The sequence below is a fragment of the Equus caballus genome, chromosome 15 (assembly GCF_041296265.1).
Source record: "Equus caballus isolate H_3958 breed thoroughbred chromosome 15, TB-T2T, whole genome shotgun sequence".
Taxonomy (NCBI): domain Eukaryota; kingdom Metazoa; phylum Chordata; class Mammalia; order Perissodactyla; family Equidae; genus Equus; species Equus caballus.
Window position 1 is genome coordinate 56,392,277 of NC_091698.1, and position 72,089 is coordinate 56,464,365.

Below are 72,089 nucleotides of genomic sequence, written 5' to 3' on the forward strand. Positions count from 1 at the left end.
GAAGTAGGAGACTTTAGTGCAAGTGAGCACTGTGATGGGGCTCTGTCCCTCCGGTCCCTTCATGGGCAGAGAGCAGCCCTTCTTCCTGAAAGTTTCCTTTAGCGTTTAGATCTACCTTTCTGACCTTTCTATACTGCAGTTGTCAAAGACTGATCCTTTTCCACTTGGCAAGGATGAATTGTTTCCATTTTAGGGGGGGGAAGAAGGGTGAAACTTTACCTTCCCCACCTCTCTCCCTACATGAACCTCAGTCTTGTCTCTCTCTTTCTGGTAGCGCTGGGTGCAAGATGTCAAAGGGCAAGCAGGCCGCAGAAACTGAGCCTGTTAAAATAACTTACCAATTCGATAGTAATTCCTCTAAATGGAAGCCCAGATCCTACACCTTGTTCTAAGAAGAGTTACCCCCACTCCTCTTGCCTCAGTTTACTCATGTGGGACATTGAAGTAACCAAACAGTGGGTGGAGGGATGGCAGTGGATGTGTGTGAAGCGGCCCTGGGGCAAATTCCCGCTATCTGTCCTGCCTCCCTCACCATGCAGTTTGGGGCTTAACTGGGTCAATGAATGTGGCATAAATAATTAAATTAAAAAAACAAATAAAGCAGAATGCGTGTAAGTATAAGATAGTCATCAATGAAAAATACGGTTTGCTTTAAATAAGCTCTTCAAATAAATGTCTTCCTGGAATTCAAATGCTACAGTGCAGCATTACCATGATAGATGAAAATGGATAAAAAGAGGCTTCTTTCCTTTGGGGCACTGTTTTCCAAATGTGTTCCAAGGAATATTGAGAACAAAGATACTGCTTTGAAAAAAGGCTGTGTGTATTTGTGTGTGTACGTGTGTCTGTATGTACTCCTGTGATCAACATATCTGGGAAACAATGCATACAAAGTTGGAAGAAGGGAGGTTATAAAAGTGAACTCATATATAAAAGGAGAAAATAAATCATAAATTATACAACTATTAAAAATGCTGACAAATGCCACAAACATGACAAAATCTAGAAAACTAACATAATCTTTCAATTCATTAATTACTTGACATACGTTGATGGTACTTTTCCTTCTGTATTTTATGGCTACACATTCTTTGTTCACCTTTCATATGACAACGATTTTGTAATGTTTTCTGCAGAGAGAAGAGAAAGATAATTTAGTTTTTCTCTAAGATGGATGATGGAAATTGTTTTTTATTATTGATAATTAAGAAAATGTCAGCTTTGCCACTTGTTATTGGTAATGTCATGTAAATTTTTAGGTTGTTGACAAATTTGGGACAATCTCTATCAGGTTTCCTTCGGATGTAAGCTGTAAGATTTTAGGATGTTTCAAGTTTTCTCGTATAGTAACTCATTTCATCTACTCTTTGCATTGATGATCCTCATCAGCTTGCCACAGTTTTAGAAGGGCCCCATCTAGTGAGAGACCATGACACTTAAGGTGCATCCACTTCTAGGTAAATTTGCCTCTGCTGCGTAAGACTCTTCCGCCACCCCCAAGTATTTATTTGGAAAAATTCCAAACTTGAGTAAAAGTTGAAAGACTAGTACAATAAACACTTGTATACATTCACCAAGATGCAGCAATTAACATTTTGCCACATTTGCTTTACCTCTCTCTTTCTCAACCTCTACCTCTTCCCCTCCTGCATCTAAACACACACACACACACACACACACTTCAGATTATATCTTCTAAGAACAAGAACATTTTCCTACATAACCAATACGATTACATACCCAACAAATGTAACATAGATTTAATAATATTATCTAACACATACTCTATACCACATTCACATTTCCCCTAGTGTCATCTCTCCTTTCCTTTCCTCTTCTTTCCTGTCCTCTCCTTCCTTTCTCCCCTTCTCCCTCTCTCGCAGCTCCTCTATTCTTTAGTCATGTCTCTATTAATATTTGCATATTTCCTTACTTTCTGGATCCAGATATTCCACGATCATGTTGTACCTTATAGCCTCAGACCTAGAATCAGCTGTTTCTGCCAAGGAATCCTGGTTCAAGGACCCATTACAAAAATGAAACACTTGTTAGCATTTGGTGGAGGTTAGGACATCACACTCTGCAGGGTGAACACTATCCTCTTTAGTCTGGATCCTTGTGCCATTCTCCCCTCCTTGTAAGTCAAGTCATTGGGTTTGGTACTTAAATACCAAGGAAGCCACTGATGCCTGCACCTCTGGAGACTTTTCATCAGGTATTAGACAGATACAATTTGCTCCATGGAATAAAGCTCAGCCTTCACACCCCTTAACCTTAGCCTGTCTATTCCTTTTGTGGTTGGGGGAGTGAGGTGAGGGGAGAGTAAACCAGAGAGACAGCCTATAGGAGGAAGAAGTTTCTGGAAGTTTTCCATATCCAAACACTCCATTCCACGCATAATGGCTAAGCCACTGTTTAAGGTCTTATCCAGTGTCATTTCTTACAGTTTCATATCATGTGTTTAGATAGCTGGGGAGTCAGTCTTCATCTGTGTCTCTGGGCGTTATGGTGGGAGCTCATGAAGAACAACTCGAAGCTTTGTCAAGGCTCTCAGCTATGAGTTTGGATATTTTTCCAGAAAGAGCAAAACGTTTCTCCTTACAAGCCCAGGGAGAACAGCCTTGGAGACCCGAGAACACATCCTGAATTAAAAAGAGTCACCAGTCCTGGGCCCTGAGGGGGCAACTAAGTGTGACAACCAAGGTGCCTTATGTGGACTTGCTTCCCTGGAGTCACTTCAGAGTCATTAGTAAGGTTCTTTCGAGAACTGTCCTCTGAAGGAGCTCCTAGAGTGGAAGTGATTCTGTAAAGGTGGTTCTACCCAGAAACGAGAGGACCAAATGAGCTAGCTGAGGAAGCGAGGAACCCAGGGGATGCCACCCCAGGTATTAACTGGAGTGGCCAAGGAGAGGCCCTAGGGAGGCACCAGTGAGGTGGAACTGGAGGTGGCCATTGCTGAGAGCTGCCAGGTGTGAGGACAGGACAGGAGAAGCCATTCCTAGCTGGTGCACAGGTAGGAGCCTACACTGAGACGGAGGATCCTGGCAGGAACCCTTTCCATTGGAAGCAGAATTTCCCATCTTTCTTCTGTCTGGGCAAGTGGGTAAGAGAAGAAGTTGGAAACTTGGTTAACCTTTCTCCAATGTGGTTTCCTCACCCATAAACCAGGGAACTGGATAAGATGACTAGTTTTCATGCTTTTTTTTAAATTAGCAAAATGAAGCCTTCTGTGGAAGCCCAATTAGGTAGAAGTGCAGCTGCTCTACTTGAAGAGGAAGTTGGGGCCCCAAAGCCTTCCCAGAAGCGCCACCCCTCACCTTCCTCCACCCCTCAGTGGCCCTGAAAGGAGCTCTGGGTTTTCACAAATAGATTCCATCTGGAATAAAAAACAGACAACTAAAATATTTTCCTCATTTTAAACATGCAAATGCAGGCAGAAAATTGATTATTTGGAATCCTACATGGAATGCGTTTGCAAGTGCTGGTATAGGAGGCACAGGAAGTGCCTCCAGCATCATGTGTTTAGATAGCTGGGGAGGAAAGCCATCGAAGGACCCAGGAATCTTTAGGACTGTTGACTCTTACCAGGGCTAAGTGGACCCGAGAAACCGGAGTTTTGTGGTTGTGGGTCTTGGCTATAGGAAGTCAGCAGAGCCACGGGGTCCAAGTCTGGACACATCCTGAGTGCCTTTCAGAGGCTTTATCACTTCTGTTCTGCTCACCACAGGTCTGTGTTGACACTGAATAGAATGGCTATAGCCTTCCTAGAAAATATGAGCAATTCTGGTAGCTTTGAGAAGCTCTGTCCTATCTAATTCTCATCTTAGGAGATGGACCATTCATTCTACTCTTGCACAAGATCCATAAGGAGTACGAAAATACTAGATAGGGCCTTATGCTTCCAGAAGGTTTTAATTTTCAAAGAGCACCCCTGATCGCATTTGATTATCACAACAAATCAGAAAAATAGGCAGTATAGGCATTAGGCTCATTCTTCAGATGAGCAAACAGAAGCCTGAGAGACAGCAAGTGACTTATTCATGGGCACATGGCTGGCACCTGGTGAAGCTGGGACTGGGTTTTCTGATTCTGCTAAGCCAGCCCCAGACACCCAGTTCTGTCTAGATAGCGGATCAAATGCAGGTGCCTAGAAAAGAGTTTTGTTGCTGTGGCTTCTGTGGGGAAGGTTAGCTGTAGGCATCATTAAAGTTGGAATTATGACCCCTTAGCAACTCCACCAAGTGCCTGCTCTGTGCTGCAAACTCCACTGCAAACGTTGGTATCCACTAATTGCTTTTCCTCTAGCTCTCCAGGGCAGCAGGATGTGGCAAGAGTCTAGAGACCTGAATACTACTCTACTGCCAACGGGTAACGTGTCTTGGGTGTCTTCGCTGAGCCTCAGAGGATATTGGACTGTATCATTGTTTCTCAAAGTACTGTGCTTGGGCCACCTGTGACAGAGTGACTTGTGCGTGTGTGTGTGTGTTCCTGGGTAGCTTCCAGTCCCACTGTACCAGAGTCTCTGGGGCTGGGTCACAGGCTCTCTTGGTAATTTAGTGGCCACCACCAGACTAAAGAGTCCCCAAGTGTCCTTCTAACTCAATGCTCCTGTTCAGCAATAACCTTTTGCCTGTACACTGGGTGTGCTGAGCTTTCTACAGGGAGGAGGTGGCACTGGAATTAACTGTAGATTTAAGAAGCTGTTTCAGGCAAAGACTTGCAAAAACCTGAGCATCTAAGGGGGAAGTTACTGAGCAGGTGGTACAGGTCAGTGTTAGGTATGAGAAGACGTCCTTTGTGCTTGTTTCAGGAACTCATGTAAGTTCTTAAACTCTCCTCAGGCCAAGCACAAGTATGAGGACTGTCTTGCCTCTTATAAATCCCTTTTCTGGGGAGGTGCCTCTTCTTGCTCTGCTCTGCCTAGCTCCCTTAATTTAGGTGGCGTCTAGGACTTGCACCCAAAGGAAGAGCTAAGTTCTTCCTTCTGTTTCCCTGGGAGGAACGTGGCTGAAACAACTTGCTGTACTGACCAAAGAAGTGAGGCCAGAAGCACTGAGATGAGGAAGAAGGCCAGCAAAAGAGTCACATTTTAAAATATGTGCAATACTTATTATAATTGTTTTGTGCACTCCTATGGTGTGTTAAAAGATTTCACACTTTGTAAGGTCTGGCTTCCAAACCGAATGTGATATTGTCTTGTACTCAGGTTGTGAATAAAAGTAGATGTAACAACTTAAAGAGCTAGTCTTAGGAGTAGACTCACGGACCAGCGTTAGAGAGTTTATGCTTATGAGCTTGAATTTGGGTATTTTAATACACTGGGCTTGATAAAGTCATCAAAAGGGTCATGGCCAGAAGCCAAATCCTAAAGGGAGGCCGTTGTCTTAAAAAACGATTGGCATTTTATAGCTTATATGGGAACATAAGTTCTACTCACTCAAGACTACAGAAAAGGTGTTTTTGTGCTACAGAAATGTGTGAACTGTACAATTTAATATGAAGTACAAGAGTGTAGCCAAGTGAGTGGGACATCTTGCTGAATAAGCTTATGGTTACCCAAGGTCTTCTTTTATAATTTAGAAATTTATTTATTGTTAGCTAATGCCTGTAGATTATTGTCAGCTGCCTGTAAGTTAAATTTTCGGTATGCTCTTTTCTGTAGGGTCCAGAAGGCAGTAATATGGGAATGGATTCTGGTCAAGAAGTGAGCATGATCTACTGGAACAATGAGAGGTACAGTTTGGAACAAGGAAATAAAATTGGTCCCCACCAGTGTTCTGATGCTTGTATTCTCATTCTTCTTAATTCTTCAAAGATCATGTGTGGTGGATCTAAGGCCAAAGCTACGAGTCGTTTCAGTATCCTGGGATCTTATTTAACAGAGCCAAGGAGATTCAAGTTTATTTTGAATTGCTAGGCTCATTATTCCCAGACCGTTGTCTCTCCTACGTGGCCATTCCAGTGTCCACCTGTGAGTAGCTTCATTGCAACTGACAACCCATACCCAGCCAACTGGGTGCCAGCATCTTTGGTTAAACAGTTCAGCCTTGTTTCAGCTGCTGCTTTCTCCCAGCCAAGGATTATACTGAAACCAACTGTTTAGGTGGAATGAAAATATCCAGAAAGAGGCCTGTAAATCGGAGTCAATGGAAAAGTCTGCAGAAGGGAGAGCTCTCTGAGATGTGCGTTAGCGGTGGGAGCAGTCGTATGGGGTGATGCTCATCCTGCCGTGGTCACTGTTCCCACGTGGGACATCTTCATTTGGGTTTAATATAGTTAGAATATTTTACATAGTATTGTTCTTTATTTCAAAATTATAGCTACCTTAAAAAAATAATAGTTCTTCGAAAGTTGCTGTGTTTTCCATTTATTTCTTAAATTATAAAGACACATAGCGTTACTGATCATTTGAGAAGTAAAGATAAGGGAAAATAATCACTCATAATCCCTGACACAATTATTATCTTTGTTTATTCCTTCTCAGTCCTTTTTTATAAGTATGCTTTTATCTAGTTGTAACCATGGTACAACACAATTTCCAGTCCTGTTCCCAGTTAGCATGTGTCACTTGCATTTTTCCATGTTGCTATATGGTCTTTATCCTCCTAATGGCTGCATCAAGGTCCATTGTAGTGTATCATAATTTACTTAACCATTTACCTATTGTTATCATTTTGATTGCTTCCAATTTCCCACTGTTATAAAGCATATTGTGATGAGTATCTTTGTGCATATTGTTTTCCCATATCTGTGTTATTTGTTGCATTTAAAAAAAAGTGACATTCAGGAACCAACATATTTACTCAACAGTGGGAATTGCATTTGAAGCTAATGGGGGAAATGGGGCATTATTTAAGAATTACAGTGGGAAAATGGGGCATTATTTAACAATCTGGTGGGTCTTCACTATTCCATAAATTGAGGTGAACATGCAGCATTAAGGTATTAGCATAATCATAGGTGTTCAGATACATTGAAAGTACCTCTGATGTGTTCAGTGGTCTTATGGTGTTGTTAGGACTTTTCTATCCTTAGCAATATGATTAAGTGCTTTGGTGCTGGTCTTCATTGCTCCGTTGCAGTTTCAATGCCATATGCAGATACAGCAGAGGCTAGGTGCAAGGGTGAAAAAGAATCGGCATAGTCTTTGGTCAACATCCTTCAGGAAGGATACCAGTGATATCCTCCAATTTATCTGAACTTCACCTGAGGGTGTGGGTTTTGTGGCTGTAATAGCATACCATTCTTGTCTTGTTTAATGTCAGTAACATGACCCTTAGTCATTGTCCCAATGAAGGCTGTGATCTCCTGCTTAATACTCCTGAGACACTGAATGTATTGGTCACTTGTGTGCCAAGTACAGGTTTGTAATTACAGGTTTGTAATTGTAATATTTTTTTTCATGATTGCAAGTGTTTTATTTAATGAAACATGCTTAAGACTAACTAAAATACTTAGCCGTGTTCTCTCTTTCTACCTCTGTTTTCTTGACTGGACTTCATTCCCTCAGTGTGAATGTGAAAGGGTGAGTTTAGGGAGGCAAGGAACCGGGGTTCATGGTAGTGGGTCTCTGTGAGCTAATAGCAGGGAAGAAAAATAAGCATTGCATTTTTTTAATGGGGGAAAAATCAGGAAAAAGGCATGCATAAAGGATTTATCCTTTCCATGAAAACACTGATTAATGAAATCTAGTATGAACGGGGTGTCATGCCCTTTAAATATTAGATTTCATTACTTAGTGGATGGTAGGCTGCTTAAAGGAGATATTCTACCTCTGCTGGCTCTATGTGGGCACAAATGCTTCATGCCCCTGCAGTGATCAAGGATGCAAATACCTCGGGTAACCGAATCACTGGACAGGGTGAAACATCGGGCTGGACAGATGTGTTGTCAGGAAAGGGCTTTTGCTGATAAAGGGGACAGCTGCCCTCAAGATGGGGTGGTGGTGGTGGGGGGGGTGGGGAGGGGAGTCAAGCAAGAGGGAAGGAAGTATGCAAGGGAAGGTGACCCAACCACACGAAGCCAGCCTCTCGAGCCCCCAGCTGGGAAACTCCACCAGCTTGCTAGCTCTTCCGGTTCTAGCAGAGCTGGCCAGACATCTGGCCTCTGTTCTAATTAAAGTGGGCAACCAATTTGGTGGCTGCAGTGAGGAAAACAGCAGCGAAATCTCGATGGCTGTAGGGTCATAACAAGGCCCTACATAATTCTTCAAGACTGAGGCTCTCCCAAATTATATCCATTTCTTAAGGGCCACTCAATTCAATTCCACTTAGATTTATTGAGTACCAGCTATCTACAAAGCCCAGACCCTGGCCCTCAGGAAGCCCTTGTCTATTGGGGAAGGCAGAGAAGGGAAGGGGGTAGCTGACTATGGTGTAAAGAGGAATGAATTAAAGACCATGACAGAGGCACATGCAGGACTCTGCAGGAGTGTAGGAGAGAGAGTAATTTATTCTTATTGAGAGAATCTGGGAAGGCTTCCTGGTAGAGTTGTCACTTGCTCTGGACTTGGAATTTTGAAGTCAGGTTTTAGGCAAATATTCTGGAGGATCCATGAGCAGAGAAACAAATTCCCAGAGTGGAATTTCTCACTGGAATTCTTTCTTCTCTTTATGGGAGTGAGATAAGAGACTCATTCTAGTACAGTCACAGAATTTCCCACATTTCATGGGTGGTAAGCCCCATGGCCTCTAAGACTAGGACTTGGATGATGGAAAAAACCAAGAGCCTGGCTTTTCACCCAGTTTGAATTGTTGGAGAAGGATCAGTTTGGTCCCTCAATATCTGGCTTGTGTTTATCCTCCAAATAGTGCATATGGTAGCCTGTTACTATCAGGAATAATTAAGCCCAATCTACCCAAGTTACCTCCTGCTAGGTAGTTAACCTGCACTTGGCTCGGTTGGTGGCATTGGCGACAGGCAAAGTGAGAGCTGCCCATCTCCATGTAAATGAGCCAGTTGGAGTTGAGTTGTTATACCATTTTCTTTCCCTCCCGTGCCCCCTGACATTCCTCCTCCATGCCCCTCTTCTCGCCAGGTGCCCAGCGATTAGTTGGCAAGACTGTGCCAGTGATCAGGAAAACTCTATTTTATCTTTGTTACTGAAGGCAAAAATGATTTGCTATGTATATTTTATAAGAAAATGTGTTTTGTTTATAGTCTACAGTCAGCCCTCCCTCTCCCGCCTCTAATAAGCTCATGTCAGAGCTCTGAAGTAAGTTTGCCATAATGGTAGCCTAAAGGACATATTTTGTAAAAATGAAAAATGAACATATTATTTATATATCAATCGTGTAAAAAGCATTGATCAATGCAAGCAGCCTGATGTTTTGCTTCTCTATTTCCCCTCCAAACCTCCTTTGCCTTCCCCTGCTTCCCCCTCCCTTCTTGCCCCAGGTGCCCATGACACTTCTACCATTTAGAAAGAGCGTTCTAGCCTGTCCTGGTCAGTTTGCGCTGGGATTCGGTCTTTAATATGGAGCCTTCAACGGCTGAGCCTCCAGAATGACTCTCTGACAGCCAGCCATTAATTACCATCATCCGCGTCTAATTCATTCATCCCTCTCCCTCTCATGTAGAGGGACAGCTAGGGCTGAGGGCACTCAGGGAAATGTAGGCATGAGTCCATGTTCTTTATGCAGAGAGGCCTGCCGGAGACTTTGTTGGATGCAGGGGCTTTAATTGAATTGGCTTGCCAATAAAGCTGTTGTCATTCAGTAAGTGAATTTGTTGTACTACTCGAACCACAGCTGCTGCAGACAGCCCGGAATTTCCTGAAGGCAAGCCAGGCCCTGGGCTTGCCTGGGTTCAGCCTTTTTGATTGATCTCGAAGGCCATGCAGAGTGTCCCCCTGCGGGGGTTGGTTTTGGCACCCATTTGGATGGCAACAAGTTGCAGGGGCAGGCTGGGATGGTGCAGGAACCTGGTGAGCTAGTGGGGTGTGACCTTGGGGGATCTTGTAGGGAACAGGGAACCCATAGGAACCGTAGGGGCGGTAACTGGCGGGCAAGAAAGCCTTGCCCACCACAAAGCGTGTTTTTTTCAGTCCCCAGACAACTGCTGCCCTTGGCTTCCTCGAGCTAGCCATGAGAGGATATTGCTTCCCATTGTAAAGAAGAAATTGAGAATATGACAGTTAATATATTTGTAGAGCCCTGTTTAAGAGGTTGAGCGGTATGGAGGAAATGCCACAGCATTAGAACTGGCATTTGTTACTGGGAGATCGTTGGGCCAGAAATGCTCTACCTCTCCCCACAGTTTATAAAACTTGGCAAGATTGGCAGGTTGTGTGATTTATGATGGCTTTAAAGTAACATCAAGATTAAGGAAAGTTTTTCAAGGGACTGCAGGGCCATTTTTATTTTCTGCACCCGAGCACACGCTTGTAGTGGGCTCAAGAGAGTGATGGCAGGACTGGAAGGCAGATTTGCATGGTTTTTGTGTCTTTACAATCAAGTAGATGGAGATCTCTCTTTGAACTCTTCATTCAAGCAATTTCTCCCCTTGTAATTGGAATTCTCTGACCAGCGCCCAGACCTTTTCAGGAAGCCTTCTCTCCAATGGTGGGGAGTTCATAGAACAGAAGCATGTCTAGTCTGCTGTCAATTATTCAAGAGCAGAGGATTTTCCAGCCCTCTGCACCTGTTCTGCATGGTCTACCTACTTTTGGCCATTTCATTGTACCTTCACCAGGACGGTGGAGGGAAAAAACCCTCTAAGCCAAATTTAGTTTTGTTTGCATCCTGAAAATTTGACAACGCAGAAACTCTTTAAATTAAACCTGTGTATTGGCCCTGTTCTTGAGCTGGCAAGTGAGAAGTGAATTGTAATGTCACACACATGGCTCTAAGATTATAAGGAAAAGATGGTGGAGCATGGGTGAAAGAGAATTTGGGATTCTCTATCAACGTGGATACATGGAGTGAGAGAGGGTGAGGCGGAGTGTGTATGTGCTTAAGTGTGTGTGTGTGAGAGAGAGAGAGAAGGAGAGAGAGAGAGAGGGGTTACTTTGATGTCTGATTTTGGGGTGAACTAGAGAAAACAATGCTGCTAACTCTAATCAGTAAATCTGTTGACCATAACTTTCCCGAGGCATAATCAAGCCTTTGTAGACTTTTTCCCCAAATTAAATCATAGCAGAAGATGTGACCATGGAAATATAATAATTAATGTTTTGTTTTAAGAAGGTAGATTGAACTACAAATCAAATTTAAGATCTATCTTCTAAAGCTTCAGGTTTATGCTAATTTTTTTCCAAAATTGGTTAACTTTTAAAGTCATAGCCAAATTTAAGTTATGTAAGTTGAAAGCAAGGTCTCTTTTCCTCTTTTCAAATGAGAAGTTTGTCTGTCCAAGCCACAGATGTTCTGAAACAGTAAAAAAAAAGACAAAACAAATCAAAGATATTCCTCCAAGTGGCATAAGTGTGCCTCCTGAGTAAAAGATTTTAGAGGCTGCTCTTCTCCATTCCCATCTGGCCTCTTCCTGTGCTTCCTGTTCTCCGTCTCCCGGGCTTTGCATCCTTCCTACTATTCCCCACTCCTTCTCCTCCTTGACCTCCTTACTTCCTTTTTCTCCCATATCTCGCAATCTTTTCCTCCTGGTCTCCTCCCATCATATTTCAGCTTATCTAAGAATAATATTAAGTTTAAAATGATCTTGTCTTTATACATATGATTTCCTTGACCTCCTTCCCCAATAATCATTCCTATTGGTGGGTTTGCGCAGCTGGGACCCAGTGATGAGGCCACCGTGAACCTGGCGGTTTGCGCTCAGACACGCCATCCCGCTAGCCACCGTCGTGGGGGGAAGACTTAAATCTGTGTGGAACTTTCTAAGGTAATGAATTCAGGGAAACCCGGCTGAGACCAACCCATAATAGTCTTCATTTTGGGTTTCTGCTTTTCATAGTGAGTGCCTTTTTGTACTTCTCTTTGCTAAGTGGAATTAACGTCTCCATGTGAACTGAAAATGCTCGATTGCTGATAGTCTCTCAGGATTTTGGGTCTAGCTCTGACACCTTCAGTGACTTCATCAGAATTTAGATGTTTGAAGGGATCAAGGAGTTCGGCTTATATGTGCGAAGTTCTCAAGGTGGTCTCAGAGCCTGTTCCTAAGCCAAGTTCTAATGGTCCCAAGGGGAGAAAACTTCTCATGTGCCGAATGAACACAGTTCAGTGTGAAACCTCACGACAAGCCAGCGTAACACTGTAATCGTTTTCTACCAGTGGCCGTGGAAAATGGTTATGGAAAAAATACAACCAGTATCCTTTTGGTCTCCCCTCCTTTGGCAAGCGTTGTTTTCACTTCTCTTTCCAAGATTCAGAATTCAACTTTCGTTCCCTTGTTGCTTTTATTCTCAAACTGGGGTGTGTGGGGGTGAGGTGATGGTATGCAGGGCAAACCTCTGGGCTGTAGGATAAACATGGTGATTTTCCTTGAGCATTTATTTTTCTTAAGAGTTTTTGAGGGGAGGTTAATTAATGGAAAGATTATTATTACATCATGGAGTCAAGTACAAACTTTGCATTAATTTTAAATAAAATTAGGAAACTTCAACCTTCTGCTCAGGATTCTCTATGTCAGCCTCCATCTAGGGGCGCCCAGAAGTGTGAGTTCACTCTTGCCTGCCTGAGGAGTGGGAAGCTTCATGACCCTGGCACCAGTTACCCTACTGAGTTTCTAATCAGAGCTGAGGAAGATTGATTTGTCTGACAGTGAATCGTAATGTCTTTGGAAAGTGGATCTTATTGCATATACAACGTCAAATTCAGTCACCCCAATAATGGTGAGTGATATCAGCAGTGTAGGAAGGGCAAAAGACTTTGGTCAATTTTAACTCTTCTTGGTTTATGAAAATGTCTGGATGTGCACATAGTCAACCCACAGTCATTTGGGGACTGTCATTTGTGTGTGGGTTATCTCAGCTTCTTATGTTCCAAATTTCCACTACTCTGCTTTTGGAGGTTTCTTCACTCATTAGGTCAGTTGTGATGAGTTGAAAAGTTATTTAACCAGGATCCTACACATCAAATCTTAGATCGGGCTCAAGGGAGATGCGCAGAATGGGCGCTCTTGGCAAAGGCACCCTATTGATTTCCACAGGACTTTGGCTTCATGCCCTGGTGTGAATCTCCTGCTCCTGCTGAAATCTGCTGTGCCAAGCACAGGTCACTAGGGCTCCTTCAGCCCTTCTGGATGGAGGCTTGGCCAAAAAGCAGTCTAGTAATTCCTTTAGTGCTGTAGCCCTGCACTGTGAGCTTGGTCTTTCAATTTTGCCTTTTGAGATAAGAAAAATCACAGGTCCTCAAGGAAGAGCCGGCCAAGAGGAAATTTCTCTTTAGGCTAGAGAAGGGTTGATCTAAGATGCTCACCTTGGCCAACCCACAGAGGTTAATGGTCCCAGGTTCAGTGGTGTGGGGGTGCTAAGAGAGAGAAGTACGAGTAGATGAAACCCGGGAAGAGCAGCAGACCCAGGCACTCCACACTTCTTCACCCTTCTCTCATCATGGGGAGAAGCTTGGGAGTGGGAGAAGGGGAAGAATGAGGGTGACAAGGCAGGCTGGTGTGGAGCAGGACATGGAGGGAAGTTAAATGGAGGGAGCTACCGGGTGCCTCCTGACTGTTGGAGTGTGGGACTAACATTTTGTCCCCTGCCAAAGGAAAGGAAAGGCATGGCTGAGGCCGGCAATGATAGTACACACGATGCCTCCTTTATTTTTATTGTTCTTTTTCAGGTTCTTAGGTGTGGCAAAATGGCTCTGTTGTGGTGGAAGATGTGCTGTTGTCTCAAGATGGCACTGGATTGTGTGTGCGCCTTCCTGGCGCTGATGTCTGCATGGTCCTTGAGGAAATGGTTTGCTGAGCAGATTAACAGTGTGAACAGGACTGCAGGAACGACCATTTATCTGCCTGGGAATAAAGTGTTTTCTAGTATTTTAGTAGCACCACTTACATACAATTTTAATGTGCTAATGGCAAGTGATTATTATCTAGTTAGTGAATTTATTTGAAAGAAATATAATAGACTTTACTGTCCTCTAATTCAGACATCTCACTAACTCCGACTTGCCAGGTGCTCTGAACTAGAGAGATGCAACGAGAATATTCTTTTGGATTTTTGGTGTTAAGCATGCATGCAAGCAGGGTTCCTTTTCTTCAGAAGAAAAATAAAGGACAACCTTCTGTTTTGGGGCCTGAAACTCCATGACTGAGAACATAAAGGTGATAACCATGATATACTTTTTTAATGAGGGCAGAGATGTCAAGAGAAACCAGCCTTCCAGGAACAAAGCAATACTCTGTCAGGTACAGTGGACTTAAGACCTTTTTCTCTCTTGGAATCATGTCTTTAAAAATAACCAAATTTTCCATTCAATAGAAAAATGTTCATACCTCCTTCCCCATCATTATGAATTGTTGTCATTGAACATGGGGCACTAGCAAGCCATATTGATTTTGGAAATTAGAATGGGAATGCTCAAGAACGTTTTCAAAGAATTATATGGGATTTTAGCCATGTGAATGGCTTTCTTTTTAGGGTCAGTGAGAGTATTCTTGCTAAAATGTAGCCCATTGCTTTAGAAATAGTTTCCTTAATGTCTTTCCTGTCACCCCTGCTGGGTCTGTACAGGAAATGTAAACCAACATACAATATGTGTGTTTATTTTCATGTCCCATTTTATGGGAAATTGGATGGGATATTCCACTGAGGCTTTAGCTATGAACTGTTGGCAATATGGGGAGAGGAGGGCAGGCTATGCTGAAAGAGTTTGCAAGGGAAGAAGGGGCTTCGGTAACCTTTGAGAACTGTGGGTAAGAGCCAGACCTGCCTGCAGGAGTGAGCAGGGAGGCGTTCAATGATGAAATTGGCTGGTGAGTTTCTGAGCTGTTAAATGACATCCTCACCAGCCAGCCCCAGCTGCCAGCACAGTAGGTCTGCTCTGCCACACCTCATCTTGTGGGATGTTATATCTGATACTGTGTGGTCTTCCTGCCTCTGCCGGCCACAGGAAACCAGGATACCAAACACCCAATCCAAAGCCTGTAAGGTGTCATTAACCAGGTCGGGGGCAGAGTTACCCGGAGGACCCCTGCAGGACTGGAGAGGCTATAGATTGTCAAACCAGTCACATCCTGGCCATGTGCAGGTGGTAGTTAAACAGAACCTTTTCCTGGGATCTTACTGGAAAAGCAATTTAAAATGTGTCTGGGTAGCATGGGGCCTGAGCAGAGTGTGTGTGTCTGGGTGTTTCCTGTAGAAGGTTTGAAATCTTAGTGCTAGGCCCATCTGTAGGACAGCAGTAGGTGTCAGTGGGAATGCAACTTCTTCCTGCAGAAGAAAGGAGTTAGTATGTTTGCATTTTAAGCTCATAAACAGCTGCAGCCTGGACCATCATCGCAAGCACATTGGGGCTGGAGGTGCTAAAGGCTGCTGTTCGCCAGACACTGTGACAATTTCCAAGCTGCGGTCTGAAATACTGTATAAACTTCCAATTTGATTAAGATTTTGTTTTGTGTTTCTAAACAAGGAAATTGAGGAGTGTCAAATTAATTTTGTAGTCTTGGTCACTTTTTAATTCCAGTTGGCCATCCCAGCCTAGATTTGTGCAAATACTGATTCCAGGAAGCAGTCGAAGTACTAAACTTGGTAAATAAATGTGTTTATTTTACAAATGGATTCAAGATGGAACACCCAGCACTTCTCCAGGGCATTTCTGTCCCTGCCTGTTCACTTTAGCAGCTTGACCAAATGAATTCCCTTCCCTTAGCATAATATTTAAATGGACTTCTGGCATCTGATGCATTGCCTGCTGCTCCAATTTCCTAAGAAAGTCATTTAAATAGATTTTGACTATCTCGCATCTACTATGAAAGCCAATCCATTAAAAATCCTGGTCACTTCTCTCTCTCTAATTTTAGATGAGCCATGTGGAATTATTGGCGTTTGAGAAAACTCATCTTATCAGAGCTGAAAGTTTTGGATTTAATTTTTAACAATCTTTTTTTCCCCCTTTTCGAGATAGAAAAATGAACAAAAAGACAAATAAGAAAAGGTTGCCCTGGGAAGTTAACAAGCTGTCAATAGAGATTTCACTACTAAATGAAACTCCACGTTAGATTTTTGGGGGAAGATTCCCACCTTCCCTTCTCCCGGTTCCCAACTTTCCCTCTCTCCCCCTCTTCCCATGCCCAATAAGAGGGAGGAAAAGAAGACTGACAGGTGTCCTGCCTTCTAGGAGTTTGAAGTCTGGCTGAGGCGACAAGCTCAACCCATTCAGAGGGCAGCCCGTGTGATCTGGGTAATTTGCTGAGCACAGGATGAGACATGCAGAGCAGAGAGGGTGAAGAGATCGTCAGGCATTGGTCAGGGACCAGGATGTGGGGTGTTAAGTTGGTCTGAAGGGATAGTGGGAAGCGGGTAAATAGAGAGTAAGGGAGGAGATGCTGACAATAGCACAAAGAAGGCGAATACAAAGGGAACAGTGGCCCCAAAAGGAAGAAGTGGAAAACGAAACGTAGAGTTGGAGGGCAGGGACTTGGAGGCCAGTGTGACTGCATCTCCAGAAAGAGAGGGGTCATGCCTGGGATAGTAGGGATGGGGCTGGAAAAGCAGAGTGGGGCTAGGCTGGCAGAGGCCTTGCGATGGGGCCAAGGAGGTTGGATTTCGTGGTGTGGGATGGGGTTGTGCCAAGAAGTGGTGGAGACTGATGAAGCCCAAGGTAGAGAGGCTCCTGTTCTCAGTGTTCTTGGGCCCTGGGCGGCGCATATGTTAAATCACAATGTGGGTCACCAGAATGACAGCTTTCTGGAGGCAGGAGGCCAAAGCATTTCTCTAGGCGGGAAGAGGTGGAGAATGCTGCTGATTGGGGTTGGCTGGAAGGAGTCTGGGAAGAGGAGGGTTTTGCGAGGTAGAGGGAGCAGTCCTTGATAATGCTTAGACCCATCTTCTACCGCAGGAAGATGATTATTAAAGCAGCACGAGATCCTACCTTGGCACTCAAGATGTATGAATAAAAATACATTGGTCACCAAATTTACTTCCTGTTCCCTTTCTTCCCGTTCAAAATAGTAATTGATGCTTTTTTTTTCAAACAGATGTTCTCAATTTTTTAGCACATTGTGGGGTTGTAGAGCATGTGGGGGGCAGCAGCTGGCGATAACATCTTTTATTTTTTATTTTCTGGCTGTGGCTTGGAGTTAGAATCAGGATTTAGAAATGAGGAAGCCGTGGCTTGTGGTCCTGCATCCTGACATCTTGCACTGCATCTCAGGTAGCAGTTGTCCTTATGGGCAAACCTGAAACCTGTCGGCAAGTAGGTTGCATCTTTATATTATGTAAGTTATACCTACTTGTGGTAAAAAAAGGAAAGTTTCCTTCCTCCAGTTTCTTTCTCCAGAGGAAGCTACTGTTAATAGTTTGGTGTTTATTCCTTGTCTTTTTCTTTCCTGTGTAAATGATAATGCTGATGACAGTTAATTTTTATTGGGGGCTGTTTATGTGCCAGACACTATTCTAAGTGCCTTACACGTATGAACTCATTTAGTCCATAATTAGTCCTATGCGGCAGGTATTACTGTTTTCTCCATTTGACAGACGAGGAAACTGAGACACCGAGAAGTTAAATAATTTGCTCGAGATCACATAGGTAGTAGGAGATGAAGTCGGGATTGATACCCAAGCAGTCTGAGTCCTGAATCTGTGCTCTTAATTATGACTTTCTGCTGCTTCCATGATTGTGTATAATATATACGCCACGATGATATATTTAGTTCTTACCTAAAAAATAAAATCATATTATACATGTTGTTCCACAATTTGGTTTTTTTTTTGTAAACAATAAAGATATGGACATTTTTCCATGTCAATACATATAAATCCACTTTATTCTTTTAAAAATCTGAATAGAATTATACTGATGTACCATCATTTATTTAGTGAGTCTCCTATTGCTGACCATTTGGGCTCTTTCCAGATTTTTGCTGTTGTAAATGATATTGCAGGGAACATCCTAACAACAAGAGCTGCAGCAACCGCTACAATTAATCCTGAATAGTAAGCTTACCATGAAGGGGCTTCCATTCTAAGCCCTTTCCCTGTATGAACGCATTTAAACATGCATCTTTGTGTAAGTGAGCAAGTATATCTATGGGCTAGATGCCTGGAAGTGGGGATGCTAGCTTAGAAGCCAAGTACATCTAAAGTTTTCATTGCAACTGCCAACTTTGCCTCCAAAGAGGGGCCATTACTTACTGGGTGTCAACTTTCAACTTAACATTCTGTTGGGCATTATTTAGAATGCACAGGATAGGGGCCCTCCCAGAGGTCTCCTAGGGTGGAGAGACAACCTGGTACAAGTCACCAGGTGATTAAAACAGGCTTTACACTGAGCAAGGCTGGTGGCATAGCTGGAAGCACTACAGGAGCGCAGGGAGAAGGGAGGTCTATGATGGGCGGAAGGTAGCAGGGGAGGCTTCAGCGAGGAGATGGGCTGCAGGAGGCTTGGAAGGATGGACAGATTTGGCAGGGATGGGGGACGGGGCAGTCCTGGTGAGGGATGGAGAAGAACAGGGCTGCAGGGAGGAAGTGGTGTAGCTTAGGGAATAGCCAGTGAGTCAGTGGGCATGGTTCTGACTGAAGCAAAGGGTGTGTGCTGGGAAATGGCAAGCCAGTCTACCGCCAAGAGAGAGTAGGAGAGAGGTAGAAGTGGAAGCCCACCTCTCCTATTGCTAACTGTTTTAAGTTTACAAATAAAGCAAATAAATTGCTAAAATATGTCCTATTCTTCTGCCTTGACACAGGAGTCTTCATGACCACCTGAAACACGTTTGACTTTAGAGTTCTCAACTGCATGGAACATGGCACTGGAAGATGGTGAATTGTTTCCAGATCAGTGCAATTCAGAACGACAATAGGGCTGGTGATAATCCTATGTATTGGCCCTAGTCACTGATGAGTTCTTCTCTTCTGTCAGTGCTGAAGCATGCTGGTAGTGTAGCTGTTTTCAAGAGCAGGCAACCACGGCCCAGAGAAGGTGAGTGTGTCCCCTGGACACGCAGCGGTGAGAACCCCCAACCTCTGACTTGAAGTTGAGACATGGAAATGGGAGCCTTCCTCTTCCTCCTCCCTCCTTAACCCAGCCCCAAGCAAGCAAGAAAGAAACGCAGGTGCTTGCCTGTGACTTTCTGTTCTGCAATGGAAATGGCCTCCAGTGTTTTTGTTTCACAAGCACAGTTCAGGTCTGACTTCAATGTTACAATAGGGAAGCGAGGGTGATGGTAAGAAACCCAGAACTTGGATGCAAATGATTGAGCCATTTTTAATTTGTTCAGTCTAATCAGGTAGGGGAAATTCTATATTTAAATATAACTGGCCGCTTTGAACCACGTATGGAGGTAGCTATGTAAGAAATGTTTGGTAACACATTGCCCAAGTTGTAAAATTCGTGCCTCTCTGAGCAGGGACGTTCAAAAGAGAAGTTTCTCACGGTGATGCTGACATACTCGCGTCACCTCGCACATGCAATCCTGCATCATAAATAATGGATTTACAAGCTTAACCACTACTCAGGACTATTACCACGTGTGGAATGTGACTGAATTAATGTCACTGTGAGGCTCTTAGCTTTTGCCGAGGAGGTTTCCTTTGCCTCAGGCTGGGGCCAGGAAGGGGCAGGCTGGAGAGAGCCCTGCCACCTGGGCCTGCAACTTTGCCGAATGAGCAAAAACACCGCTTAGACGCAAGGATCTTGAGCTCCACGAGCCCCACAAATCATGGGGAGAGAGAAATCAAGCATTAAAATCATTCCCAGATTATTACTGACCGGAACAGTCTGGAAATTTTAGAGTCTTTCTAAATGTCGGTAGGGGCCTCCGTGAGGTCCAGCGACATGGTGGCACTTGCTTTTACTGCTGCTGTTTCTCCATTTCTGGTTTTACCTCCTCTAATCCCTCTCAGGCCGGGCGTGGAGAGCTGCTTTCACCTGGCTTTGCCCAGAGCTGCAGGGAGGCCTTGGCAGAGAGCTTGGTGGCGGGTAATGTGTGTAGCCTGGGGCACGACTTTTACTCAAGTCCATATGGCACCGGGGTAAGTCACACCTGTCCTAACCTCTCCATCGAGGAGGAATTGGGTGAAAAGGGACTTCAGCTGTAGCAAAGAAGGGGAGACACAAGGACATCATGTGTGTGTGTGTGTGGGGGTGTGTGTATGTGTGTGTGTTTTGGGAAGACTGGAGGAGGGCCGAAGATGGCACTTACAGGTCCTGGTCTGCGGCACTGTGCCTGGTCTTTGAGGCAGTGTCAAGCCCGTCAAAATGGGTTCCAAGGCTGACCTCAAATCCTCATGCTCTGTAGACAACTAGCCACCATGCACTCCTCTCCCCACGGAACCGCCTGGGGTGCTGGCACGGGCACGTGGTTGTCTGACAGGGAAACAAGCGTTTCAAGGACGGCGTGGTTGGTTTCACTTTCCTTCAGTGGGAGGAACTGGAGTCGGTTGACCAGCAAGTTGCTGTTGCGTGCCTTTTGTGTGTTCTGCTGGGCTGGGGGCTGTGGGGGATGCTAAAGAAGTAGAGCATTGGCCTCCTCTGGAAGACTCAACCTTTGGTTGTGTGACTGCGGGAGTACACACGTTCTAAGGAGTGGCCCAGGATGCATCATGGGTGCCCAGTTCAGAGGACGGAGACCTTAGAGGGGAAAGCAGTTGTAGTCAGGGCAGACTTCATGGAAGAGGCAGCCCTGAGCTGCTTTTTCAAAGGAGACAGAGGATTTAGACAGGCAGAGAGAAGTGGGATAACTTAACAGAGGCAGGAAACTCCTCAAGCCCTGATGATCTCTAGCCCTGTAGGGAAGTCACAGCTTTTTTGGCCTGGGTTCAGGATGAACCTCTAATGTCAACCTGGACACCGGTCAGCTGAAGACAAAACTGTCACCTTGCGCTCCTCCCTGCCTGTCCTGCTCATGACAGTCACAACAAGTTTATAAGCAGCATTATCCCCCCAGAGGCAGGCAGGCAGCCAGCCTTTGCCACTGGTGCAGAGAGGAGATTCAACCAACCGAGGATCCTGCCAGAACAGGAAACCGTGAGCCGCGTCTGCCTGACTGCATCCTCTGAGGCACTTTCCCACCCTGTTCCTTGAGAGACGAGCCTTGGCGCGGCACCTGCCTCCCTGTGGATGTGCAGACGTGGCCTCCGGAAGGTGAGAAAGAGCCCTGGCTGACTTTTCTGAGACTTATTGCCTGGCTTGTCATAGGAGACTGTTGCCCCTCAGGCAGCTGTGTGCCCTGGGTGAGTGACTTCCTCTCTCCGGACTCAGTTTCTGAATCTGTAAACTGCGAGGGTGGACCAGATGGCCTTGGAGGTCCCTTCCAGGTCAGCTCTCTCCTGCCCCTCAAGGCAGATGGGGCAGGTGGGGAGGGCAGTGGAGCAGAGAGGAATTGAGAGGAATTCCCCAGCAGAGCTTCTTGGGAACCACTCAGTTCCCCATTCTGGTGCCACCTGCTCAGAGGTTGTGGGTGAGAAGGGTGCTGGCCTTGAAGCTGCATGGATGGGTAGCTTGGCCTCCCCAGATGTGCCCTTAGGCTTCTTGGGGTCTGCTTCTGGACCATCATGGAGCCCTTTCTTAGGCCTCTCTGGACTCACTGGGACAAGTTTGGTCTTGGTTTGAGCAGACAGCTGCCTGTGGTCCTGGGGAGGGAACTATCGCCCTGAGATGTTCATGCTGTATCTTGTGATTGCAGCAAGGGCTGTGTCGTTGACATGGTTGGGATCTGCAGGTCACTAGACACAGGTCGAGGGGAAGTGCCTCTCGTGGACTCCTGGGTGCAAACATGTCCTCACGCCCACAGTACATGACATCTGCAGAGCTGAGGTCAGAAGACCCTGCCGGAGGACTGCCCTGATGCTGGAAGGTTCCTTGAAGAATGAGGCCTGGAGAGGAAAGATGACTTTCCAGAGTTGCACAGCCAGCTGGGTACACAGCTGCAGCTAACTCCAAGTCTCCTGACTCCCAGGCCACAGTCCACGGGGCTCCCTCTTCCACCAGATTGAAAGGTGTTGGGAAGCTGGGCATACCACAGATTGAAACTTGACCTGCACCCCTGGGGTTCAAATCATTCTCTCCAAATGTCAGAGGAAGTGAGAGTGCAGGGCCTCTCTTCACATGTTGGAGCTGTAGGCGGGGCACGTGCTCTCAGCTCCAGGCAGGGCAGAGAAAGTTGTGGAAGGGCAGCCAACCAAGAAGCACTTAGGTAAGCCTTTGTGTGTGCCCAGTCTCGAGGTAGGCATTGCAGGGCATGAAGGAGCTTTAGGGCACGCACCTCACACAGCAATTTTACTGCAGCTGGTGAGGCAAATTCAACTCCCCAATTAATTGCAAAAACAACTAAATGTAAGCTCCTGTTTGTGTAATAAAATAGAAGAACATATATTTATATTTGCATAAAGAAAATCTGGAAGGATACAAAAAGCTAATAAAAGTGGTTAACTGATCAGTCACATGACAGGAGTGGGGGTAGGTAAGATGTCCTTTGTACCTTTTGGTTACAAGGATTTCTTTTGAACTATATGATGTATCATCTTTGCAAAAAATTAGGTATAAGCAACAATAACAAAACCAACCAATCACATGTTGAATTGAGTGACTAGTGGCCAAAGGAACTCAGAAAAAGCAGAGTTCAGAGGGTCTCCTAGAGCCTTCTCCGGCTCCTGGAAGATTACAATTAGAAGGGATTGTAGGTGCCATTTTTCCTGCTTTTCCACTCAATGCTGGATGTCTTGTACAACTGCCAAGACATGGCCCATCCAGTGTCGCTCGCCCAATAATTCCTGAGCCTCATGACAGCATGCACAGTGCTGTTCTGGGGATCATGATACACAAAGAGGTTAGTCTCTGTCCTCAGTGGCCTTATGTTCTCCAAGTGCATCTTTGACTGAATTGCCAAGGAGATTCTAAGTGTTGCAGGCAAAAAACAAGGTGCTAAGGGGCTCGGAAGAAGGATAAAATTAAGAACAGCAGCAGTGTTAAGGTAGCATTTGAAATAACTCTCAAAGGGTGAGTCACATTTTGACCATCAGAGGGCAGGAGTACCAGGTGGAGAGAGCATGAATAAAGACACAGACGTGGGCACGGTCAGGGAGTTTTCAGGATTGGCTGGAGATTAGGTCACGTGTGGCAGAATAGTGGGATGGAAATCTGAGTGGGGATCATATTGTGGACTGTATGGAGTGGATTTTCAACAGAAAATGGGGAACTGATAAAGATTTATGGGCATGTGCTTGAGTTCTAGAGATTCTCCAGGGAGTGAGCACTCTGCTTCATCTAAGAACCCACCAGCAGCTTCCTGGAAGCAGTAGGAATTGAGCTGGACCTTCAAGGATCAGTAGAATTTAGAAAGCATTCTTGGTGGGAGGAAGAGTGTAGGTCCAGTGTTGACGGGCACCACTGAAGGACTTTGAGCACGAGAGAGCATGTTGACTCTGTGCATTGGAAAGACAGATCTGTGCTATTTAGGACAGAATGGAGGAAGGATGCATGAGGCAGGGCGACAGGTGAGCAGGCTTTCTGCATAGCCCCAAGGCAAGATACTGACTTAGGTGGCAGTAGTGGGAATGGAAAGAGGCAGACACACTGGAAAGATCCATTTGTCTCCTAAGGCTAAGGTCCTCTTTGCTTGCATTTGACCCATTTGCCAGTCCTGAAGGAAGAGATCATCCTTAGCTCAACAATCCAAGCTCTCTGCTTACCAGATGTTTTCCTGGGTCATTTCTCCACTGTCTGTGCCACTGGCAGGGAGTGGCAGCCATGGTCACCCCAGCCCTGCTGTTCGTTGCAGTTTGGATTGTGTTTAGATTGTGTTGGTGGTGGGATAAACATTTCCATCTTGGGCATCTTCTGCCAGCCTGGAGGACAAGATGCTTAATGGTGATGAGAAGCCACTACTACAGCTAGACTCAATCTTCTCATTTTGCATGTAAAGAAACAGAGGTCCAGAGAGTTACAGGAGCATGCTCAAATCACAGAGAGAAGTAGGGATGCAGGAGCAGAACCAGGCCTTTGACTCCAAGTCCTGGACTTTTTAATTTTTTATATACCTCGTGGTCTCTGTTGAATAATGCTAATATTTACTGGGCACACACTGTGTGTCACACATTGTGTTAAAGCTTTCATATCATCATGTAATCCCCCCGGTGACCTATGACGTCGAGACTGTCATTATCCCTATCTTTTCAGATGAGAAAATGAAGGTCAGAGACATGAAGTCATTTTCCCAAGGTCACACAACGAGGAAGTTGCAAAGCTGGAATTTGAATCCAGGTCTGTCCGATTCCAATTATCTGTCCAAGTATAAGGAACCTCCTTAAAATTATTAATTAAAAACAATTAACACTCTCGATAGAAGTTCTTCTTTTAACATTTACTGTTTGAGAAGATATAGTGAACTCAGTAATGTCCTTAAGGGACTTTGTATTCGAATAGTCAGTGTCTACACACATTTTGGAAAATAAACATTTGGGAAATAATAGTGTGTGTATATGAAGACATGGGGGGAATGAACTTTTAGAACTCATCAGCTGGGTGGAGGAGGTAGTGAGTGAGGCGGGGGAAGGTGGTGTCTTGGGAAGCACGGTAAGGTGAGCAGTCTGATTGGAGTGAATTTTTAAAGCTTTTTAGGCGTCTCAGTAACCTGACCCACCAGCCTGTGGGTATGAATAAAGTCACACATTTGATTGGCTCATTATTCCCACCTGCATGACTCAGGACCTTGGGCCCCTCACGGTAGTACTCCTGAAACTCTCTGAGAGACATCAGGTGTAAACAAGCTTGTACCTGCTGATGGACCCTGATATTTGCTGTATGTCTTGCTGTGCTCCCCACGTTCTGCTCAGTGCCTCGGCTCCAACCTCCTGATGTACTGGAGGCCTGAGGTCTGTGGGAGAGTAGGAGGAGGGGAGGGGCAGGGCACTGCTTTCCTCTTTCTTGTTAGAGGCGTTTGTTGTGAGGGGGCCCCACCAAAGAGCTGCTTGAGCACCGATGTGTTACAGAGTTTAGGGAAACATTTGTTTCTAATTTTTAATTGAGTATTATTTATATTTATTAAAATGTGCAGATCTTTAGTGTTCAGTTCAATGAGTGTTGACAATTGTATATGCCTGTGTAATCAAAAACGGTAGAGAACACCCCAGAAATTTCTTTCATATCCCTTTAGGGTCAATTCCCCAGTCCCAAGGGAAAACCACTTTCTACTTTTTATCATCTTAGATTAGTTTTAACTTCATCTAAATGGAATCAAACAATATATACTCCTTCGTGTCTGGCTTCTTCCACCTGAAAAATGTTTTCAAGATTCATCCATGGTGTTGCATGTATCAATAGTTCATTTTTTTTTTCTAGGAAGCTTAGCCCTGAGCTAACATCTGCCGCCAATCCTCCTCTTTTTGCTGAGGAAGACTGGCCCTGAGCTAACGTCTGTGCCCATCTTCCTCTCCTTTATATGTGGGACTCCTACCACAGCATGGCTTGATGAGCGATGCGCAGGTCCGCACCCGTGATCCGCACTGGCGAACCCCAGGCCTCCAAAGCGGAATGTATGAGCTTAATAGCTGTGCCACCAGGTCGCCCCTCAGTAGTTCATTCTTTATACTGTTAAGTTATATTCCATCATATGGATGTGCCACAATTTGCTTTTCTATTCCCCTAAAGATGGATATTTGAGCTGTTTTTTGTTTTTGATTATTATGAAAAAAGCTGCTATTAGCATTCCAGGACAAGTCTCTTTTATGGAAGCATGTTTCCATTTTTCTTGTGTAAATATTAGTTGTGAAATGCTGTGCCGTAGGACAGATGTATATTTAACTTTATAAGAAACAGCCAAGTAGTTCTCCAAAGTGGTTGTACTATTTTATACTTGCACCAAGCACTATGTGCACATTTTACTTGCTCCCCATTGTCTCCAATGTTTGGCATTGCCAGTACTTTTTATTTTAGTCGTGCTAGTAGGTGTGAAATTATGGTTTTACTTTGCACTTCAAGATGTTGTTGAGCACCTTTTCATGTTTAATTGGCCATATCCTATTTTGTGAAGTGTCTTTTGCCTATTTTTAAAAATAGAGCCGTTGGTTTTTAAATACTTGATTTCTAGGTATTCTTTGTGTGTGCTGGATACACATCCTTTATCAGATATATATATTATAAACATTTTTTCCAGCCTGTGGATAGCCTATTCATTTTCTTGATAGTGTCTTTTGATGCACAGAATTATTTTTATTTTGGTAACACTCCATATACTATGACTACATAACAAATTATCCCCCAATCTTTTGACTTAAAATAATAACAACATTTATTTTGCTTGTGAATCTATAATTTTGGTAGGACTTTGTAGGAAGAGTTCGTCTCTGCTCCTTTTGGTGTCAGCTGGGATGGCTTAAAGTCTGGGGCTGAAATCATCCAAAGGCTTGATCACTCACATGTCTGGCCATCTTACTGTCAGCTTAGATCTTAGATGGGGCTGTTGGCAGGAATACGTACCACGACCTCTCCATGTGGCTAGGTTCCAAGGATGAGAGCATTCTGAGAAAGAGAGAGAGAAAGTCAGATGGAAGCTGTTTTCCTTTTCTGACCTAGCTTCAGAAATCACATAGCATCACTTCTGCTTTACTGTAAGGGTTGGAGCAGTTACAAGGTCACCCTGGTTCCAGAGGACAGTAAACTGGCTCCACTTCTTGGGTGGGGCGTGGCAAAGTTTTAGAAGAACATGTGGGACTGAAAGTATTGCTGTAGCCATTTTTCGAAAGCAAAATCTTCTTCAGACTAATTCTTATGCATCAATTTACTCTTTGTTGATTAGTGCTTTTTGCAATCGTTCTAAAAAATCTTTGCCTACCTCAAGACTGCAAAGATATTGTTCTATGTTTTCTTCTAAAAGCTATAGGGTTCTACTTTTTACGTTTAGGCCTATGATCTATCTTTCTTGGATTAATTGTTGTGTAAGGAGAGAGGTAGGTGTCGAGGTTCACTTTGTTTTTCATATACATACCCAGCTGATCTAGCATCATATGTTAGAAAGACTTTGTTTTTTAACAAAAGTTGAAATCAATTGACCATATATGTATGGGTTGATTTATGGATTCCCTACCTTGTTCTATTATTTTTCTATTTTTACATCAATTTCAAACTATAGCTTTATGATAAGGCTTGAAATCATATTGTATAAGTCCTCTGAATTTGTTGTTCTTTTTCAAATGTTTTGGATATTCTATGCCTATATAACTTTTAAGACTTAGCTTGTGAATTTTTCAAAAATGTCTGCTGGAATTTTTATTGGAATGGCGTTAAATCTATAGATCTATTTAGACAGAATGGATGATTAATAATAATTTGTCTTCCAAATCATGAGCTTGGTATATCTCTCCATTAGTCTATTTCTTTAATTTCTCCCTGAAAATAATTTTGTGTCTTGCACATTTTTCAACAGATTTATTTATAGATAATTAATGTTTTTTATATAATGTAAATAAGATTTAAAAAATTATTTTCTGATTATTCTTTGGTACTATGTAGAAATTAAATTACTATTTGTATATTGGCCTTGGATCCTGTGACCTTGCTAAATTCATTTATTAGTTCTGCTGCTTCTTTTGTAGATCCCATAGGGTTTTCTACCTATGCAATCGTATTGTCTGCAAACAGCAATAGTTTTACTTCTTTTCTAATAGTCATGTGTTGTATTTCTTTCTCTTGCCTGATTGCACTGTCTAGGACTTCTACTACAATGTTGAATAGAAGTGGCGAGAGTGGATATATAAATATGATATTAGCAGTAGGTTTCTTGTGGATCCTCTTTATCAGATTCTTTTTATCAGATGTGAAGATTCTCTCTTCATGTCTTCCTATATATGTATATATATACAGCTAAATTTGTTTTGCTAATATTTGGTTAAGGTCTTTTGCATTTATGTTCATAAAGGATATTTGTTTATATTTCTTTAATAATGTCTTTGTCAGCTTTTGACATCAGAGTTATATAAGCCTTATGTAACAAGTGGGGAAATGTTCCCTCCTCTGATTTCTGAAAGCGCTTGTGTAAGATTGGCATTAATTCTTTCTTAAAGGTTTACATAATTAATTATTGAAGTCATTTGGGCCTGGGCGTGTCTTTGTTGATAGGTATTTTATTATGAGTTTAATTGCAGTAATAGACATAGGACCATTTTGATTTTCTATTTCTTCTTATTTCAGTTCTGGTAGGTTTTACTTTTCAAGAAATGTTTCCATTTTATATAAGTTGTTGATATTTTGATATCCATTTGTTCATGACATCCCATTGTTATTCTTTTAATATCTGTAGGATTTGCAATGATATCTCCTCTTTTACTCCTTGGTAATTTGTGTTTTCTTTTTTCCTTGACCAATTTCCCTAAGGATTTATGAGTTTTATTAATTTTTTCAAATATCCAGCTTTTAATTTTTTTGTTTTCCCATTTTCTATTTCATTTATTTCTGTTATTAATTTTATTATTTGCTTTCTTCTACTTAATATTTGTTTTAAACTAATGTTTTTTCTTGCTTCTTAAGGTAGAAACTTGTGTCTTTGATTTACTCCTTTCTTTTCTAATATAGGCATTTAAAACTAAATTTCCCTCTAAGCCCAGCTTTATCTTCATCCCACAAATTTTATGTTGTATTTTCTTAATTATTCTATTAGAAATATTTTCTAATTTCCTCTGTGATTTCTTCTTTGACTTATGGGTTATTTAGAAGTGGGTAGTTAAATTTTGACATATTTCAATATTTTCTAGGTATCATTGTAATTGATCTATAACTTAATTCTCTATTGTCATCAGAGAATATTATTTTGATATTTTGATATGATTTTGAGACTGATAAATTTTTAGTATTTGTTTTATGGCCCATATAGTCTCTTGGTGAATATTTTAGGTGCACTTGAAATTAATGGCCATTTGCATGTTTTGGGAGTAGAATTTTATAAATGTCGATTATGTCAAGCTGTCTAAAAGTAGTGTTCAACCCTTATACCCTTACTGATTTTTTTTTTTGTCTATTTGTTATACCAATAACAGAGAGAAGGATGTTAAAGTCTCCAACTATGAATGTGGACTTCTCTATTTTTCTCTTTAGTTCTGTCAATTTCTGCATTGTGAATTTTGGAACCCTACTGTGAGTGTATACACATTCAGGACTGTTAGATCTTCATGTTGAATTGACTCTTTTACAATTACAAAATGCTCTCTTTGTCTCTGGTAATTTCTTTTGTCCTGAAGTCCTTGTCTGATTTTGTTTCTTTAAAGATTTTATTTTTCTTTTTTTCTTCCCCAAACCCCCTGGTACATAGTTGTGTATTTTCAGTTGTGGGTCCTTCTAGTTGTGGCTTGTGGGACGCCGCCTCCGCATGGCTTGATGAGTGGTGCCATGTCCGCACCCAGGATTTGATCCCGTGAAACCCTGGGCCGCTGAAGCAGAACGCATAAACTTAACGGCTGCACCACGGGGCCGGCCCCTCGTCTGATTTTAATATTGCACACCAGCTTTCTTCTGCTTAGTGTTTACATAGAATATCTCTTTCTACTCCTCCTTTTAGTTTGTGTCTTTATACTTAACATATTACTTTTAAATAACATATAGGTAAGTCTTACTTTTTTAATCCAATCTGACAATTTATGCCTTATAGTTGGTGTTTTTAATCTATTTACATTTAATGCAACTAAATGTATGATTGAGTTTAAGTCTACCATTTTGGTATTTCCATCATATTTTCTTTGTTTCTCATTTCCTTTTTTTCTTGTCTTCTTTTGGATGAATTAAGTATTTTTTTAGCCTTTTATTTTGTCGTTTGCATTGACTTTTTAGCTACACTTTTTGTGTTATTTCTACAGCATTTCCTCTTTAGAAAATAAAGTATGTATCTTTAAATGATCACAATCTACCTTCAAATATGTTCAGACATTATGAACCATGTCAGGACCTTACAGCAGTGATCCATTTACCTTCCTCTTGCCCTTTATGCTTTTGTTTTCATATATTTTACTTGTATTTATGCTATAACCCCCTCATAATATATTATTATAATTTCTTTGTTTTTAAAAGTCAACAGTTTTCTTTTGCAGAAGTTTGTCTTTATCTTCTTCCCTCTCTCTGTCTCTCTCTCTATGCAGAAGTTTATCTCTCTCTCTCTATATGTATGTGTGTATCCCCTCCAGAAAAGGGAATCATCCTTTTTTTTGAGGCGTGTGTTGGGGGATGAGTCAATCTAGGTCTGGGCTTCATTGCCACTAAAGTTAGATTAAATCTGCCACTGCCTTAAAGCAATTTGAAGAAAGAATCAAGACTCTTTTTAACAGGACTTGGGATCTGAGCTCTGGTGAGATTCCAGAAAATTCCTTACGCTTGATAATCTGGCTGAGAGTCTTTTTTTTTTTTTGCTCTCTGGAGAGTATTCTCTTTGCTCTGCAATTTTATCCCCAGGTTCTGCATCTTGAGGGTTCTTTCTCTGCCTAGATGTCCTGCCCACATCTCCTAGAGGATGGCTACAGTGCCCTTGGTGGAGGCCCAGAGTGCCTCGGAGGGATTTCTCTGGGATCTCCTGCGCCACCCCCAGCTTCAGCCTTGCACTGGGGAAGTCCCTGGGCACTCAAGGGGATCTGTCTTAGCCTTCTTGCCCTACCCTGCAGACTTGACATACCATCTCTGGGCCTCGATGAGAACAATAGGAGAGAGTCAGTTGGGAGGTGTAGACTCACCGCTGGCTGGGGCTCCTCAGGGTCTTAATCTGTCCCGCCAACCCACTCACTACTTTAAGTTTGTCAGGTTTCTCCTTACCGCCATCCATGGCAGATTCCTCTTTCTCTGATACTTCACCAGTAGTGAAAGCATCATGGCTTTCTTCTTGCCAGGAAGGAATCATCACTTTCTGAAATTTAGTTCATTTTCACTTCTTTACATCTTTAGCTCTCTCATGGTTTTTAAACAATTGTGATTTTGTAGTTTACCTGGCTTGTTCTCATTGTTAGGGTGGAAGCAACAGTCTGTTGTGATTTTCTGCATCCTAACTGCAAGCGAAGCTCATTCTTTCTATTTTTATTTACTTTCTGTGTCCAGGACTAGACAGCTATCCATGCAGCTGCGATAGGGGTAGGTTTGAGTGACTCCAACTCCAACTCTCTTCTCCCTTTCTGTGTCAAAGGCGTTCTGTTGCATGAAGCTCATAATTTCCCGACTCCTTCTCTAAGGAGGAGTCGTCCCCAGAGAGGCTCTTCAGACCCCATTGAATGGGTTTCTGTTGGGCCCAGCCCATCAGTGTTCCAAAGATATCTGCATCTTACTATTCAAGGTGTGGCACACTCCCCCTGCCCCTCAGCTACACACAGCATCGTATTATAGTGAGAATACCTCGGAGAGGGGCAACATCTTGAGAACATTTACAGGTTGGTGACATCAAGCCTACAGAAATGAAGAGATCTCAGGCTAGGGGTGGGAGCAGGGCACTCCTATGTACTAGCATTTACTTGGTGTCTACTTTGAGTCACCCTTTTTCACAATTAATCCTTGTAGGAGCCCCTTGAGATGGATATTTTCACTTTACACATAAGAAAGCTGAGGCTCAGAGAGTTTATATGACTTGCTTAAGTGGTAGAGCTGGGATTTGAACTCACAGCTGACTCACTCCAAAACTGAGACTTTTTCTTTTTTCTTTTTTTGTCTTTACCAACATAGAGGAAGGCACAGCAGAAGATGGAAATGGGCAGACCACTGCTTCCTGGTCTGGCCTGGAGCTGACCCTGCAGAGATGGTCACAGGGTCAGAGCCAGCAGTGGGGGCTCTAGTTTCTGAGACCAGAGCTCTTCCACTCAGGACTCCGCCACAAGCACACCATGTATTTGCTGGGTGACCTTGAGCAGTTCCTTTAATTTTTTTTCTGAACATCAATATTTTTCTGAAACACTGAGTTTCCCCAAATCCTTTGGGAAATTAGAAGCAGCTACTCCATGGGTCCTCTTTTCAACAGATCTCTTTCCCAATAACTGGATTTGTAGAAAGGAGAGGAGCAAAAACAGCAGCCCCTACACCCACCCTAGTTCCCACCCATCCCAATCTGCACAAGCCTTCTCTCCATGCCAGAGGCCACCTCTCTCTTGGCCTCTTCTCCCCGGCACAGCCGCTAACGCAGGAAAAGCCAAAGTGTAATTAGTTAATAGCAGAGCTCCTCTGTTAATGGAAAGGGCATTTCAAACTTACTTATGCAAGCTGATACTGTGGGATTTGTCAGAAACCATCAATAGGATGCAACAGAGAGGACTCGCAGGTCACTTGTCAAGTGGGGACAAAGCTTGTCTTGTTTAAGCTGTGAGACCCAGAGTGGCTCTCCGGACCACCAGCTGGCTTGGAAGTAAGAGTACTGGGAGCAGAAGCTGGGAGCCCTGTTCCGAACATCTTCCCCTGGTAATAGCCATTTTTCAGGACTGTGCTACATACTCAGCTAGCATTATCTCAGCTTCTCTTCTCTACAACCTCATGAGGTAGATGCTATTACTGTCCTCATTTTATGGTTGAGGAAATTGAGACTTGGAGAGGTAAGTCACTTGACTAAGGTCAGGCAAGTAGTCAGTGGTGGGCCTGGGATTTGAACTCTGGACTGCATGAATTCTAGGTGGTTCACCACTTTGCCTGGTGCCTCCTCACTCAGCAGCTGGGGAGCTCTAAAACCTGAGTTACTAAGAGAAGATGACGTTTGGATCTTCTTAAGGCTGGTAGTTGATCAGGCTGGTGAACCCTCTTCCTGGGCTCATGGCCACACACTGCTCAGACTCCTTTGCGGTTGGGTTAGTTATGTGACTGAGTGCTAGCCAATGTAGTGGGAGCAGAAGTGCACTCCCCCCACCCCTACGTGATCCTTGTCTCTTTTTCCCTTCAGGCTGACTGAAGTGGAAGTGATTCCCAGGGTAACCTTGTAAGCCATTGTCAAAGATGGTGGATCTACAAGTTAGAAAGAGCTTGGGTCTCTGATTCACAATTTGGAAGGGAACATTCCTACCAGAAACACCTGTATCAGACTCTTCTATTGTCTTAAACCACTTAGATATGAAGGTTTATCAGTTCCAGCAGCCAGTCTCACCTTAAGCAATAAAAGTGTTACCCACCAGGAAGGGTTTGGAAGGTCATGGAGGAACTGAGGGAGCCGCCCTTAATACTCTCTGTGACTAACCTGCCCAGGGTAGTAGGGGTGAGCAAGCTTGGTCTTTGTTGTACAGATGCAGGTTTGGGTGCAGGCGTCACCAGGGGTTGGCTGGGAGACTGTGAGCCCTTCATTTAATTTTTCTGAACATCATTATTATTTGAAAATGAGATTGATGTTTACATCATTCTGTATAAATCTAATTCATTCAGCAAATTTTATTGAGCACTTACTACCTGCCAGTGATTGTTCTAGGCTTGGAAACAAAGACAGAATCCCTGCCCTTACAGAACTCCCATTCTGGTGGTGTTGGAGGAGGAGGCTGGACAGTAAATTAAGATGTGAATATGTCACGTGGTGATAAATGATACGGAGAACTAATAACGCAGCAAGGGGGAATGAGGAGACCCGGAGTAAGGGGGTCAGGGCCAGGTGGTCAGGGAGGGTGTCTTGAATTGAGGGTGCTTGAGCAGAGACCAGAAGGAAATAAGAGAGTGAGGCATGTGGGTGTCTAGGCTGTGGCTGGAGTGTGCAGGGGTGGGAGGAGCAGCGAGGTGGTTGGTGTGGCCGATGTAGTGAGGGAGAGGGGTAATGTGACAACGTGGGAAAAAGCATCCAATGTGATACCTTTCAATAAATATTAGAGTCCTTCCTTCCTAGGTGACGGCTTTGTAGTCCCCCGAGGAAGTCCCCATGGCTAAAAACAAACAAACAAACAAACAAATAAAAATTGAAGCATGTCAAACACAAATTTCCCTTATTGACTGGGTTGATGCTTGAAATTTCACCAAAAGTATTGTTCTTTTAGTCTAATCCTTTGATTCCTGTATCATGCAAATACTTCTGGCAAAGGATAATATTCTGAGCTATTTTTATTTTTTATGCTTTAAAGGGGTTGACTGCAAGTTTGACCGAGGTTGGTAGGAGAGCAAGGTTTGAGAGAGGTAACTGGGTTTCCGGAAAGGGGTGAAGTAAAGATTGAGCTAGGGCCGGGGAAATGGGGGCAAAGGGAGGCTGTGGAAACTTAACTCTGGCTGAGCTCACGTGTTGAAGCTCTTGTGTGTTGTAGTTTTAGGTGGGCGTCAAAGGAACTTATATCTGCAGACACCATTGATTCAAAGAAAGGAGCGCTCCTAACTTGGGAGGTTGCCTTGCATTGAAAGAATGAGTTCCCTATATCCCCAGGAAGGGGTGACCCCTGCCCTCTAGCCTGTCACTGAAGACCAACAGAGGAGAGAGCCCCACAGAGCACAGATAAGTGTCAAAGGTCTGTGTGCCCCTAGGCTCCTGTCCCCTGGGCTCCCAAAATGCCCATTGTCACCATTCTTGGTTGCAGACAACAGAAACCATTCTGTTTCAAGAAGAAAATGGATTTTATTAAGTGATGTTTCGTCCCCTCACAAGAATCATTAGGAATTGAGAAAGAAGCAGGTTCAAGGTTAAGTTTCCAGGAAAAATGCCCCAACCACACTGTGGTTGATTGGTCTGAAGATGAAATCACCATTGCATCTCCTGAGAACTCAATGCCAGGAACTCATCATCTCTACTTCATGCTCTGCTGCCTCCAGCATTAGGGCCACTTTTGTGTCTGGAACTGGACCTGGTCCCCCAAGGCCTGAGGCCTCTAGGGTCCGCCAAAGGGATTCCCTTGGCAAAACCTGGTTATTCACGTTGCCCGCTTCCTCTTTTCCAGAACAAAATCTTATGTGGATGTGTGTAATGGCAGAGCTAGGTAACAGGCCTGCGTCTTAGTTGCAAAAGAAGGTGCGAGTTTGAGTTGTGACTACATTGAGGAGGCAGAACTGATATCACGGGAATTCCCCCTAATATAGAAAAGATTGATAAAGATATGACCAATGTTGCCTGAAAGCAATGTCTCCAGAGGCCCTTATTAAAATTTAAAATCTTACTTAGAACCAAAGGGCTAGATTACCTTATCAGGCCCTTGGAAAGAAAGATGCCCAGGAAGGCGGTCTTTGTCAAAGAGTAGTCACCAAGGACTATAACTGTCGACTGAGGAATGTTACCAAGGAATGTTGACTGAGGCATGGCAGAGGGGCATGCTGGGTGTGGGGTCCTCATGAGCACGCAAACAGCCACAGGGAAGGGGAAGGAGCCCAGGCAAGCTTATGTGGGCTTGGTCTTTCTGACAGTACCCCACCCTACACAGAGAACAAGGCCTTCATGGGAAATAACGGGGAAGGCAAAAAACTCTTCTGAGTTTGGTTTGTGTGGGGACTTAATTACTGAGTTATTCTGACGCCTGCATAAACTCACAGCTCAGAAAAGTGAAGAATTCTTTCTGAGAAAGTTCTGGTAAACAGAAGCCCATAAGCACTTAGAGGAACCCAGGGATGTTTTCCATTTATCCTGAGCTGGACACCAAACATATGTGTTCATCTTTCGTTGCCCACTTAGAAGGCCTCTTCCTGTCTTGGGTTAATAAATTTCAGGTTTGAAGGAGATGACATCCATTTCTATTTTCTGATCTGACCTGATACCATTTAGAAATTTTGAATAAACTGGAACCCCTATCTTAAACTGCAAAGCACAAGTCAGAACTCCAAGATGACTCAGCAAAGAACTCCTCACACAACTCAGGCACAGATGAGCTGGCGTTCTCCAAAGAACTTTCCTACAAAGCGTGAGATTCTCTGGGCCGGGTGAGGCATGATCAGAAAGTAGAATTTCATCGCCTGCTTCAAAACAAGCTTCTAGTCTCGACTGGGCCCGGCTGTCTCTCACCTCCTTGTTCACACCACCATACCTTGTCTTCAGCTGGTCCCGTTGCCTGGCTTGCCACGCATCAAGGCAGGCCACCTGCCTCTTCCTCCAGGAAGCCTATTCCTCATGGCATGCATCTTCCCGGCAGCTTCAGTCTGACCATTTTGGGAGATGGGACGCAGAATGGAGAAGTTGCTGTGGAAGTCCTGGAGGCCAGTTCCGGTCTGACTGTTGGGCTGCAGGACCCCTGCAAAGCTGACTCCTGAAGTCATCACATTGATGGCGTTTTGTCCCTGAGCCTGTCTTGGTTTTAATTTCCCTGCTAAGTTTCTGTTCCCCAGCAACATATGACCCCCTTTTTCTACATCAGTAACCTCAGTGGTAGCTCTCACCATGTTAAACAACTGTCTGATTTGGCATGGAAAAAAGCAGTCAATTGTTTCTTTTAATTCTTAACGTTTTAGGCCCTGGGAGCGTTTTAAGCAACTATTTAATGAGAGGACTTCTGGTGAAGCATAGGTAAGATCTTAAAGGCTCTAATTGCTCCCTGGAGAAAGCTGTCAGGGTTAAGCAAGCTCGTTGAGGTTGTGTACGTGGAGCAGGACAGGAAAACAAGGCCGAAGGGAGAGGCAGAGGCTGCAGGGGAGAGGTCCCCGAGTCTGGCGGGGGAGACTTCTTCCACCTGGAAGTATTTCTAGAGCTGTGCCTTGCACTGTCTCCAGTGGATACCTGCTGGCAGACCGCTGTGCCCCCAGATGGTCAAACAAATGACTTACTTTTTCCTGGATCTAGTTGCCTTCTAATTTGGAAGCCAAATTACAGTTCTTTCTTCTCCTCTTTCATTTAAATACAAAACCAAACCAAACCAAACTAAACCCCAAACTCTGTTTTCCCTTCTAACTTCCACTTGAACTTCTTATTTGTGCTTCCTTCATTTGTTTGTTCACCACACCACCACACCGATATTCATAAAGTGCCTCCTGGGTTTCAGGCACTGCCCTAGGCACTGGGGATGCACCCAATTACTTGTGTAGATTTAGGGGCAATAAAATGAATTTATGCACAAGAGACAAGAAAACATAGAGGGACACCACATCTGCTGGCAGGGGGCGTCTCCCAAGGTGGAATCCCACAAGAATGCTGGTGTTTGGGGCAAGCCAATATCCTCCCACCCCCAAGTTAGGGCTGTGTGAGGTATAATGGGAGAGTTCTGTCATATAATAATAAAATTCATTGTGTGCCCAAGGCACGTGGAGAGCGAGGCACTTTGGAAATGGGGCTCAAATCGACTTCTTATTTAATTGAAACAAAAAGCCCTTTGTATGGGCCTTCCCCACTCCAGCCCCATGGAGGTGGTCTGCTCCTCGACAGCAGCCCCTGCAGCTGCCTCGGGTAGAAACGCTGCCTGGCTCCGAATAGCCACGCTGTCTGTGACTATTACATGGGCCTAAGTGGGTTTAGGAGCTGTACCCTTGGAATTAAGTAAGAAAAATGGAGGCCAGAGCAGGGCACATTGTAGCCCAGACAATTCAGTCTTCTCTTGATGTGAGTGAGACCTAAATTGGGAAGTATCTGGCTGATGGCAGGGGCAGATAAACGTTACAGATTTGATGTAATCCCAGACCTCAGGCTTGAAACTGAGCTTGACCCTTCCCGTTGAGCACTTTTATGCAATACTACTGGACATGTAGTAACGAGAAAGGAAACGGAGGAAGGATGTCGCTGCAGCCATATGTCAACTCCAGGAGAGAAGATGAGAGGGACAGCAGGGCAGGAGATGTGCAGTGAGTCAGAAGTTGAAAGAACAAAAGAAAATTCTGTAAAGTTAGGGCTAGCGTGTCCTCGAGGAGACAAACGAGCCGTTGTGAGGTGAGGGGGCTGGTCTTCCATCGTAGGATACGGGAAGTGTGTGTGTTGGGGGTAGCTGGCGTTGTCATCTGACTGTTTAGAGGTCCAACACAACCATATGGCCTGAAATTCAATTTATAAGAATTACAAGTTACACTCATATGTCCTCATACGCTCGAGTATTAGGGAAGGTGGAACAGGTATCACTATGCCTGCCTTTCGGATGGGGAAACTGAGGCACAGGGTGTTGACATGACTTACTCAGGGTTGTACAACAAGTGAGTGAATTTTGCATAAAATGCAATGTTTGCCTCCTGTCCTCCCATAGTGATGGTGCCCTGAATTTATGGAGGACATTTGCCTTTATTATCTCATTGGACCAGCCCAACAACCCTGTGGGAGGTGGCATGGGTGAGAAAACTGAGGACCGAAGAAAGACTGAGAATGGTCTTGAACTCCCATTTCTTGAGTAGGCCGTGTGCTTTATGTATATTATTACGGAAAACACAGTCTATTAAAGGTGGGCATCATTTATCTCTATTTTAAGATGGGGAGGCTGAATCATGCGCAAGTAGGAAACGTGCCCAAGACCATCCAACCAGTCAATGGTAGGCTTGAGATCCAGACCCAGGTGTCTGACCCCAAAGCCTGGGCCGTCCCATCATGACAGACGGACTACCACTGCCCACCACCAGCTCGTAAATGCCCTGCAGCCAGTAAGGGCAGAGTCAGCATTACAGCACCATTTTCCCACTCCCAACGCTGCCAGCAAGCTGCTTGTACAGTAACAGCTCGGTAGTGAAGAGCAGGAGTGTGAAATCAGGGAGGTCTGAGTTCATACTAGCGGAATATCCAGGGTAACTACTTAGTGTCTCTCAGGCCCAGTCACGACCTCTGTATTTTTTTTAATTTAACTTTTATTTTTAAATTTTTATTTATTCTTTTGAGGAAGATTAGCCCTGAGCTAACATCTGTGGCCAATCCTCCTCTTTTTGCTGAGGAAGGCTGGCCCTGAGCTAACATCCATGCCCATCTTCCTCTACTTTATATGTGGGATGCCTACCACAGCATGGCTTGCCGAGCAGTGCCATGTCTGCACCTGGAATTCGAACTGATGAACCCTGGACCGCTGAAGCAGATTGTGTGAACTTAACCACTGCACCACCGGGCTGGCCCCACGACCTCTGTAAAATAAAGATGAACCCCCCTGGAAGGTTGTGGTGCAGGTTAAGGAGGGTAAACCGCTTAAAGCAGCACTCAAGGTGTGGTGACCACTTAGCAGCTGGTGGCCAGGGGAGGGTGGGACAGGCCAGGCGCCTGGGTCCTGACTTGATCTGTCCATGTTGCCCTATCCTGGCCCCTCCTCATTTCCACAGGCAGCACACATTTTCGAAATCTTCCTGTGCTTTCTCTCTCTCTTCTCCTCTCCCGAGTTTTTGCCGTGGGTGTGAAGTAACCTCTTTTTTCTCTCATATATGCCAAAGCCAAAGTGTAAGGGTGCAGGACGGAGCAGTTAGCTCCCTGCCTTCCTGACCCCTCCTTGGCTTCTGTATCAGTCAGAGGTCTTCAGAGAAACAACGAGAACTTGGCTCACGTGACTGTGGGCGCTGGCAAGTCTGAAATCTGTAGGGCTGGCTGGAAGCTCAGGCAGGAGGCAGAATTTCTTCTTCTTCAGAGAAACCTCAGTTTAGCCTTTAAGGCCTTGCTACTGACTGGATAAAGCTCACTTCCATTATCCTTTCCTTAAAGTCCACTGATTTTAGATATCAGCCACATCTACGAAGTGCCTCCACAGCACCACCTAGGTTAGTGTTTGGTTGAGTAATTGGGTACTGCAGTCTAGCCAAGCTGATACACAAAACTAACCATCATGGCTTCCATTGCCACCCTCGGACGACGGTTCTCAACTGACCTCTTTCTTCTTCATCTGACGTGCCGGCTCCTTTTTCCTCTGCTTGCTCTTTAAATATTGGTGGTCTTCAAGTTCCATTGTCGGTACTTTGCTGATTCTAGGTCCTCCTAGAATCTTATCTCCTTGTAGCAGCTAAACCTCTCCCTATACACCATCTGTTGCCTTGTTTGTATTTCCAGAAGCCTATTTCTAACTGGCTGTTGAACACCTCCACCAGGTGCCCCCCTCAGCCTCTCCCTGATTCCCTGCTCCAACCTGTCTGCTCTGCTGAGTTCTGCCTTCCCATTTCACCTGGCCAGCCCAACCAGAAATCTGCTTGCCCTTCTTGGCTCTTCTCTCTCCCTCACTCTGCACATTCCATTGGTGACCAAGTCCTGCTGATTTTTACCTACTAAATGTCTCATTCACTCAGTTAAGAAAATGCTTATTATCTACCTTTGTGCCAAGCTAGCCTCCAGAGCAGGGTTTTTCAACCTTGGTGCTATTGACATTTTGGGTCACATAATTCTTTTTTTTTTTTTCTTTAACCGGTGACTGACCTCTATGTTATTATTATTTTTTTGAAGTAATTTTATTGGGGTTTTACTGGTTTATAACATTGTTTAATTTTGGGTGTACATTATTGATTATCAATTCCTGAATATACTTCATTGTGCTCATCCCCAGTAGTCTAATTTTTATCCATCACCATACATATGTATCCCTTTGGCCCTTTCAACCACCACTCAACCCCCTTCCCCTCTGGTAACCATTAATCTGTTCTCTTTATCCACGTATTTGTTATCTTCCACATATGAGTGAAATCATGCAGTATTTGTCTTTCTCTGTCTGGCTTATTTCGTTTAACATCATACCCAAAAGGTCCATCCATGTTGTTGCAAATGGGACAATTTTGTCTTTTTTATGGCTGCGTAGTATTCCATTGTGTGTGTGTGTGTGTGTGTGTGTGTGTGTGTGTGTGTGTGTGTATGTGTGTGTGTGTGTGTGTATACCACATCTTCTATCCATTCATCTGTAGAAGGGTCCTTGGGTTGCTTTCACATGTTGTCTATTGTGAATAATGCTGCAGTGAACATAGAGGTGCATAAATCTCTTTGGATCATTGATTTCAAGTTCTTTGGATAAATACCCAGTAGTGGCATAGCTGGATCATATGGTATTTCTATTTTTAATTTTTTGAGAAATCTCCATAGTGTTCCTTAGTGGCTGCACCAGTTTGCATTCCCATCAGCAGTGTATGAGAGTTCCCTTTTCTCCACACACTCTCCAACGTTTGTTGTTTTTTGTCTTGGTGATTATAGCCTCTCTGACTGGTGTAAGGTGATATCTCATTGTAATTTTGATTTGCCTTTCTCTAATAATCAGTGATGGTGACCATTGTTTCATGTGTCTTTGGCCCTCTGTATATCTTCCTGGGGAAAATGTCTGTTCGTGTACAGATAATTCTTTTTGTGGGGAGTATCCTGTGCATTGTACGATATTTAGCAGCATCCCTGGTTGCTAAGGCTACTGTAACAAAATACCACAGACTGGGGGCTTTCACAACAATGTTTATTTTCTCACAGTTCTGGAGGCTGGAAGTCCAAGATGCAGGTGCTGGTAGGGTTACTTTCTCCTGAGGCTTGTCTCTTTGGCTTGCAGACAGCCACCTTCTCAGTGTGTCCTCACATGGCCTTTTAAGGACCACGGTCATACTGGATTTGGGCCCCATCCTAAAGGCCTCACTTTAACTTAATCGTTTTAACTTAATTGATGACGTTATCTTCAAATACTGTTATATTCTGAGGTACTGGGGGTTGGCACTTGAACATATGAATTTTGGAGGGATAAAATTCAGGCCATAAAACACTAGACATCAATAGCACTCCCTGCTCTGGGTTGGGACAACAATTAAAATGCCCAGATAGTGCCAAATGTTCCCTGAGTCCAAAATTGCCCAGCTTGAGAACCATGGCTCTACACGGCAGTGTTTTTAACGCTGGCTGCACCTTGGAATCACTTGGAGAAATTGAAAAAAAAGAAGAAACCCAATCATAGAGATACTGATTTAATTTCTTTGGGTGGAGTAGGGAGTATTTTGTAAAAGTGTTCCAGACTATTCTAATGTGCAGCAAGGAGTGAGAACATTCTAGTAGTGTGAGAGTGAGCAAGAGAGACATTAAACAACAAATTTCATGATTAAAATTTTACAACACAGTTAAGATTATATTATGCATACTGTTTTGTAACATTTTCTTTAGCAATGTATCTTGAACATTTTCTTGTGTCATTAGACAATCTATAGATAAAATTTTAATGAGTACGTGTGGTTATGCTCCAAGTCACTTAATCAGGGCCCTTTTATACCTTTTAGGGGGTTTAAACTCTTCCCTATTGAAGTAATACTGCAGAGAATATTCTTGTATGCATATCTTTGTAAGCAGCTTCGATCATTTTCTTAGGGTAAAATTCGAGAGGTGGAAATCCTGGGTCAAAGGGGTGAATATTTGCGTGGTTTTTGATACATATGACTAAATCTCTCCTCAGAAGTGTTGTACTAATTTACAGCTCTGCCAAGGGAATACATAAAAAAGCTATTACCCTGTATCCTCACCAGCCTGGGATAATTCAATTTTTGAAATTAAATGAAACCTGGTGCCTTGTTTCAGTTTGAATTTTTTTGGTTGTTATTGAAGCTAACATTTCAAACACCTCTACGTTATCTGAATTTTTCTTTTTGAACTGCTTGTCTGTGTTCTTTGTTTATTTTTAATGATATTTTTGTTATTTTTCTTATAAATTTGCAAGACCTGGTTGTAAGAATATTAATTCTTTATAGGTTACATGTTGCAAATGTTTTCATCAAGTTAGTATTGGCCTTTAGTGTTTGCTTCTGTCTATGTTTATTTCTGGAAGGAACTTTCATGTAGTTAAATCTATTAATTTTTCCTCCTTCCCTTAATGTCTCCCTCCTTTTCTTCATTCTTTCCTAATTTTATTCATAGAAAAGTGTTCTGTACCTACCATCAGATTAATATTCATCTACATTTTTATTCTTTTATAATTTTTTCAATCCATTTGGAATTTTGGCATGACGTGTCAGGTTAGGACTGAATTTTATATTTTATTTCAAATAGTTACCCAGTTGTCCTAGAACCACTTCTTAAAAATTTTATCTTTTCCTGTTCGTTTGAAAATTTCCTGACTAAATTCTTATCTGGTTGGGCGTGTTTCAGTGCTTTCTGCTCTGTTCTGCAATGTTTTATTTACTAGATTTATAATTTGTTTTGGCAGCTGAAGTTCAACTTCTCCTCATTATTCTTGATTTTTCAAAACAATTTTTGAAATTCAAAACCATTTTTTTCCCCAGATTTCCAAAATTCCTATTGTGATTTTGAGTAAAAGTCCATTAACTTGGGAGAGAATTTACAGCTTTCTAACATTAAATCTCACCTTTCAGACACAATATGTAACACCTGCTATTCTCCAGTCTTCTTTATCCATCCTTTATAAAGGTCCTGCACATTTCTCCTTAAACTTATTCCAAGATACTTTGTATTTTTGTTGCTATTGGAAATGGAACCCTTTACCCATTATATTTACTGGGTAGTTACTGCTGCTATTTTAAGAAGCTATTGTTTTATATGTTTATTTTGTAATCTTCTAGTTGACCGGGTAATTAGTTTCAGTGGTTTATGACCTTGAGTTTTCTGGGTTGATGACTATCAGTTAGGCAAATATTGTTAATTTGGTCTCCTTTTCAATGTTTGCATTTCTTATTTCTTCTTGTCTTACTGCATTGGCTAAACGTCCAGAAAAAAAATTCAGCTACAGTGGGACTAATGAGCATACGAAATCTGCCCTTAATACACTTTGATCTTTTTACTTTTACTAATAAGAGATTGGCCCAAATTTTGTTAGACTGTGTATTGTGCTGTTTTTGTCTTTGTCAGATTTTCGTATTGGCATTAGGACAAGTTCACAAAATAAAGGAACTTTCAAAAAAATTATATGGTCTGGAACATTTTAGGTAGAAATAGAACAGTCGATTTCTTGAAAGTTTGAAAGAATTTGCCCATACAACCATCTGGGTCTAGTCGCTTGGCCAACTTTTCCAGTTTCTTCCGTGGCATTGTGTTTTCAACTTTTCTGCTTCTTTTGGACACAATTTTGGTAATCTGCATTTTCTTAGAAAATTATCTGTTTTACTTTTTATTTGATGTAGTGTGGCAGATGAGAATCTTGTATAAGTCAAAGTAATTTCATGTCAGTGGATTGTATATTTTTTCCTCCTAATCTTGAATATTTATATACTCTTAAATTTATTTATAAGCTCAATTCTTTTTTTAATACATTAATTTCTGTTTTATTTTTGTTAATCATTTCTTCTTTACTTTTCTAAGTCATTTGACTTGAAATTTTAGTTTATTTTTATCCTTTAAAAAATTACTAATGAAAATATTTTAAGGCTGTATATCTGACTATAAATTTGAGAGCATCTCATAAGACCATGTATATAATTTTCTATATAGTCCTGAACTGCACTTTCTTTTTCATTTTTAACCAAAATTATTATTATTTATTTATTTATTTTGAGTAAAATTAGCCCTGAGCTAACTACTGCCAGTCCTCCTCTTTTTTCTGAGGAATCCTGGCCCTGAGCTAACATCCGTGCCCATCTTCCTCTACTTTGTATGTGGGATGCCTACCCCAGCATGGCGTGCCAAGTGGTGCCATGTCCGCACCCGGGATTCGAACCGGTGAACCTGGGCTGCCGAGAAGCAGAATGTGCGAATTTAACTGCTGCGCCACTGGGCCGGCCCCAAACCAAAATTATTTATGAGTGAATTTTAGAAATTTAAAGAAGCTGAGGGTATTTTTGGGGGCTGTTATAACTTTTGTTAATAATTTCTAGATCTGTTGCATGGTGCATTGAGAACGTGGTTTAGACAATTTCCACTTTTTCTAATTAATTATAATTTTCTTTGTTAGTAGGGTCTTCCACTTTGTACATTCCCCTAGTTCAGCATGTACATTTTATTATAGTTATGTGTCCACATGTCTATCATTCCGTTATCCAATGAGCCCTGTATGAACTTGGTCATTTCTGTATTTTCAGTGTTGAGAGCAGTGCCTAGTAAATACAAGGCACCAATAAATGTTGGCTGAATTGACCTTAAATGACAGAAGGGAGCGTGACATGAGCTCAATTGGCTGAGGGGGCTGAGATTGTAGGTCTTGTGTTCAGATGTGTCAGTTGACTTTACTGATCCACAGAAAAAGGCCAGGTACAAGCAGGTATTTGTAAAGCAAGGTGAAGTATGGGTTCCATATTGGTAACAAGTTAGTGTCATTTCTTGACAGGATTAGAGTAAATTCTAACATTTTTGTGGTGCTACTACATAGGAGTGTACCTAGTCCCAAAGTTCTGAGGAGAAGCAGTTTAGATAGTGGAAAACAGCTGGTCCTAGAGCTTCATCTAGCCAGAGGTCAGACCGTGATTTGCTTGGGCAAGTCACAAAGGCTCCCAGGGACTCAGCTTCCATGTCTGTGAAGAGAGGACACTGTATAGAATTATTTCTAATAATTAGAAAAAGGATTTTGGGGCCAGCCTCATGGCATAGTGGTTAAGTTCAGCATGCTCTGCTTCGGCAGCCTGGGTTCACAGGTTTGGATCCCAGGCATGGATCTACACCATTTGTCAGCCATGCTATGGTGGCAACCCACATATAAAATGGAGGAAGATTGGTACAGATGTTAGCTCAGGGCTAAGCTTCCACAGGGAAAAAAAAAAAAAAAAAAAGAAAAAACGAAAGAAAGAAAGAAAGAAAAGATCTTTGGTAAGTGGCAAGGAAAAAAAAACCTCACAGCATCAAAAGAAGTTTTGTTAAGAAACATAAAGAAGAAATATTTTTGTATGTTAAGATTAGTTTTTTAAACTACTTAGATCCCTGAAATAGAACTCAGAATTTTGTGTGTTGCATATATATATTTTTTTTCTGCAGAGAGGATCTAGTTAGGTTTTAAAAATGTCTATGATTCAGAAAAACTTAAGAACCACCTTCTTAGAGGGATTTTAAACCCAAGGGTCAGCAATCCTGATGAAATATGGGAGAAGTTTTATATTTCCTTTTCCTCTCAAAACTCCCCATCACGTCATCCCCTCACCTGTCAGTCTATCAAACATTTATAGAGCAGCTCCCATGTCGAAGGCATACTGCTCTTCCGACGAGGAGAAGCAAAACAGGGCATGATCCTGTCCTGGCCTTTTAGAAGCTTAAGGTGTGATTGGGGAGAGAGGAAAAAATAAATATGGAAAGTTAGCAAACAAGACTTCTGGTAGAGGGCAAATACATTTTCTACAGGCTGAAGCCTCCCCTTTTTACCTTGAACATTTACAAATGATGGGGAAAAAAATTTGAGAAGTACATAATCATGATTAAGTCAAGAGAGGAAATTTCCAGCAGTCATAAATGGAGAAGTTTCCAAAAAATAATTTAACACATGGACCACACTTAGGAGGCCTTAGCTGTCAGGCTTGTGGGAACTGGGAATGGGACTGGCTAATCAAGGGGCTCAGTCTGGGATTCCATTACCTTGAAAGGTGGGGGCTGGAGTTGCACAGCCTATAGAAAGCCAAGCCCTGGAAATACACTCTCCTCATTAAATGTAGGAGGGAGGCAGCAGAAAACGCTGCCTTCCTTCCTGGGGTTGTGCCTAAGGTCCTGAGAAGTGCCATCCAGCATGACAGGACCTTGGGATCATGCTGTATGCTCAGGGCCAGGGCCAGTAAGCAGATCACTTTTAGCTGGGAAGCCTCAACCTGAGTATCAAGTCCTTAAGACTGCCCTGGGTTTTCTGGATATTTATAGAAGGAAGTTCTCATAAAAGATGATTTCACAAACAAAAATTACAAACCACCCAGGAAGTCTAACACCATGAAAGACAAATAACAAACTCAGCAAATGGATGAACCAACATCCAAGGAAAAGAGATAATAGAACAATCCATAAAAAAGACTTTAAAATAAATAATTTAAATGTGGTCAAAGATAAGGGAAGGCGTAGAAACAAGGAAATAAACACAGAAGGCCATGAAACAAGAACAGGTGGCTGTGAAGAAAATTAGAAACTGCAGGAATACAGAAATAGTCTCTGGAATCAAAAAATTGAGTCTATGGGTGTATTAGTTAACAAATCATGCCAAAACGTAGTGGATTAAAACAATAAACATTTATTATCTCATGGTTTCTTTGTGTCAGGAATTCAGGAGTGGTTTAGTTGGCTGATTTTAGCTCAAGGTCTCTCACGAGGTTGAAGTGAAGATGTTGGCCTGGTCTGCAGTCCCCTGAAGGTTTGCCTAGGCTGGAAGAACAGCTTCTAAGATGGCTCCCTCACAGGGCTGTTGGCGGATGACCTCACTTCCTCCCCACGTGGACCTCTCCATAGCGCACCTTGATGTGTTCTGATGACGTGGTAGCTGGCTTCCCCTAGAACAAGTGATCACAGGGAGAGCAAGGAGGAAGGAAGCCACAATGCTTTTTGTGACCAAGTCTTGGAAGTTACATACTGTCACTTCCACCATATTCTATTCATTAGATGAGAGTCATTAAAACTAGACCAGTTAGATCTAGCTACAAAAGGAGAAGAGTTACACTCCAACTCTTGAAGGAAAGGTTATCAAAGAATTTGCAGGTATATTTTAAACTCCACAGAATAGGCCAAACAGCATATTGCACACAGCAAAAAAATGAATTATGTAACTAGAAGATCGAGCTGAGGAAATGTCTCAAACATGGCATGAAGACCTAACGGGGTGGAAAACATGAAAAGAAAGTTAAGAGATCTGGAGGACAGATCAAAAAGCCCAACATATGTTTAGTAGGGGTCCCAAGAGGAGAAAATAGAGAAAAAGATGCACAAGCAATATTTGAGGGTGTAATGGCAGAGAATTTCCCAAAACTAAAGACAGTATTTCCCAGATTGAAAAATCTCAGGGCTGTGCAGTATAACTAAAAGTTAGACAACTACACAAAGCAGTTGCACTGGCAAAGAGTGGTGGAAAAAAGTACTTCAAAGAGACGAAGGGCAAGAGATTGCAAGGGCTGGAGTAGTCAGAAACCTCTTCATAGGTGGTGGTAGCAAGGCTGGGAAATTCTGCTGGGTCTGGTGAGTGGAGGAATTTTGGGCTCAGAGGGTAGAAAGGGACCAGCCATGATGCTGCCCACACACTTCCCGCTACCCTTCCCCTGGCCCCTGACAACTTCCTCCTAACTCTGCCACTATCAAAACACTGACAAAGACGAGTGAGGCAGGCCTGGAACTCTGCCAGGGTATAATGGCAAGGCCTGAAGACACTGTGCTTCTCCTCCAGTGGGATGTGGCCCTTTTCCACCCCCGGTTCCTCTCTCTAGCTCTTGGGGCTGAAATGTCAAAATGGTGCAACCAAATGAAGACATTTTTCTTCTGCACCAAGGCCTTGACTTGCCGCACTCCTGTTTATTTTCACCCCCAAAAGCGGTAATTAGCAGTCAGAGTTGGTTTTCCCTGTAGACTCAGAGACAAGAGTAAGTGTTAATTTGAACATTTGCAACTCACAAATGCCTTCCCATTGGCCCACACGTAACGCGGCAGTTTTGAGAGATGCTGGGTCCTGTGAGGAGGGCTCAGGGGTGGGCCACGAGTCAGGATAGGAGCTGAAAGGTTGTAGGGAGGCAGAAGCTGATAAAGTTCAGCCCTGGCTGCATCGCCCAGTTTAAAGAAAGTGATGGCCTCCATGGAAAGTGGCAAAAGGCAGAAATCTACACCCAAACCCAGAAGAGGCAAACATCACTCCTCTTGCTTGGGAGTAAGAGATTTGGCTGGGAAAATCAGTCACTTGAAGAGAGAAAACAGTATCAAGCGAAAAAAAATCCCTCTGGCCAGGCAGTGTGATCCGACCCCATGAGAAATTTTTCTTAGGGTCAAACCTTTGCCCTCTGCATCCTGGTCTCCTGCCTCAGGCCGAGGCTGCCTGGATATATGTCTCCATGCTGAAGTCACTATTGTCTAAGGTTCAATAAGCAGGGCCTAAGGGAACAAGTTTGGGGGGAGGAAAGAAAAAGAAATATTGGCAAGCAGAAATGGCAGTCATAAAACCACAACAATGTGATTGCCATGCAAACTTTCACAGCCGGTTCATAGTCCACTCACTGTTCTTTTCTTCCTCTTGTTGCCGTTGTTTTTCCCAGTCCGTATTTTCCCCCAGCTCCCTGCAGACTATTTAAAAATTGGATAAAGAGAAGACATCATCTGCTTTCCCTCTCCTCAAGGCGAAAAAGGAAGTTTCCAATATCGCCAACCAGGATGGCGATTTATTCATTGTGGTTTCCCTTCTCATCTCTGGGAACGTGAGGAAACGAGGGCACTGCCTTTGTCTTCCCTGGCTCTTTGTCTCCTTGCCCCTCATTCTGTCTCCCTCCATCACTGGGGCTCCTTCTAGATGTCTCTCCTTGCCTCTCTTTCTCTCTGTGTATTGGGGTCTTTCTCTTCGGCTAGATTCTTTGCAGAAGCAAACTGTGCCCAATAGATGGGCAAGCCGGTCAGCGTCCTGGGCCAGCCACGCACTCACATCCCACATGACCTCACGCACCAGGTTGTACTTTTTTTTTTTTAAAGATTTTATTTTTTCCTTTTTCTCCCCGAAGCCCCCCGGTACATAGTTGTATATTCTTCATTGTGGGTCCTTCTAGTTGTGGCATGTGGGATGCTGCCTCAGCGTGGTTTGATGAGCAGTGCCATGTCCGCGCCCAGGATTCGAACCAACGAAACACTGGGCCACCGGCAGCGGAGCGTGCGAACTAAACCACTCGGCCACGGGGCCAGCCCCAGCCAGGTTGTATTTTTAACCTAGTCCCAGCACCCCTAGGCTGTGTGTGTGCTGAGTAACTTTGGTTCTTTCAGTTCTCTGGATGAGCTTTTATTTTAGTGGCTCTGGGCAGACTACAGACTGAGCTCAGGCTGCAGACTGAGACCTGACCTCTTTTGACGTAGTTTGACGGAGGGGACATCTCTGGGATAGCCAAGTTTTCAGGCCAATAGTTTTGGGATGGTTGCATGTGAATGAGTGAGTGTGTTTGTGTGTACACACAGCATGGCAAAAGGACTTATCTATTTATTTTTGGGATGCTATTTGATACCTATGAAGTAATTTGAAAGCCTTTTTTTTCTTTTTATGAAAGAAGGAACTTGGTGATAATTCCAGTTACTGAGGAAAAGATGTTTCTAGAGTGAGGGCAGTGCCAAGTTATGCATCATGATGCGGATAGGGGGTCAAAGGAATCAGGGCTGAGAAAAGGGACAATGACTCCATGTTAGGGCTAGAAACAGCGTGATGGCAAGCAAGCCGCCGGACACAAGCCCCAGGATGATTCAGATGCAAGGCAGCCTTTCTATGACTCAAGGACTCTGAGTGATTCTGAACACCAGGGAAAGCATGACCTGTGGCTTGAGTGAAATCCGTGACTTTCTTGGGTTCTGCAGTGGTTGAGGATGAAGGTTAAGTTTTTCAATAAGTTTGAACCGCACACCAGAATTTTAGGGAAATCATTATTATTTAAAAATTGCTGGATCTTTGTGGATGAACAGGGTGCTGGTTGACATGCTCGGGCTCCTAGGCATTCCAGAGATTTATGGAAAATCCAGAGGAAGGAGGAGGCTAGAGGATCCTCGAGATCGGGAACGCTCCTCTACTGGTCTGCATACTGGAGAGCCCTGGAGTTTTCCATCTAGACCTGGTCCTGGAATGCAGGCTTATTGGCAGGTGAGTGGAGATTTTTGCCAGCTTCTTGCCTAATATAAATACAAACATAACTCAGAATCTTGGCATTTAACCCCCTGGATATTTGTACGATCACCTCCTCATTACCAGCGCTAATGCTCAGCAAAACTGCAAAGTAGGTGAATCTTGCCTCAGTGCCTTCAGCTTTTGTACTTTGCTCCCTCCTGGAAGGAGGCCCAGCCCCTCCTTCCTTCTTCCCTCTCAACTATGCTCCTTTCCCCTCCCCCTCTGAAAATTCCATAGAGAACGTGGATCTTAGTTACTTACATCTTAGGCATCTTTCTCAACTCAAAAGATGTTTGCATCTTTCACTGTCTCATGAAGGGCTTTGTCCTTTGCGGAGGGGTAGAATGTAAGTTCCATGGGGACAGATAGATATTTCTGTCACTTTGTTCACTGTTGTGTTCTCAGGACATAGCACAGTGCCCCGCATGTGGCGGATGATCAACACATTTTGTTGAATGAATGAATCAACTAAGCGAATTCAAATTTTGGTCAGCACATAGTGACAGCTTTTCCTTGCGGGGAGGGTGACTGAGAGTAGAGAGGCACCAAGACTGCCCCTGCTGTATCCTGGGTTTCACATACAGGCTGCCACCTCCTTGGCCCCCCACATAAGGCCAATTCCTTTAAATAACTTTTTAAAGATGCAGCTTTCTTTCGTCAGGCTCTCTGGGATCCTAAAATCCCCTGCTTCGCTTCCTGGCAAACTTTCCATGCTTCCCACTCTCCCAGGCCCCCGGCTTCATTACCATGACCTCTTCCAGTGTAGTGGTCAGTGCCTAATGTTCATTTGCCCCTGGGGGATAGCACAGCCGCGTATGCACTGCCCACCTCTGTCCTCACGGTGTCGGGAATGGAGTGGCGTCTTCTCTTTTGCAAACATCCACTGCCTGCAACTCCTTTGTGTGACTGCTTAATAGTCAAATTGGTCTGCTTCCTGGCAGGGGCTTCAGGCCTGGTGACTTGGCCTTAGAGTCATGCCTGCAAAGGACAATTGCCCAGAGGTGTCCCTCCCCAAGAACTGCCCCTTGTTAAGGTGTGAGATGGAAAGTTGACAATGGAATGCAAATATTTCGGGCTGTTTGGAGAGCTGTTTTTAACACGTGCAAGGGATGTGGTGTTCCTTGTCTAGACCATCTTCAGTTTGCCAGGGAGCTCTGTGAATGGAAAATGTGAGCCAAGGGCCTGAGGTGGAAAAGGGAACACAAACGCGGGGGCCCTTGAGATCGGGAAATTCACCCGCTGTTCCAAGTGGCTGGAGGTTTGAGTTGTGTGTGTAGTAAGGATGGCTCTTCTTTCATTTCTAGATATTCTCTCTTCCACCTTTCAGCTGGTGTGTAAATACCCATCAGCACCCCGGTCTGCAGGACTGTCCCAGCCAGCCATACCATCCACAGTGTATTGTATACATAATGCAGCACCATTAACTATAATGCTGTCACACGGCAGAAAGAGCGCTGGGGAAGTGCTGGGAGGAAGGCAGGAAGCTGCTGACCGGCTTCCTCTCTTTTATATAATCATAAACTCAAACCCACATTTCCCTGAAAGCAAGAAAAATCACCCAACCACCTTTTGATTACACTTTTACACAAATTAATGTCATTTTCCCTTCCAACAGTATTGACTACAGGATTCAATTTGGTCCAGCAGGTGCTGGGTAACGGGAAGCCTGCTAAGAGCAGCCGTGTTAACAGTACCCCTCTCGCGAAAGGATGCTCTAAGAAGGGTGAGAGGATAGACGGAGAAGAAGATGAAGAAGAAGAAAAAGGGGGAAAAAACAACAACTTGCACACACATACACATCCCTGTGGGCTGCTGCTGCTGCTGCTGCCACGGTGGCTGCTTGGATGCGTCTAAGATGGCACCTTGGTGCCCTGCCACATTCGGTCTCCTTGGTACCGAAGCGGCGCTCAGCTTCTTGTCACTGAGTGGATGATGATTATCTGTACCAGGGTCTCAAGGGTGCTCAAGCTTTGCTGGCGATTGGAGCTGAGATGCTTCAGCTGAAGGATTTTAAAAGCCGTACAAGGCCAAAGAACCATTACCAGTCACTTGCTGTGTGATGCCTGTTGAAGAGGGGGTGGGTGTGGGAAGGAGCGCGCTGGGGGAGCCAGGGAGGGCTATGATATCTTTATCCCCTCCCCTGTTCTCTGTCTCTCCCCCTCTCCTCCCACCTCTCCACCTCCCCACGCCTTTTTAGCCACTGTACCCTTGCTGAGGCATGACAAGGTTATGTCAGTGTGGTCTGAGAATCTATTGATCACGGCCATCAAAGATCTTTGTGGCAGTTTAGGGATTTGGTGCTTTGCATAACACCCCACTCATCTGGGTTAACTCCTCCTGTCCCGGCCTGGGCTCCCATCACCTCAGAGCTGAGCTGTTGGCAAAACTTGCTAATTTCTCTGACAGCTGCTTTCCAAACTATACTCATAAGGCTGTCAAAACCTTTGTAATTACTGTTACAAGAGAACTCAGGTGCATGACCCAGGCAGCGAAGAAGCGGGGGGGATTGGACCAGACACAGCAAGGAAAAAACCCAAATATAGATACTAACCCCCAACACACATGCACACACGTGTGCATGTGCACAGATGCTTGTATGTGCTTTCCTTGTCTTCCCCTCGAAGGGCCACAGCAGAAAGGCCCTATAAGCAAAAAAGATCTTGTCGGTCTCCTACCCAGGTGATTTTTCTTTTAATCAGTGAAAAATAAAAGAAATGCCAGAAACCACTGAGTCACACGCTTGAATTCTGCAGCATGTAAAATTTTCAGTAAGTATTTATTGAGCACTTACTGTAGAGCCAGCACTATTCTAGGTGTGCAAAAAGGAAAAAACTGCCCCCATGGAGCTGACATTCTGGCCGCGCAGACACAAGACTGCCTGCTTCAAAGTCTGTGAGCAACTGAGACTGCCTTGTGACCAGAGGACGCCTGCGTGAATATTTCCCCCAGTGTGACTTGCACATTCATGCACATGCACACACTCCCACGTAATCATTATAGGGTTAAATAATGCAAGGGTAAGGAAATCTCTGGGACATAGCTCTTTGGGGTCTGCAAAAATAAGAAAAACTAAAATGTCCCAAACTCATGAGCCTTGGAGAAAAATGATGCTAGTTTTCAGCCTGAAGGCCCGCTGTGCCATGCGTTAGCCAGACTCTGTCCACCCAGAAGGACAATCACAGGGGCTTGTAGGGCATGGAAAAGTCCAAGCTCTCCTTAGGTAAGTGAGAGGTGACGTTTCCCTGGAAGGGGTCTGGATGGGCAGTACCGGTGGATACTTGACCAAAGGTTTCCTGGGATGGGGTGGGGAGGGTGGGATAGAATGCAGAGATGGGGGTGGCTGGCGTGGTCCTGGCAAGGAGGCTGAACCAGGATGCAGAGGAGGAGGACAGGGCTTGAGGGTACCACTGTGCTGTCCGAAAGGAGCCCTTCTGGGATGCAGGGCATCATCAAACTCCAAGACTGTGGCACGAGTGTGGCCCTCAGCATCCCATCCTGGGTCAGGCAGAGTGCTCAGTTGCCCGGGGACTGGGGCATGCTTAGCCTGGCCAGAGGAGACTTGCTGGCTTCTGGCCACAGCTGGCAACAGAGGAGCCTCTGCTTGTTCCTCTCTCCCTTAGCACTGGGTGTCACTGTAGCTAATGTGGATCCCTTTAGAGACCATCCTGGGGCCTAGAATTAATCACCTGGTTGGGGAGAGGTGAGGGGTGGAAGCTGGAGGGAGAGAGAGTCAAGAGGAGAGGAGAGACAACCATCCTGGCTCAGCGATCCCCTAATCTCCTCAGAATCTGGCTCTTCATCCTTTGCTGTCCTTAAAAGCCTCGTTTGCAGAGGCTGATGCGATGCCTCGGCTGAGCCCAGACGTTTTATGCATTAGCGTGCTGCCTTTGAACACATTGGGGGCTCTGGGTTGGAATCCCAGGCACTTCCGTTTACAGTGGAACTTGAGTCCTCTCCTACCAGCTTTGAGGGGCGCGGGTGTTTGTGTCGTTTCCTCAGAGGCAGGGGACTGCCAGGTCTGGGCTCCACACTGGAAATGGGTAGCACTTGGCAACCTCACCATCTGACCCAGAGCCCTAATCCCAAAATTCCCGCCTGAATGGAAGCTGTGGAAGGTCAGCGCGGCGCACAGCCCAACCCTGAGTTTCAGCTTGCAGCCCAGGGGAGAGAGGAAAGGGGGCTTATTTTCTTTTCTCTTCCCTTTTCTTTTCTTTTCTTTTCTTGATCTTTATGTTGTCTTCAAAGTTGGGGGACTGAATTTTGGGTGAGTCTCCTCAAAAGCCACCTTATTTTGGTTAAGTATGCACTGCTGTCCCCCTTCCCCCCTGCTTTTGAATCATGCAATGACTTTATGCGTGAGGTCACCCCTTTCAAGACAGTAGATTGGGGAATGAAGGGTCTAGATCACTACCAGCCAAGCCTAGATCAGGGGTGCGGACAAGAGAAATCAACGCTTTCCTCCAAAAAGGATTTATTTTTAAGGAGCGAGAAGAAGACAAGCTGTATGTGGCTGTGAGTGTGTGTGTGTGTGTGTGTGTGTGTGTGCTTCATTCGTGATATTATGTCATAACTCTAGGCGAACTCCATAAGCAACTTGAGCTGGGTCTTCGCGATCCCTTGTGTGGGTTTTTAAAAAATTCTTTTTTCTTCATTGAGGTCACTTTGGTTTGTAACATTATATAAATTTCAGGTGTACATTATTAAATTTCGACTTCTGTATAGATTGCACTGTGTTCACCACCAAAAGTCTAGTTGCCATCCATCCCCTGTGTATTTTTATAATAGAAACATGAAAACAGTCGCGAAACTCCAGCCCCACCTCCAGAAGGCATCCCCTTCCTCTCTCCCCTTCCTCCTCCCTTCTCCCCATTCTCCTCCCCCTCCTCCTCTTCTCTCCTTCCTCCTCCTTCTCCTCCTCCTTCCTTCCTCCTCCCTCTTTCACCTCCCTCCTCCCTTCTCCTCCTGCTCCCTCCTCCCTTTTTCTCTCTCTGCCCTCCTCCTCCTCTTTGTCAGACAGTTTCACTTCTGTCATGTTTTCTCATTTCTCGTTTAGGTTCTTTCGCCTTTCTGAATACCTTTGTAGTGAGGAGCAGGCTTCCTCCCCACCTCTTCTCACTTCTGCCGGTTTTGTGATCTTGCCGTTTTAATGAGAGCACAGTCAATAACTATGGAGAGGTGCTGACGACATTACAAAGGAACTCGCTCTTAACAAGTCAACTGTAGACGAGGTGCCAACAGGATGGACAAGAGGATTAAAGTATTTATGCCAAAATATTAGAAGCACACGCAGAATTAGTTCTCTCCGTGTTAGATATTTTACTTTTGGCAAGTCCGTATTTAAAAATCTTTTATCCTTGTTTTGCTTAAAGTATTACAATAAGCCCCGGATTTTTCACAGTTACACTTGTATATTTTCACAGCTGTTTTAATCAGAAAAAATTAATGTGCTTTTGATAGCTCAAAAATCTATCACTGGCAGAAGCTTTGCAAAAATGTGCTACAGAGCAGAGTGGAATCCTCAACATTATATATTTTGCTGGCTATTTGAAATTCATAGAGTTTCTCCTAAATGTTTTCTTTTGCAATTCTTGCCTAAATTAATCTAACAGCTCCGGCTGACTTCTTTGATAATCTCTTTTGTTATGAATTCAGGGATTGCTATTGTTAACATTCCTTGGGAACTAAACATGACCTGTCTGTTACTGAGGAAAATACAATTGCTATTTTTGCTTATATTGGAAGTATTTACTCAAATAAAATATACAACATAATGGATGGGCAGGACTGGCAGTCTCCTTGATAGTTGATGGCCACTGGCTTGGCTACAGCGCTCCCTTAGATGCCCATAATCAGCACAGAAAAGAACTTGACCTTTGCTTCTCAAGGTCTGTGACACATCCAGATCCACAGACACGTACTCCAAGTCTTGGGCACGGTGAGTACGCGTGGTCTTGGATCCAAATGCTAGGCACACATCAGGCACAGTCAAGAGAGGAAACCACCCAGAGTAGAGTTCTCTGGCTGCACGTCAACAATAACAACACCAACAAGAATTTAGAAAACTAAACCAAAGTACAAAACTTACGACAAGGGAAGGAAAAGATGGGGAAGAAACAGAAGAAATGAACAAAAGTCTTGGTTGCCCCTGTCTGCCTGGCAAAGAAGAGGCTGATTTCCAGGGAAGGGAGAATCAGTGGATTAATGTGAACTTTAATACTGAAGCAGTGTGTGTTTATTGCTGGTGACCACAAGACATAAATCTTGCAAGCACAATATACAATGCGATGCAGCCCTCAGGTTTTTTTTTTCCCTCTCCAGTCTCAATTTGTGTGTAAGTGTGTGTTAAGTGCTGTTGAAAAATAGTGACCTTTAATAAAGCATTGTATCCTGCGACTATTTTCCCAGACACACAGTGACCTTTCAAACCAGACTGAGGTGAGGGGGTGTGGAGTTTGGACTTTGAACCGGCCAGACCCCGCTGTGCTCCTCTGTTAGCCTGGCCACTTTTTATTGTGTCACCAGGGAGCGTTCTGTATGCAAAGCAGGCCGGGCTGGCAGCCTGAACCTTTGCAAATCAATTTGTCTGTGAAGGCGAGTCCACTGGAGTGAAAGATGGTCTAACAGGGCACACTGCCCCCTCTCTTTGTGACATCATCGCCTCTGGTACTCTTGTCAGTCATGTCTGTCCAAAGGATTGTTGGAAGGAGGGGGAATGCCGGGGTCGGGGGTGAGGAGGTGGGACGGGTTAATCCTCATGAGCAACTGTGGCCTGAGAGACAGGGGGTGTTCTTCTCAAGAGGACAGACCCGGGGGTGGATGATCTGCCTGCGTGATGGGGGAGGGCGTCATTTACACCCAATATTGTAGCCTGGCTGTGGTCATCAACCCTACTCTTTCCTCTCACCTCCCTCAGACCAGGAGAGAGCTAGGGTTCTGAGGAAATGTTAAAGGTCATAGTAGCAATAGAGTTTGCCCCACTCCTACCCCTTGCCGATATAGCTGGCACCCATGAACTCTGACCTTTGACTGTTTTCCATCAAAGACCCTGAACTACAATCCTTTCTCATAAGAAACCTTTTCATAAGAGTTAATATTATTATTGATCTCTCTAAGTCTTTCCGACACTCAGAACTCTACATTAATCAGTAGCTAAAAATGCCAAGAAAGACAGAAAAATTCAATTACTTTGTTCCCTAATTCAAATTTCTTTGAGAAGTCCCTCTAAAGATATGGAAATCCTGCATTTTTCATAAAACAGTGGTTAGATCAATTTCTATGTAAGCTATTAATCATCTTTATACTCCACAAAAGATGGAGCAAAGTTTGACCTACTCTATAGCACTGCTGACTGATTAGCCTCCTGGTGAGTGGCCTGGTGGGAGGACCTCAGACTCCTGATCTGGTGAAATGCTTGTGGGAGCCTTGAAGAGGAGGAGCATGTAGGTGTTTACTGCGATGGTCTCTGGAGCTGGGCCAGGCTGGGCTCTGATTCTCACTCCACCACTTACCAAATTATGGGAACTTTGGCAAGTTACCAATTCCCTTTAAGCCTTGGTTTCCTCATCTGTAATATGAGAAGGATAAAGAGTAGCTACCTCATGGCGTTTTGGTGAGAATTAAAAGTTAAGGCACACAGGCTTCTTAGCCGAGTGCTGGCACATAGTTAGCCCTCAGTAAGCGTTAGCCCTAGTAATAGTATCATATGTGATACGTGATGATTATTGAAGTGGAGTACTAAACAGGAGGTAATTTTATCCACATGGATGAAGTACAATTGGGTTTTAAATAGCTTTATCATTCATGAGACATGTTTTATTTTAAAGATCTTCGAATGTTTGGGCAAAAGTTGTGTTTTATTTCACAGATTATCATATTATATTTAGGCTATTGACATATGCACCATATATATAGCATCATATATATATATATATATATATATATATATATATATAAACATATATTTGTGCTATACATGCATCATTTTTTTCTGACTACCAATCTATTTTCAGTTATAACCCCAAGCAAAGGACACTAAAATTTATTTGTGTATCATGTCCTTTCTACATGGGATCACAGGATGATTTGCAGAGAGTCAGTGGTGAGCTGACAGGGAGAAAACATTTTTGGGAGCAGGCTTTGAAAGGGGAAATCACTGTGAGGCAAGATCAGCCATCCATTTGTATAGAGTGCAGACGTGATTGACGTGGGCTGAAAGAAAGTTCCGAAAACGATCTAATTTTTGAGTTGTTTCACCATGAAAACGGGGAAGGGGAATTGGTTGAATGTCTCTCATCGTGAGGGGAGTGTTTAGGAACTCACAACTAGGGGAAGAGTAATGGGGGATTTGGGGAGGAATAGGGACACAGGTGGGGGTTTCAGAGAGACCCAAGGCAAGATGGAATGTCCTAGGTGATGAAAAGGAAGTATTAGAGGCAAGAAGCTAAGAATGAGGTCAAATGGCAGATATTGAAACAAAATTAGGATCCTGGAATCTCTTGGGGATAGTAAGAAAACACAACAAGTAAACAAACCAAAACCCCCAACAGATAATATAGAAACAACAAAAACAATCCTTTTAACCACAAGCTAGTGGCGTAAAATGAAGACCTTGGAAGAACAAGCTAAAAATAAAAGGTTGTATTGAGCATCCCCTATGAAGCACTGAGGACTTTGGAATTAAAAGTGGACGTAATGTTTAGTATGGAAGCAATTAACAGCATATTCCAGAAAATTAACAGAGGATGATAGAAGCAGGACATGCAAGTCCAGTAGGATCCTGTTACTCATTTCTGGGTTCACTTATCTAAGGTGTCGATCATATTTCCTGAATTCTAAAACTAGATGGGTCCAAAACCTAATCCAACACTAGCAGTATCAGAGGTGTGCAACCTTCTGGTCCCTTGGCTTCAACGCACCTCGCAGAGGATTCCATTGCACTCCCTAAGTGCGAGGTGAATCAAGGTCATTTTAGCCTGAGCCTGGACAAGGCCAGGTTGAGAAGCAGGTCGAGGGAGAGTAGCTTGTTGGGAAAAGATGAGCAGAAACCATTCTTTGGAAAGCTGGCGGTGTTGATACCATTAAAAGTGCTTTGGCATAATGCTTCCAGGGTACCCAGGGCTGAGTTGGAAAAAGTGGTGTGAGAAGTTGGAAGTAGCGTGGCCTCTTTGAACTTGTTACATTCTGCTGTTTTCCTTAGACCTTGGAAAACCCTTGTTGAAGTCTCTCCTTCAACTGCTTATGCATACAAGGGATTACATTATCTCAAAAGGCCTCTTCTACAGTGAGAGAAAGTTGATTACTATTATCAACTGGAATTATGGAGAAGAATGAGAAGAGATTAGGAATTCATAATGAGACAAAAGCAGGGCATTAGTCACCTAGGGCAGGGCAGCCATTAGCCGGATGGAAGTGAAAGTCTGGGTGAAAGTGATCTGGGAGGTGGTGGCCAACAGTGCTGGTAGGACCACAGACCTTCATTAAGGAAAGGAAACTTGGACACTATCTTTCTCCCTCTGTCAACAAGGGAGGGACAATGGATCCATTTTCTGCTATTCTCCTGGCCATACCATGTGTTCCAACAGGGGTCATGTTTTAGGACCCAGTCCAGTTTGGCTCTCTAAATGTCCTTAAGGCATGAACATCTCGATCAGTCATAAGGTGATATTTATGAGGAAAGTAAGAAATGGAAAATAGCAGAGCCTCTCATCTTAATATCCTCAAATTGGTGATTTTAATTATTCATCAAATGAGAAGCCAGTGCCTTGCTTGGCACCTCTGACAGCAGGGCGGGAGCTCCCTGGTAGTGTCCAGATGCTCGGACAGGTTGCAGGATGCCCATGATTCCTGGACGAGGTGCCGGGAGCATTATGTGAGATCACCTCTGCGAATGTAGCTAGCACAGTGCCTGATGTGTACAGGGTGCCCAATAAGTGGGAACTGTCTCATTACGCTTCTACACTTAATTGTACACTATCTCTTCAATTACAGTGTAATACCTTGAAGGCAGGGCTCATATCTCCATAGGAAAATTCCCCAGAATCTAGTACTAGATTGGCATGCTGCGACCAGAAACTCAGCGAGTGGGATGACCTTGCCATCTAGGTATTTAAGTGGTGGAGGAAGGAGGAGAAGAAGCCCTAGAAAAGACCCCCAGCCATTAGCAAAGGGAGTGTGTGATGGTGAGGGAGGGCATATGGGTGGTTAATATAATTTTTTCTGAATTCCAATGAACTTTATCCAAGTACCTGTTATGCTTAGAGTTTATCTGACCTCCAAAAGGGCCATGGAAAGTGTCTAGGGTTGGGTGATTGTCTGGATATTTTTTCTGGGGACACGGATGTCCTGGAATAGTGCTGCAGGTCTCCAGTTAGACCGGGGGTTAGGACTGATAACAGAAGAGCTTTTCTTTGTGTAGCTCTCCACCGTTTTCAAAGTGCATTCGTAGAGCTGATCTCCAGGTAGAGTTGCTGGGTAAAGGACAAAATACCAGTTATATTTGAATTTCAGACAAACAACAAATACTCTTTTAGGATATGTATGCCCAAAATATTGCATGAGACATCCTTAGACTAAAAAATTTTTTTTGTTTATCTGAAATTCAAATGTAGTTGAGTATCCTGTATTTTTTTCTGTTAACTCTGGCGATCCTGTCTCTGGATGGAGGGCTGGCATAATGGTTAAAGCACAGACACTGTTACTATAGATGTGGTTTGCACTGCAGGCTCTGCAACTTACTGGCTTTGTGTCTTCGGGTAAGGTTTCTTTTTTAAAGTCCAACCAGAGTTTTCTTGTGTGCACCAGGTGGTGCTGTGAAGACTTCATGAGCTAATGCATGTATAGATTCAGCACATAGTGACTGTTAAGAAAGTTGCAGTCATTGTTATTCTCTCATCCTACACTTGCTCAGGCCTGGAAGGAGGCAATCAGGCATTTCTTTACTCAAGTAACGGAACAGGAAACTGAGACTCAGAGAAGCTCCAGGTCTCAGGCTTTGACTCCCAGTTCAGTTTTTGTACTAGGTTGGTAGTACTAGGGTTTTGTTTTGCTGCAGTTTTGATACGGAAAAGCAGCCTCTGCTGAGAAACCTCTCAGTGCTACTTGTCTTCCGAGTTCAGGGAGAGTGAGCCCCTCCCTCATAGGTCCAACCAGGAAGTTGGTGAGTCCCTTTGCCCAGCAGCAATTGTGGCCAGCAGGGAAGGAAGGGGTGTTTCGGTCATAAGCCCTTTGATTCTACAGATGAAGACCCAGGCCACAGTGGGCTGAGAAGCTTTTCCTGCCACACCCTTCCTGGTCCCATCTGCGGACCAGCAAAGGCCCTGCCCATGAGGAGTCCATGGCACAAATCTTGCTTCATCTCACTTGTCTTCATCTGCAGGATGGCCTAATCCACGCTGTTCTTGGCACTAACTTACACACCGCTCCTGGGAAGTATGTATGTCAAGAGGACACTCCGGGTACAAGTGATAGATACTTGACTTAAGCAAAAGGGAGATCTGGGCTCCCATAACCCAATCTCAGGCAGAGCAGCAGATGGCTGCCTTAGGAATCACTGCAGCCGGGGTTTGAACATTGTCAATACTCTCTCGGGTTCTGCCTTCTGTTTGTCTGCTTCATTTGCTCTAACCACAGATCCCCTCTTCCAAAAGGAGACAGGCAGCTCCTGAGTTTCATGCTTACAACCACACAATCAGAGAGAAAGGAGGTTCTTCTCTGCCAGTTTCAGTTTGAAAAATCTTGGGGAAAGATCCTGTTGGTCCAGCTTGGGTCATGTGCTCATTCCTGGACCAATCGTTGCTACCAGAGAGATGGAATGTTCATCCTTGTGGTTATTCCTGGGCCAATTATTGTAGCCAGAGGGATGAGATACTCAGCTCTCATCAGAACCATTGGCCATGTTGGAAGGAGAGTGGTTTCCAAAGAGTTGGGATGGAGGAAGTGTTATTATCAGAAGAAGGAAGGGTTGATGCTTGTGCCTCCTTATAAATGAAGAGTTCAGGGCAAGGAGAGGCTGGGTTGAGTGGGACTGGTCAGAGGATCTTCATGAGGAGGAGATGAGAGGTCACCTGGGTCACAGAGATGGGATTATTGATCTCTCTTTGGGTCTCTGGAAGACCACACATCATTTTGGCTTAGCTGGGGCACTGAGATAGGCCTCGTGATAACTTCCAAAGGAAAAGCAGGGGTATGCTTGTGGCTTGTGGGGCAACTGATGTTTTTAGCATTTTGGGAGGTAATTACATCCACAGACATTCTACTAGGTGTTTACTTGATGCCTAGTAAAGTGTTAAGCACTTTAGGAGTTTCATAAACAACAGAAGACAAGATCCTAGCCTTCTTAGGTGGCCAAGATGTCCACAAGTGAAACATTTAGGAAACATTTTAGGGAAGTGCCAGATGGTGTCTGTAGAGCAGGCTCTGAGCTCTGTGACACATCAGGGCGTGGGGATCAAGCCTTGGGCTGAAAGACAGGGGAAGGCTGCCTAGAGGAATTTGAGCTGGGGCTTGGAGAACAAAGTGCAGGGTGAGTGTAGGAGGCTAAACTCGCAAATAATGAAGGTTTTAAAATTTTTATTGTGCCTTAGGATAGATAAATGAAAATTAGATTTTATGAAGGATGCAGCCAGAGTGGATACTGCCTTAGGATGAGGACCCAGGTTTCGTGTCCCAAGGAATATGAAGAAATATGTTTGTTCCCAGGCTAAAACTTGAGTTTTGGCAAAAGGCAAATTGCTTTCTATGGAGATCTCTGCTTTACTAATACTCCAGGAGGTGCTCAGCCATGGATCATGTAAGTGAAAATCACTTATACTTCTTAGTGCAAACAAGCTAGGACTTGTTTATGAATGAATGAGTGGGAAATGTTGAGAGAAAAGTTTTAGAGAAGACCACAGTTGGCAAGTCAGGCAAAAGTTTTTGTGAAGATTGCAAGGATATAGAAAGCTGCAGATGTACAGGAAAGAATGGGATTTTTAAAGTCCAGAAGATCTGGATTCAAATTCTACCTCTGCCATTTACTAAGGGGCATGACCTCAGGCACTGAGCCTTCATTTCCTAGCCTAGAAAAAGGGAATAAGGATGGTACTTACTTCACAGGATTTTATTTTTGAGGATGCAACAGATTATCTATGTAAAATACTTGGGACAGTACTTGGCAAGTTGTAAAGCCTCAATAAACAGCTGTAATTATTATTGTAAGGAAAGATAAACTAAGTGTGGGCAGTTGGAGCAGAAACCATTGTGGTTCAGTGCCTATCATGTGCCTGACACCGGACTATGTAGGTACCTTACACATACGATTAAATGTCATCACCACGGAAGATGTATGAGGAAGATACTGTGATTTTCATTTTAGAGATGAGGAAACTGAGACTCAAGGAGGTTAAGGGGCCCCAGTGAGGTGGATTTGAATCTGAGTGAGCCTGACTCCGGAATCTTGCTCTCTTTTCCTTAGGGGGCAGATGAAAGAAAGGTGGCTGGTGGGGATTGCCAGGCGATTTCCAGGCCAGGGCCCTGCATCGTAGACTGTCCCTTCAGATACCTTAGAAGGGATCCAAAAGGTTGGGGGTGAGAAGGCAATGAGGCAAACCCAATGGAAATGGTTGCTAAAGACAAGATACAGGTAGGCGGTCTCTTCTTGAGCCAAACTCTCAGATAAGCTCCTGAGAGCAGCCTTTGCCCAGGAATGCCAGAGAGAGCGAGGCCCTGAGAACCCCGGGAGCTTTGCTAAGCAAATGTGACCTTTCCCTTCTCTTGGGTCAGTGCCTCCTCTCTCAGGGAGGCCTGGAGCCCTTGGGAGCTCTCCTGCTCCTGTGACCCCTCTCCAGCCCCATGGAGGAGGGATGCTGGCTCGAGCTTGCCACGTCGGGGTGGCAGCTGGCCTCTGCCACAGTGAAGGTTCCGGCTTAATAAAAACATTGCAAGATGGACAAGGCATAAAGCAAAGCAGAGCCACTGATGTGTGGGCAGGTGTGAGCCAAAAAAAAACGGTTTGAACACGCAAAGTTGAATTGCTGAGACATGGGATATCTTAATAGCGTGGGAAAAGGGGATTGTGAGATCAAGGGCTGTGATAAGAGGGAGATTATTTCATCATGACTCTGCCGAGGAGAGGGACAGTCATACATGCAGGGCACACACCCTACACATGCTCGTTTCTCTGATTTCAAAGTGGGAAACACTCAATCCAACCATGAACAGCCTGGGCCCCTTCCCCGACTCCCCACCCCACTGGCCGATTCTGTACTGGTTTGATCCGCTGGTTGAATGCCAGACTTCCAGTGCCCGCCATATTTGCTCTTGTGAGACATAAATTTTATTTCTAGCTCATATTTTTATTTCTTCATAGCTAAGTATTTTTCTCTAATGGAGCATCCTAGCTTTTGCTTGAAGTCCTAGCCTATGCTTTTTATTTGGTTGTTAACCACTGGGAGTTAATTTGGAAGCTTTTTTTTTTTATTGCATTTTAAGAAAGGCAAACCAGTTTGCCAGCATTATTTCTAGTTCTTAAAATTCAAAGCAGTTTGTTAGAGATTGGTCTTCGCTTTTGGAGATGGAGCTGATTTCAGTTTATAGCCTGTTGTCTTCACACCCATCTCGGTGACTAATACTGTAAGATGGATTTCCTTTTTTTTTTTCCTTCCTTGAAGTGGGTTTCAAATCCCCAAAGAATTTCTGGGAGGGGAAAAAAAAATCCTTTAATTGAAAGCAAGAGAAAACAAAACAAAAAAGCATCAGAGAGCTGACAAAAATATCATGTTTAATGAAACCAAGTCCCATCTCTGCAGATGGCTGTGGAGGCACAGAATGACCTAAAGATAGAAAAACGGGCTTCCTTTACGTGCCTTGTGACGGGTGAGTTTTCTCTTGAATGCTGCGTGTGTGATGGACCAGTGCCTTGCAGAGCCCCTGACCTGGCAGGTAGGAGTCCAGCCTACCCTTCCGGCTGTGTCGCATCCCCCATGACAGCACTGAGGTGGCCCGTGAAGACAGCCTGGGTTCTGCTCTCCTCTGACCACCGACAGCACACGCAGTGCGTTCTACATCACTCAGTACTCGGCAGGTGCCTTCAAATCCAGACTCAGTTGCTTACTAGCTGTGCAACCTCGGGCAAGGGACTTAACCTCCCCGAGCCTCAGTTTCCTCCTGACAGGAATCCTATCTACTTCCATGAGTCTTGTGAGATTCTTTAAGATCCAGTGGGGAAAGTTCTTGGAACAATGTCCTGCCCCTAAGAAAGGGTGCTGGCTCTTCCTGTGGCCTGATCTTCCCACTTGCCTGTGCCACCAGATAGTAATCTCCCGTGGGGTGGGGCTGGGCCTTGCATACCTGAGGAGCTCCTTGGGTGCTAGATACCAGGGGGCCCCTTACAATCTGTGTGGGCTAAACAAGTAACCAAGAATAACAGAATCAGCGAGGCAGATTTCTTAAAATAACCTGAAAAAGTACCAGTCTCTTTGAACTTCCCTCTTATACAAATTAAACAAAACACATAAAGAATAAACACATTCAAAAACTCCGCAAGTTTGAAATGAACTTTATTTTATTAGGAATTAGTGACTTGAAAGTTTTCCTGTGCTGCTGTCACTTCTTGCGTCTCTTGGGTAACTTTCCCTCCTCTGCCTCTGTCTCTGGAGTTACCCTCCCCGAGGCAGAGAAGACTCGGGTATGTTTTATGACTGGAAACGGACTTGACCTTTTTCCTCAGGGAAGGGTGCTGTGGCTCTTAGAATGGCGTGTGGACCTCTGGTCCATGAGATCCCAGGGTAGCGAAGGCACAGTTTATTTTGGAATCTTCTTTGCTGGAGAACAAGCCGGGGGGGGGGGGGGGGGGCCTTTGTATCTCTAATCCTCTTTTCCTACCTTCCTCTTTACACACACCGTCTCCCGCCCAGCCCAGAGCTATTTCAAACACTTGGCTGGGGTCTCTGATTTCCCCCAGTACCCCTAGCCTGCGTGCATGTTTCCTGACCTCACTCCTTTTCTCCTCCTTGTTCTCTGTGCAGGAACACCCCCCTCTCTTTGGTTCTCCAGCCTGGCAGTTCATTTCTCTGCATGTTATTTGCTCATCTCGGTCCCTTTTAAGATGAAGCACAGACACCTTCATTCACCGAACCCAAGGGGGTATTGTCTCTCTCTTGGTCTCCTTTTCCTCTTTTTTCTTCTTCCTTCTCTTTCCCTCTCTTAGTTTATTTCAGTTCATGTACCTTGCAGCTACATTTCTAACTGGAGTTCCATATTTAAAAGAATTCAGAAAAACCTTCTATTTTGATGTCGTTACTTTATACAAATTCTGTATCATACCTAGCAACCCAAATTGGCCTGAAAGATAAATAGCAGCTACTTTTTCTTTTTCAAATTACAAAAGATTTCCCCTCTAGGAACAATAGCTGGTACACTGACAGTGGATCCACTTATTAAAACGATTTATATTTCACTTTTATGAAATATGTCTGTTGTGTAATTTGAGGCAAAGCTGTTTTCCTTTATGGGTTTTGGTCACATCATTTTTGTCACTCCAGCTGTCAGCTCTTCCCTGCGCCATCCTCGCCATTGCCAGTTTGCCAGTTTGATAGAAACTTAGCAGCAAGGGCACTTCAATACCTTCATCTGGTGAGTAAGGTCCTGAACCCTTTGATTGGTCTCCTCCCCTTGCTTTGTCAGGGCAAGATGGGGGGGCAGGATGGGTGCGAAGGGAATAACACGGCTTTTTAATCCCTTGGAAAACGTATCTTTCCCTTTGGCTTTGCTTTTATTCAGAGGTTTTTAAGCTTGTTAAGTTACACTTGGCCCCCAAATCATTGCATCCTCCACATTAAAGTTTATTGCCCTTTTCAATAGGGATAGAATGAAAACTGGGGAATCTAGAGACAGACCACAGGCTTCCACTGAGCAGTGAAATTCACCCGGGCATGATTCTGTGGGGATGCAAAGCACCAGCGTGGAGGGGACTCACACGGGGCTGGGCAGCACCCCTGCTTACCCATGAGGTCTTGGGGTTCAGAGTGTAGAAAGCCTATATGCCCCGGAACAGCAAGAATGACTCGCTCTTGAAAGACAGGTTAATGAAGACCCTTCCTTGCTCAGTCTTTCTGTCTCTTTCAATCACACCCAGACCCGTGTGCGTATACACACTCTCCACACTTAACTGGCTTAATTTCCATTAGGAAAGGTGAAGTCCTGGGAGGGGGTTAGAGGATTGCCCCTGGGAACACAGTTAACAGCACACAACTGGAATACTGAGTCTGAGAACGACTACATTTTTTTCAGGGCAATAAGATGACTGTCTGGGCTCAGGCAGGACACCCCAGCAGAGCTTGGATACTGCAGACAGGCTGTTTTGGCCCCTTTTCCTGGTCACTCGATCTCTCTCCATGTGCTGCTTTTAGAACTTCCTGGTGCTCAGGCCTGGCCTCACAAAAGGGAACAGCCTTTCGTGTCCAGACACATTGCAGACTTCTGGCAAAATAGTCGGAGCTCACGAAAATTTACACTTTTCCTGGCACCTGGCCGAGAGTATGAGCAGGACTTGGCTTGGGTTTGCTTTCAGTTAGAAAAGCCCTTTTCGGGGGGGATGAGTTGGGGGTGGGGGGTGGCAGCAAGATCCTTGTGAAGGGTCAGAGCTGCTGAAATAAATAGCAGCTGGGCTAGGGAGAGCAATTCCTGTAATTATATCTGCCCGATGACTTATAATCAGCACTCTAAGCAGAGTCTGTAACTTTCATGTTTTCTCCTCCTGTGTACGATATGGGTGGCACTGATGGTGGGGGTGGGGGGAGAAGAACACCTCGATTAAAAAAAAAGTGGTGGCGTTACGGGTGGTTGTTGCTGTTAACATGAACATCAATTTCATCGAGATTACCTTTGATGTAACGCCAGTGGGGCATTGGCTGGAATTTCTGGTGCTGGGGAAGGAGCCTGGGACTGTGTATGGTTTTTCACTAGGGGGAATCCTGTGTATATAGACATTTAAAATAGCAAAACAAAGCCGAGTGTGTGAACAAAGCTCAAACTTGCCGTATCCGTGCTGCCCTCCAAGTGAGGGTCCATTTTGGATCCCAACCCAATGTAGCCCATTCTCCATCTCTCCTCTTCGAAAAACTTGAGAGAAACCAGCCGTCTGCCAGTCCATAGGCTGTGTGTCATTTCCTCTCCTCTCCAAGCCTCACTCTTTCCACGGAGGAGACTTTTCAAATTAACGTTTTTAGTTCGTTAAAGACCTTTTTGCAAACATTTCGTTCTGGTAAAGGCAGCATTTCATCTGGAAATGGTCAGGCTCACATTGGCACAGAATGGTGAGAGAAAGAAAAATAAATCAAATCCCTTCTCACCAAGTGGACAGACGGTGTGCAGTACCCCTCACATGGTCTTCCTCAGAGAGGACAGAGGGATTTCTTTGGAAGGAAAAAACAGTGTCAATGAATGAAAATTTGCTCCTGTTTGTTTTGCAAAATCAGCGAGGGAATAAGGGAGGTGGGCTTTCATTCTCTTTCTTTTTTTTTTTTTAAAAAAAGGATTCTCTGAGAAGAGGCAACTCACAACTGTGCCCCTTCGTCTGGCTTTTGCTAACATCCCTTGCAGCTTCTCCAGGGCTCGCTCTGTGCTTGGTGAGTAACGCATGAGAATCCTCTGCCTCCAGTTGAAAATATGGCCTCCCCTTCCTGGTCCAGTTTGAACTAGACCCTTAGAGAGTCTCGTGCAAATGGCTGGCTTCCCCAGAACAGACCAATGGAGCAAAGCAGCAGTTCCTTGACAAGCTTCAGCGCTTGGGGCTTGTTGGACAAAATTACGGAAAATATTCAGTTGACGTAGGACTGGAGATAGGTGTGCAGAGCATGAGTTTCTGCTGCTGATAGTGCCCCAGCCTGGGAGACAAGAACCCAAGAATCTTTTTTTCTTTTTTTTTTTTTACTGTGTTTTGTAAAGCCGACAACTTCAGGATTATCCCCATTTGTGTCTGTTTCCTATGGTGGAGTTTGGCATAAGATTTCCACCAGACCTCAACCTCCATGAGGCCTGGGCCACATTTGTGTTGTTCATGTTATTTGCATAAAGTCGGCTCTAGGTAAATATTTGTTAAGTGAATAAAGAATGAATAATGTAGCTTAAAAGGAGTTTGAAAACTATGGATCTAATCCTTTCACCCTCCCCTTCCATTCATTTTACATCAAGTCCAGAGAAGCTGGGTAAGTTTCCCAAGATCCCCCAGATGGCCAATGGCATGGCCAGGACTGGAAACCCAGGCCTAACCCACAGCTAGTGTCTTAGTGTCCCCTGTTTCAGTGGGAGGGACCCAACAAAAACCACGGAGGTCGGCTTCTCAGGGCAGCTTTCAGGTAGGGACACTGTTCCTACTCGCCATCCAGGGTGACTAGCTGGGGTTTTTGAGACAGTGAGCTGCACGAGAGCAGGGAGTATGTCTATCTTGTTCATCACTGTATTCTGTATGTCAGCACAGTGCTGACCGGAGCTGAATCAACATGTATACAACTCCAGCCCAAGTTCCCTTCTCTTGAATAATCTAGGAAGAAAAGATAATACTCAGTCTCAAGTTTGTCCTCAAGAACTCTAGGGCCATGAGGTTTTTGGGTCTTAATTGAAGTGTTAGCACAGTGAAGCTCCACCTCAGCAGCATCCAGCCTCTGTCGTGGTCATCATCGTCATCATCATCGTCACCAACATCATCATCAGCACCAGCAGCAGGCGGGTATGAAGCGCCTTACTCTTACGAAGCTACACAGGGAAATGAGCAGTTCTTGCCTTGTTTGAACATGGTTTGAACATGGCTACTGGCTGGTCCTACCCCTATAATCGTCTCACTCTTGCCCTGTGCAAATAATATACTTCTACAGCCTGAATTCACGGGGTGATGCAAAGATCACTGGACTCCTGAAGTAGCAGATTTGGGTGCTAGATTTGGTTCTACAGCTTCCTGGTTCTGTAACCTTGGACACGTCCCTTGTCTTATTTGACCTTCGGTTTCTGCATCTGTCAAAAAGGAAAACAGACCCTGTGGATTTGCTGCTTACCAGCCCTGTGACTTTGGTCCAGCTACTTAACCTTCAACTCTAAGCTTCAGAGTCTTTAACTGTAAAATGGGTTACTAACAGTATGTACCTCTCCGGGTTGAGGTAAGGATTATGTGAGTAAATGTATGCAAAATGCTTAGTATAATAAATGCTTGAGATATATATATATATAGTCATACTTGTTCTTATTTCACAGGAATCGTAAAAACCATATGGAACAACTCATTCTACAGAAGAATTCTATATAATATAAGGGATGGCTATTGAATTTTTAATTATTTTCTCTGTGTATCCAATTACCTACTAGCATTCACACTTAGCTGTTTTACAAAAATACCAAAGGTAAATGGCTCCAAATGGAAGTCATGACCTTAGCTCATTTCCAGTGCTCTCCCCACCTCCTTCACCCTTTCTGCCCCGAACTCATCTCCTCTTCCTGTATTTCCTGTTTCAGCGAATGGTGTCAACATCTTTGCAGTTGTCCAAACCAACAGTAGGGAAGAAGTCAATTTCCACCTCACCTTCATAACCAATCAATTACTAAGTCCTGTCAATTCTCCCAAGTAGGGAGACCCTCTCCTGGAGCTGGATATACTTCTCTCTCAGCCCTATATTACCTGCTGTCTAGCCAGAGCCTCTCGTCTGGGCTTGGCCAGCTGTCTCTCAGTGGCCCTGCTGCTCCAGTCTTGCTGTCTGAGTGAGGAGTTCTTTCTATGGGTGTCTTAACTAAACTGCCCCAGGCATACATCTGCCATAGTGTTTATCATCAGGCCATATTAAGATTGTTTTAGAGACTCTAAACCTGGAATGGATTAAGCCATCTTCGTTTGATATGCAATCTAAAATAAAAACAATACTAAACTATACATGTCATAATAATAATAGCTGACACTTATTGAGTGCTTGTTATAGACCAAACTAACTTAAAATTCACTTAATTTTTATAATAACTAATAGTCACATAATATGCTCTTTGCTATCCCCATTTTATAGATGAGGAAATTGAGGCCCAGAATATTTAAGTATATTGTCCAAGGTCACAAAGCTAGTAAATAGCAGAGCTGGGTTTCAAATACAGCAGAATTGCTCCAGAATCTATGTTCTTAACCATGTACTGCAAAGAAGTTTAACAAAATTCTGATTTTTCTCTGTTTTGCATGTTTTGGAGAAAAGCCCAATACAAAATTCTTTCAGAAGGCTTTCTCTCTCTCTCGTTGTCGCCACAGCTTTGCTGAGCCCCTGCGCATGTGCTTGAGAGTAGAAATTGAGAGAAGAAATTGAGAGTAGAAAATGACTGAACATGGATTTCTCCACAGTGACTTCAGTATCTACACTCATGTGAATAAACAGAATACGTCACATACATAATAAGATATAGAATTCACATGGCACTTGAGGGTTTACAATGTGCCTTTTCACACACAGTATCTCATCCATGTGTATGTTATCTCCCTGTGGGCAAAACCAGGCCTTCTGCTTCTCTGTACACATTTGGGGAGGAGCCCAGGCTGCAGAATAGGGGAGTGAGCAACCAGACCCAGCTCACATCCTCCCTGCTGCACGCAGTCATCCTCGGCAATCTGGGCATC

General features: G+C 44.1%; 2 long non-coding RNA genes across 2 annotated transcripts; both read left to right on the forward strand.

The window, feature by feature from the left end:
- Nucleotides 1–21,057: 21,057 nt before the first annotated feature.
- LOC111768095 (uncharacterized) lies at nt 21,058–53,202 on the forward strand. Its single transcript, XR_002800147.2, has 4 exons — nt 21,058–21,197; nt 24,231–24,314; nt 50,278–50,452; nt 52,092–53,202. It is a non-coding gene; the product is annotated as an uncharacterized lncRNA (long non-coding RNA).
- A 9,702-nt stretch (nt 53,203–62,904) lies between these two features.
- LOC138917856 (uncharacterized) lies at nt 62,905–70,666 on the forward strand. The gene is made up of 5 exons (XR_011426432.1): nt 62,905–63,263; nt 65,260–65,326; nt 66,994–67,084; nt 68,986–69,078; nt 69,997–70,666. It is a non-coding gene; the product is annotated as an uncharacterized lncRNA (long non-coding RNA).
- Nucleotides 70,667–72,089: the final 1,423 nt, after the last annotated feature.